The 72089-nt window shown below is 37.5% G+C and overlaps 1 protein-coding gene across 1 annotated transcript; it reads right to left on the bottom strand.

Moving 5' to 3' along the window:
- Positions 1–44607: 44607 nt before the first annotated feature.
- Positions 44608–69722, bottom strand: LOC150083685 (T-box-containing protein 2-like). Its single transcript, XM_090378567.1, has 8 exons — positions 69461–69722; positions 57889–58240; positions 57282–57398; positions 56605–56764; positions 56170–56331; positions 53778–53842; positions 45780–45874; positions 44608–45080 (listed from the first exon to the last, which is right to left on the bottom strand). Exons 1-8 carry the CDS (start codon positions 69720–69722, stop codon positions 44608–44610), a joined length of 1686 nt encoding a protein of 561 aa, XP_090234693.1.
- Positions 69723–72089: the final 2367 nt, after the last annotated feature.

Below are 72089 nucleotides of genomic sequence, written 5' to 3'. Positions count from 1 at the left end.
GTATTGTAATCTAATAAAAGCAGGAAATTGTTGTTATTGGAAAAGTATATTTTCCAATAAAATGGTTGTTTCAACTTTGAAAAGGTTTTGGCCTTAATATGTTAACAAGTGAACGCAAGGTAGAGTTCCAAACCATCCAGTATTCTTTGAAACTGACTCGGTATCTAAAAATTAACTAAGGGTATATTTAAGAGCTGAGTGTCCAGAATTTCATTTAAATTGGTAAGAGTGCTAGAGACATGAACATTTTAACATTCTTTATCCTGTATATATGATGTTGCCTTCTGTCGACAGTCTGTAAAACTACGAATGCACATGCACAGTGCGAGCACTAAATGAAACTGGCATTCAGCATAAAAGACCGAGTGTTTATGCTGGAATATTATCTCTAAAACGAGTCCTTTAAGGCTTTAAAACTGCTTAATGTGATTTTTGTGGTCAATTTCGATATCGTAAGGCACCATCAAAATCTCCGATACAAGACAGTAGAAGTTAACGTGAATGTAGTTAGTCGTGTCCACACATCGTTTTGAATGAGGAACAGTGTTTTTGAATATGCTTGATCGTACTCAGTTATGTTGTGGTCTTGATGATTACAGTTTTTGTGTGCTTTTTGGATGCTTCAGACACAAAATCAAGACTGTTACTTGTGAATGTCATGTCTGTAGCACTCTTTTACTCGTTATTACCTCTATTTTCATGGGTTCTTGTTTGAAATGGTCACCGTGTACATAGGCCTGACTAGCCGAGTGGTCACGAGCGAGAGTGCATAGCACGCGTTCCTTGAGTGGACCAGGGTTCAAGCCCGTGACTACTAAACACGATAAGTATTGGTATTGGCGAATTATTGTAAACTCTACTGACTTGGTTGTGCCGGTGTATAAACAGAAAATTTAAATTAATTATACTGTCACTTTGCCGCCCTCAATAAGCTGGCTCCAAGATACTGTCCCTTCCAAGCTTTCATGTTTATAGGGCTCTTCTTGAACCTATAGAGTTCAAACTTTGTGGTTTAAATCATTATCATGCTGGAACTTTCAAGGATACACATCAGCAGAACTGTTATTACACTGCTGGTAACACAGAATTGACCAAAACTGGCAATAAATGAAGTCGTCTCTTCTGCAGCGTAGTACGATTTTTTGCTCATATTACCTTTTTAGATCATTTCAAAGTCCAAAAAACCAGGGTTAGTTGAAAATTCTAGGTTATCAGATTTTAGATCTTGTAAAATGTTTTTCATGCAGTCTAAAATCATCACTTAGAAAACAATATTTAACTGTGGTTAATACCTAATTTGGAACACGGATCGGCATTATTATCCTGAGACAAAAAAAACAAAAAACAAAAACATGTATAGAACAATTAGATACAATTCATAGAAAAATAATAAAGAACTTAATTACTCTAAAACCATTATAGAATATTAAAAATATTGATCCATTTATACAGTACCATTATAGAATATTAAAAATATTGATCCATTTATACAGTACCATGCAATGACTATTTAAAATCTGTGAAATTACTGTCCAATATAAATAGTATTAAATTTAATTTAATATACTATTAAATAATATTAAAATATTATTGAATAGTATTATTAAAAGGTTAATGATTTATTAATTTTTTTAAAAAATCACTGATAAAACTTGATGTCTTAAATATGTAATCTGCATTGTATGAGGATTATATTAATATAAAATGAAGACAGAAACTTGGGACAGCAAATGCAACAGTGGTCACTGTTAGTGAAGTCTGGGCCATCAACAACAGCACTTACTGAATGGCCAGTGTGTCTCTTTTTCAGTGATTGCCATAAGTGTTTCAGCAATGATAAATGGTTGATATTGGCATGTGATAATCAGATTTAATGGCCTGTATTGCAAGCCTTACTGATAGTTGGAGATTGATTTGTTGGTTGTTGCCAGGTTGGAAGCGGGGAAAGACCTCGCCACAACCGAGTCGAATATATTTGTGCATGCAATGTTTCTATGGGAACATCACCTGTTTCTGGACAAGAAATCTGTTTTTCAGGAAGAAGGTGGGGAAGGAGGTGACTAACTCAGCTTCTTAGATAGTCACAGTTTTATCCTAGCAGAAAAGTTTTTTTCAGCTTATCCAGAAAGACAGGCCTTTTCCACACGGTGCGATCATAGGGCTTAGAGACTATTCGCGAGATACTGTTTTATTACGATACACTCTCAGATTTTAGACGAACAAAGGCATCAGAAACGAACAAAGGCATCAGAAACTGATGTAATCATAGTTTTTAGGCCCGTTAACATACATGCTTAATGCGACTCTTGTCTTCACCATGTTCGTCGGTCCGCATGTAATAGTTTGACACCTGTTGGATGGATTTTGATAAAATTTTATATTTAGCTCTTCTGGAAGAATTTGTAGAGCCATTCCAATTATTAAAATCTCTAATAAAAATCCGGCAATTATTATTTCTTTGTGCGTCCGTCCGCATGCAATAACTCGACTCCCAGTTGATGGATTTTCATTAAATTTTATATTTGGATCTTTTTAAAATATTTATCGAGCCTTCCTAAATTTCGTTAAATTCGAACCGATAGGAAGCTAGCAATTATTATTTTTTTTTCATATCACATTAGCGATCCACATACCGTATATTGTAGCTACACTCGAATCAACCAAAATATGTTTGTTGTCATGAACTGGTTGAAGGAATGTGAATGGACAACGTGGAGGATGCAAAGAAACGAAATGTTCTCGGTTCATGCATAAAAGTTGTTGCTTTTTGGCCTTTTTTTTTTACTCTTGTTATAAATCATGGATCATTACTCTTATACTATTTACTGTTTCCTAAGAAGCCTAAAATGTAACTCTTCCTACATTAACTGACTTTTTTTTAAAATATCCAATCAATATGTTGCAGAATTATAGTTCATAACAAATGAAGTTTCACATTCTGTTTTTTATAGAAGGCTACCTTGAAAAGTTGCATTAAATTAGATCACGAAATGGAGTTTGTATGATTACTTTACCTTAACAGCAAATAACTTTCGTGATCGACGTAACTATGGCAACTCTCGTATGTGAACCGACTCCGTCCTTTTAACAGCGACGTTCCATTATTTGCCATGACAGAGCACTGAATCAGGTAAGTCTTTTCTGTTATCTTACCTTCTTCGATGAATCCTTAAAACAGAATTTTAATCTAGTAGGCACAATGCCCATAGCCAAAGAACTTTAATTATATTACATTAGTAATGATAAGTAAGCCGCCTTTACGGACTTTTGTACACTGGCCGAGTTAGTAGGTCTCAGTGCTGCCTGGTTTCCCACCTGGATTTGTTCTTATCGATAAGCAACCACAAGATCTAACCGACAACGAACAAGCAATAAAGTATGTATTGCAGAATCCTTAGAGAGAAATAGAATTTTTTATTTTCAAGAATAGAAGGAAAAGTAAGAGCAAATTCGAAAATATTGACATGAAGCGCGAAAAATTTGATTTTTAAAAACTTGAAACTTTTCTAAATTACTTTTGTTTCATTTGTTTTGTTACAAAGCTTTTATAAATACGATTTAAAACAAAGAATAATGAAAACATGCCCTCGTGGATAGGACAGTTGGTAGAATCGCAGTCCTTCCCCCACCGAGTGGAAAAGAGCTGAGTTCTAGTCCCGTCGATGATGAGGGGGATTTTTATGGGCCTTTTTTCACAATGTGGCTGAGTTAGTTGGTCTCAGGCGAGGCCATCATTTTTCTTCTGGAAACTCGGGTTTTTTTGTCTAGAAAAACATAAAATTGACCACAGAACACACGCAATTTACAGACAGTATTATGTAACTAAGGAACAATATGGCTTTAGTCGCTAATACTCCTAAAATCTCTCTCAGAAATGTGGTTGCCGTTTCGCAGGCGTCTCGTTTGACGGCCATGAAAAACAGGACAATCTTCTATATACACAATAGCGCAGTGGTTATGATCTCTGTCTTGCCACACTGTATGAAAGAGACATGGGTTCTAATCCCTTCAAGAGAGGAGGAATATTTATGGTCTTTTTTTTTTTTTTCCAGTGTAACTTAGTCAATGTGTCTCGAGGGTTGCTCGATTTTTACTTCCGGAAAGCGGGGATTTTTATTCTGCAAAGTAAGCAAAACCAACCAAAGAATACACGCAATTACAAACCCAATATAATGGAGCCTCGTGGCCTTAGCTCCCTTGGTAGGTCTTCATAAACGTTTCTCTGAGCATTCTGTGGAAAAGCAGATAATCTAATTACGATTTATAATTTCTTTGGAGCTATGCAGATTAATGAATGCTCACACAGACACTTACTGACTTGCGGGTACAAATCTGTAGTCGCATGTGTTCAAGGCAGGTTTGTTTGTTTTCAGAAGAATATCAAGTGACCAAGCCATCATACTGAGGAATAATGGGAAATCAAACTGTGAAAGATTAAAAAGAAAATTGTCCGAAAATGTACAGTGTGATACTTCAGTTCAGTATGGTATCAGCAATGTGGTCTACTATGCCCCAGGTTCCCCCAAGAAATAATGGGATCCTGAGTTCTGAAGTGGACTAAGACGGGTCTCATCTACAAAATATCGCCTTCACAATGGCTCTGTATACAATTCTGCGTTGTATACAGAGCCGTTGTGAAGTTTACGTTCTCCTAAACATTGACCTTGGTCTGTGGACTATTGAACCCAGCTACTGGGACTTGCTCCTTGAAGTATTTAAGAAATTTAGTGGGCGGACCAATTACTGGACCTATTTGAGATATATAACAGTGACATTAATGCTACTTTGATCATTTCTATTTCGAATAAACAAATAAACCATTCTTTCAGCAATTTTAATAGTTTGGAAAATCCTGCACGAAGGCTATATGAGTTTTTAAAGGGCCAACACATTTCCACTCTTTCATTTTAAATTATTTTCTTAAAACAAATATTTTGTTAAGTTAAATTTACGACTTTTTTGAGTTTATCGTGTTTTGTTCCAGCAGCAATATGGACCTGTGGGGAACACCGAATTTTCTGCATTTTCTTTTGATGTTTTCTCAGCGTCTTTTAAAGAAACCTGAACTTATCGTAATAATAAATTCCGAATCTGGTATGTATATTTTTATATATTGTATATTATACAATTTAGAGTTTAATTCGATTAATACATCAGTGATTCGAGTTTTCAGATCATACCTGCTATAGACGCACCCATAGGATAGATCTTAGGGGCTTAAGCCCTGCAAGAGCATTTTTTTTAATATATATATATAATTATACTGTGACGTGTTTAGAATTTTCCGCCATGAAATAGCATCTTGAATTTCTTCGAATGTCTAATATTTTAGATATTTCTTCAGTGGTGTATCCTCATCTGAAAGGGTACCACAATGATTGTAATCACCGTCCTTCCCACACCAGGTGGAAAAGACTTGAGTTCGAGTCCCTTCAATAGTGTGAGGAACTTTTATGGGCTTATTTTCACTAAGTGACTGAGTTAGTTGGTCTCAGGCTTGGGTATTAAGGCCCTCCCCCTCCCGGAAACTTGGGTTTTTCGTTCAGCAAAACAAGCAAATCGACCAGGAACACAAGCAATTTATGAATATACGAGTGGCCTTATAAGTATTATCTTGACGTCCCTGCTATGACAGTGGCCTGTCATCAGGAGCATAAGCCTAGGTGCAAAGTAATTTATTTATTTCTATATATAATTTTCTCTTTTTCTTTTGGACTGCCGATGAACTCGGGGATTTATATACTTGCTTGGTTAATTGTAAATGTTGAGAATTGAGTTCAGAGCCCAGGTGGTGCATCCTCCTATGGTACAGGTGGAGCAACTGCACCATGGGGGGGATACGCCACTGCAGGTGTTGTTTGATTTCGTGTCAAGGCAACTAAGATTCAGAATAGTTGAGTGTTTTCTAGGATCGGCTTTCTGTTTGTTGGATCGGACTGAACTTCTTCAGATATATCAATGGTCTGTACTATCAGCAGATAAAATAATAAGTTTAAGCTCGTTTAGCATCGTTCATTCAACAACAAAGTAGACGAACGAGGCTAAATGAACTTACAACGACACAATTTACTTTTGAAAATATTTAAAAATCGTATCATTCTAGATAAACCAAGTAAAAATCTGATTAACAATCTGATTTGGAGAAGAAAGCAATCATCGAGTGAAGAGGTGGTTGAGAATAAACAGATGACATCTGCACTGATGTATATAATGGAAAAAAAAAAAAAAAAAATCCCAAGAGTGAGCCCTGAGGAACTCCGAACTAAACCAAAAGAGAAAAAGATGGATCCATTTGACACCCACAGCGGCTTGTCTCTAACATATCAATAAAAGTCTCAAAGAGGAATTGAGTTTATGATATTAATCTGAATTTAACAAATTAATTTTTAAATAATTAAGTAATTGATGCGACTGACTTACTAACGCCTTGTAAATCAAGGTATGAGAACAAACATAACAGTTGAGCTGGTAATGTAATGGATAAAACAGCTTTATATAAGTTTTTATTCAACCGGGTAATTAAAACAGGATAATTGGTAATATAGTGATATCAAATCCCGATATAGACATCATTTTATCCTAATTATTCCTTAATTCTTTTGATAAAAATTGAAGCTTTGTAAATAATAAAACAAGTTAGTAAATGTGCGTATTGCGTTGTATTTCAGATGTGTTGACAAATAGTAATAATTCATGATTTATAACAAAAACATGAGCAAAAAGCAACGAATTTTATGCATGAACCGATAAAATTTCGTTTCATTCATCCCTCCAATCAGCGGAGAGCAACAAAATCCATTGCTTCATCTAAAATATACGTTATATGGATAACCTATGCGATATGTATAAAAAATAGAAATAATAATTACCGGATTTCTATTGGTCTAATTTTAATGATATTTGAGAATATTCGAGAAATCTTTCTAAAAGAGCCAAAGATAAATAGTTTGGAAAATCCATCAATTGGGAGTCAATTTATTACATGCGGACGGACGGACATGGTGAAGACAATAGGCGCTTTACGCATATATGCTAAGATGTCTAAAAAATACGAACTTGAAACTGTAACTTTAATTTTAATATTTATATTACTCACATCTTTAATTTGATAATAAAACATTTTTGAAAATTTGACTGTATGGGAAGATATTTTGAGAATGTGTGCTCGTTAATGTTAGAAACTAGCACTATAGTTATAAATTACAGTTATAAGATTAATCAGAAATTGAAAATGTTAATCCTAAATTCCTTTGAATTTAGAGGAAAAAAAGAAACAAATTATTTGCTGTGTTTTCTTTTAATTCACTACATTTTCCTGATTATTACAGATTCCACGAACCAAGTGCTGTCCTTGCTTCAAAGTGCTAATATCAAGACGATTGCCTTTTCTTCGTGGAATGTCAACATACATCAACGGTTAGAGAAGACCACTAAGAAGGCTTCAAAGAATCTTAAATATCTGCACGTGTTCTATTTCTTCAATGATTTCTTCAATCGATCGAATAACTTCAACAATGTAAGCTGATTATTCAAATCCTTAATGGTTTCCTGTAAGTGGCTGATATTTTTATGCTTACTAACCTTGCGAGTTCTTTCTGAAAGCACTGTTTAAACGGATATGAATAATAAAAGGGTCCCAAAGGTGAACCTAGAGGGACATCGAACTTAAGCAAAGAAGGAGGTGTGGCAATTGTAAAATTATGATGTACTATCAAAAACTTCTGAGGCTGTTTGTACAACGCACAAATAGAATTAAAAATTATTAGAATGTAATCTTCAAACTGGCCTTTGAATAGCTTGTTCAGGCGTTGTACATCAGATATTCAACTACAGATAGCAAATGGTGAACTAGATCTTACCGACCAAATGTAATCGATGTCACCTTGCTTGAAAACGGCACGAAAAATTATATTGAAGAAAAAATAGTCTATGGCGGATTGTAAATTCAGAATGATTTTTTTTTTTTATCAGATGTCGTACATATTTTTCAATGACGTTAGCCAACATATATCAAAATATAGAGATGCTCGATCTGCATTTAAATCTTTAATAGGATATATGATGACTCTCCTCCGGTCAAATCTCTGTAATCCATCTCATTTTACACTAGACATGCAGTTAGAACTCGTCTGATAATAAATTCGCATCAGCTCCACCATGCTATTTACCACCACCTCATATCCATGTGTGCGAAAATTACCCGTTGTGTGGGCATATAAGATTATGGTCATACAATTTTAAATTCTTCCAGTTATTAAATTTCAAACAATGTATGCTTTTATACCTGCTGTCTTGGATCAGTCTTTCCAACCCTTTATCAACCATTCTCTGTTCCATAAGTTTTTTTTTTTTTTTAAATTAATGATTGCAATTGTATCCGGCCAGAAGAAAATCAATAGGCGGTTGAAAGTCATTCACTAGGTCCCCCTCTCCTCTCACACTCCGCATATCTTCCACCCACATAATTCGTGGTACTGCTGACTGCTGAAAGCAAGCATTGTTGTTCTTAGACCAACAGTTTATTGATGAGAAGGGTTATCCTGTAATATAAATGCTAGTAGAAGCTAGTGAATGACCTTATTATAAGTGTAAAGTATATTTATATCAAATGGCACAAGGGGTTTCCCCCATCTCCACGTAGCTTTAATTATAGATGTAATAGTTCACTGTAAAAGGCCAGAGATTTAAGAGTGTATGGATTTTGTAAAAGTGTAGTGTTATGTATTGTTGTTCTTCTGGCCATTTAGCCGCTAGATACCTGTTGGGGCCCAACGTTGCCCACACTTGGCCTCGTGGAGGCAAATCAGGTACCCAGTAATTTGAAATTTTTACTCTGGCAGACCCTGCCACCTAATTTCCAGAGATTTCAGTGGCTATGTACCTTATTATAGTGAGGAGAAAATTAACCAGACTGTTAATTTTCTCTTCACTATAATATTGAATAAACATCGAATTGCCCTCCTGGGTAGGATCGCCGTCCTTCCCACACCGGGTGGAAAAGACATGAATTCGAGTCCCGTCGATGGCGTGTGGAATTTTTATGGGCCCTTTTCAAAACGTGGTTGAGTTAGCCGGTCTTAGGCGAGTGTAGCATGGTTTTTTCTTCCGGAAACTCGGGTTGTTCATCCAGCACACAGAAAATTGACCACAGAAACACATGCAATTTACACACAATATGCACGGAATAATATGGCTTTAGTCGCTGATGCTCCTAAAACCTCTACGACATTAGCATTAGCATTAGCAAAGGCACACGATGCAAGAAAGCAAGCTTATGTAGCATCAGCCAAAAAAAAAAAAAAAAAAAAAAAAAAACCTTATTTCACCCATTCACTAGCTCCAAATGTTTGTAAAGTTCTGCCTTGAATCTATTTAAGCTATCAACTTCTACAACGACAGAGAGAAGTTTGTTCCAGCAATCAACCACCCGCTGGCTAAAGGCAAACTTCCGCACATCTATCCTACAACCGTCTTTCCTCAATTTGAATTTATGCCCTCTCAGGAGATTATTCTGAGCAAAAGGAAGAATCCCATCCGCATTGAGCATGCTCAAACCATTCAAGGCTTAATACACCTTAATCAGATCACCTTCCGGGTGCCTAATCTCCAGACACTGTAATTTACAAAATTTAAGCCTTTCTTCGTAAGAGCAACCCTTTATTCCATTCACTAATCTTGTTGCCCTTCTCTGTACTCGTTCCAACAACTCTACATCCTTCTTAAAACGAGGCCTCCAGACCTGTATACAGTACTCAAGGTGTGGCTTGACCATTGCCTTATACAAGGGGATAATCACCTCCTTATCCCTGCTAGAAAAATTCCTGTATATCATTGACAAGACACCATGAGCTACTCTTGCAGACTGTCTACACTGCTCAGAAAACTTCATATCTGACTGCACAATTACCCCCAGGTCCTTTTCATTCTCTACCACTGTCAGTGTTGTACCACAGACTTCATACGTTACTCTGGGATTACTGCTTCCCATATGTAGTACAGTACTTTACATTTTTCAATGTTAAACTTCATTTGCCACCTTTCAACCCATCTGCCCCACATTTTTAGATCCTGTTGCAGCAGTGTACTGTCATTAGTGCCATTAACGACCTTGCCAACCTTCGCATCGTCTGCAAACTTGGACATTAAGCCTGATATACCATCATCAATATCATTTTTAAATACAGAAAACAACAATGGACCCAACACTGAACCCTGAAGGACTCCACTAATAACATTAGTCCACGAAGAGCAGTGTCCATTGATTACTACTCTCCGTCTTCTCCCACTCAACCATCCCTTCATCCACAGCAGCAATTTGCCTCCAATGCCACACTGCTCCAATTTGTGCAGTAGTCTTCCATGTGCAACAGTATCAAAGGCTTTTCTAAGATCCAAATGATATCAAAGTTATTCTTTGCATCCAGTTCCTATGTGACTACATCATAGTATCCAGTCAAACTGGTCAGACAAGACTTCCCCTTAACAAACCCATGCTGTGTCCGAGCTATAACTGAAGTTTTGTCTAGAAGATCCTGCAGTGCTTCTTTATCCAGTGCCTCCATTAATTTTCCTGGAACAGAAGTTAAACTAACAGGTCTGTAATTACTTGTGTTGCCCTTTGATCCTCCTTTCTGAATTGGGGTCATATTTTCACATCTCCGATCAATGGGTACCTCCCCTGAGTCCATGGAAGCTGTCATAATTATGGCTAAGGGTTTGCTTACTTCCTTTGCTGCCTCCTTTAATATAACTAGATAGATCCCTTCCATCCTAGGTGCCTTTCTTATGTTTACCTTCAACAATTTCTCCTCCATATTGCTCTCAGTTATTACAAAATCATCTAGCTCACTGCCAGATTAATTCACCTCTGGCATTCCCCCTCTCTGAATAACTCCTCAAGTGTGAATGTCGGCGAAAATATTCATTTAGTTTGTTAGCTACCTGAGCAGGATCATCAACAGTTGAACTATCGATATCAAGTGGACCAATCTGATTCATCCCCTTCCGTCTAGTGTTTACATAAGTAAAGAACTCTTTGCTGTTTTTCTTTGCATCCTTTGCCAATGATTTCTCGTAATCTGCCTTCGCCTGCCTAACCTCCTTTGTAATTTGGTTGCAGACTAGTTTATGTCTATCATAGGCTACTGTCACATGTTAATTTATACGTATCCAATGCATTTTTCTTCTCTGTCAAATGCCTAATTAGTTCATCTGACATCCATTTAGGCCTAAACCTTGAACAATATTTCTTAGTTGGTATGTAAAGCCTAGTAGCTTCCAAGAAAAATTCTTTGAATGATTCCCATTTTGAATTTGCTGTTGGTAACATCATCAGTTGGTTCCATCCTATAGAATTTAAATACTGTTTCAGACCACTGTAGTCACCTTTACTAAAGCAAAAACCCTTCCCTTTACTCTTGATGGTAGTTACCTCTTTGAGTAAATCCCACTTCAGCACACTGTGATCACTGCTACCCAGTGGTTCCTTTATCTGAAGATTCTTGATGTCAATATCCGGGAAATTAAAATCCCCCATTATAAGACACTCTAATTTACTGGCCCACTCTATTTCTGGGCACAATGACTCATTATACTCATCAGATTCATTAGGCCTATAATACACACCTACTCTCATTTTTCCTTTCCCAGTGCTTATGTCACACCAAACAGACCCAACATTGCATTGTCTACCCACATCAATTGGATGCACTTCCTTAGATTTTATGTGTTTCTTAACTAACAACATAATCCCTCCTTCCTTCCTGTCCTGTCTATTCTTTCTGCACACCCCAAATTCCAGTTCTGAACTGCTTATGTCTGTGTGACACCATGTCTCTGATATCCCAACAATATCTGCCTTTGATGTCTTGACTAGCATTTCAAGCTCATCGAATTTATTAACTATACTCCTAGCATTGGTGTACATGCAAGTATACATGCACCTGTTTCTACTCTTAGTTACCCTAACACAGCCCATGTATTTACTTGTTCCACTATGACTCCCAGCAGTCCTGGAAATTCCCATTGCCTTGCTTTCCAGGCTGCTGCTCAATTGAATTTCAATAGAAGTAGTGCAAGAATCACTTTTATCTCTGCCAGCGGCTACTGTTAATCTATTAGTCCGTGAACCCCCCCCCCAAGCTAGCAGTTTTCCGACCCACCTAACTCTGCCTCGATAGCATCAGTAAATATTCTTGCACCCTTTCTATTTAAGTGTATCCCATCCCTGTAGAAGCAGTCTCTCCTGTTAAGAAGCACAGACCAGGCTGAGAAAAATTGTACCCCTTGGGCCTTGCACAATCTTTTCAGGGCCGAATTGATCGACAATGCTCTCATCATATACTCCCTCCTATCGTGTCTAGGCAGAATTACAGACACTTTCAAATTAACCCCTAATTTACGGCTTTTTTTCAGCATTCTCTTGTACTTGTTAAGTAATTCTGCCGGTCTCCTACTCTTAATATCATTAGTGCAACGTGTACAACAATATCACCCTTTGTGCCCTAAAGGATGATATCTGCCCTAAAACGTCATCCACCTTTGCCCCTGGCAGACATACCCTAGTCCTGTTCCATCTATCCTTTTTGCACAATATGTTCCCCGTTTCCCTGACAATAGAGTCACCTACAACAACTAGTTCCTTTGTGACCAACGCATTCTGCCTTGGGGGTTGCCGCTGTGTTGCGTAATATTCAAGTGCAAGCTCTGGCATTGAGTGGGCAGCTGAGAGCTTGATGGGCCCCTAAATTTAAATCCTTCGAGGGCACCTACCCTGTCCTTCAAGCTCTCATATAAGCCCATAACAATGCCGAGTTGGCGCCTGGTTTCCTTGCACTGGTTACATCGCGCACACGCAAAGACATTCCCCTCGGCAATATCATTGGGTAAAGTGTCCGTCCAACTTTTTTATCCTTATAACTACAAGTCTTCATTTTGAAACACGCTGTGAACTGACAACCTTGGCTCTCATCTCTTTCAATATTGCATACAGTAAACCCGATTCTGCATATCTTGGAGTGAGCTTTATTCGTTGACTTTCAACATTGATTTTAAGCACCAGTTTCTGATTACTAAAAATCAACTTCGATTAGCTGAAAATGCGAATTAACTTTTTAATCCTCGATTTTTCCATCGATTAACTTCCATTGGTTGGTTGTCTGTCGGTCAAGTAAACACAATGGTTGCCGTAATGATTTTTTAAAATCTTTTCAAACTCTACTCCTCAAAAGCCAAGGAATAAACAGCGAAAAAAAAACGCGAACACATTTTTAAATGTAAATAAAACCAAACGTTCATCATTTGGCCCACAGCATATCGACTGGACTTTGAAGAAATACAACGGATGAGTCAAGACAAAGTCTTTTGTCGGATTCTCCATTTGCGAAAACAGGATAGAAGATTTTTTAACGAATTAATTAATATTAAAATACAAGCGAATGTTTCATTGTCAAAAATGTAATTGCTGTATTGAAATGTGTTCTACTTAAGTTATCCTAGCTAGTTAAGCAATCCTGGATATGTCCTCGTGGGCACAGTCGATAGAATTTCTATATTCATACACCTTTTCTGCCCTAAATATTTCTCCCGTTTTGATATGTGCTTTTTCACACCATGGCCTTATTATTTGGCCTCGGCGTGTCAGTTCGCCTGTTTGCTGGATGAAAAAATCGAGGTGAATGGATTATTTGGTCTAAAAATAATGTCGTTTACAGTAGAGTCTTTATAATAATTATATTTATGTACATAGTCTCATTTTACAGATTGGCAGCCAAGACTGCAAACCCCTTTCTACACGATGGTTCGTCTTTCTTCCATCGATTAACTCCACTGATTCGTGGACAAAAAAATCCGTGGTATCCTCGCCATGCATATACGACATCACAGTGGTGTATCCGGTTGCTACAAGAGACCAAGTAGATACATTTGAAATACTTCAGGTAATTTAACTAATGGAAGTGCTAATATTTTTATTTGAATTTTTACTTCAGCAATAACTCTTTTACTTGAGTGTATTAAGCAGTTGGACGTAGCTGTCAACAGCTGCAGATTAACTGATTGTCTATGATGGTGTCGCCATATATGTGTAAGGGTATATATCCTTTTGCGATAGAGTCTTGTTTAACAATGATTAATATTTTTATTGTAGAATTATATCTAAATTAGAACATTGATTAATTAGAATATTTTAGGAACTCTATGACCATGGAATTTATTTCCCACATTTTAATGATCAAGTATGAAAGAGTAGATGACCGCATTGCAAACATTACTTTTGAATGTATTCCTTCCTTACAGATCCAGAACGACATCTTAAATATGAAGACGTACAGGAACAGATGGAATTCTAACACATACCAATTTGAAAGCAGGAAGACACTTATTCCAAAGAAAAACAGTCATTTTAATCTCAGTAAAAAAAATTTAATTGCTGCGACACTTGATGTAAGTTTTGTTTTAATTTTAATATACGTACTTAATTTCAAAGTGCTTAGTATATATAGGAGTGTTTTGTATTGCGTGACCAATGGATAGTTGCTCCATCACAAGGAACCATGCCTTGTACATAAAAAAAGGGAACACGCATATGCACATATCCTTGAAAGCAATTACAAGACAACAGAATGGTTCTTCTCAGATAATGATATGAAGAATGGACAGTCATTGTCATTCTGTGAAGATTATTGACTATTTTACACTCACGCTAGTGCACTTGTGGATTATAATGTGCTGTTTACTGCATGTCCCTTCAACAAGTACTTGCGAAATTTTAAGGTATCTTCTTTATTTTTTCAGAAAGGTGTGCATTTTTTTAGGAAGAGTGAAAGAATATTTACTCCCTAAACGGAAACTCTTTGCATTCTGCCTGATCATTTAGCCCTGCAAAAATGTCAGTTTTAGTTATGACAGCTTCATGTATATACATTCACTTAACAAAAAATTAAAATCTTTATTCAATAAATCGTCTTGAAATTGTCTTACAATCCCAGTAAAAATGAAGCCTTGTAGGGTGAAGTTTGTCCCATACAACAGAAAGATATTCCTGGAGGTAACAGGACGTTCTGAGCGGACCCAGTCTGTACCATCAGAACATACCCCACACCATGATGCAACCTCCAGCAGCTTGAGTAGTGGACACGCGACAGTCTGTTTGCAAGAAGTTTACGCCACAATTTTACCTTATCAATGGTCTAAAAAAATATATTGTGGGAAGAATCAGTTGAAAAATCTAAGTTGAGAAAAATCTTTTGCAGATTTTTCAACTGCCACCTCAAAGTTCGATTGGAAATCGGTTTTTCTTTATCAACTTTAATTTTTCAGTCATTTTCTGCACACTGGATCTTTGATTCTGAAGCACAATTCGCTTTAAATTCCTGTGGTCTCGTTCTTGATGTACCGTTTTTGGCCGCATTTTGTTCCTTTATAATCGCATTCGTCTTTCGTCTTCAACTCATTGTTTACTTTTGAGATGGTTACTTTCAACACTATAGTGATTTCCTTTGTTTTCTCAATTGTGGCTCTTGCTAAACGTACTCCAACAACAAAACTTTCGAAAAATAAGAAAGATCACTTGTCTTTCCCATGTTCAAATGATTAAGAAGTCCCAGGAAAGTCTTAGTATTTATGTGATATCAAAGAACTTGTGATCATACTATGTGGCAACTTAGATTTGCATACCTCACGTTTAATTATCTGTTTACTCCAACCGCAAAGGTTTCTAATTTTTAGGTCAGCGAGTATACAAAGCGATATTTTATTCATCTCAAGAATATAAAATGTTTTAGAAATAGAAATTAACACTTCAATTATGTTTAATTGTGTTGGGAAAATCATGCCATAACATGTTCAATGTGTCCATGCTTACAAAAAAAAAAAAAAAAAAAAAAAGAAACAAATGTGTCAAAGGCAGGGTTGCAATAAACGTGGTTATTAGTTAAATTTTATGTCCATCAACAACTTAGGCCATGTTGTGCCTATATAATTTGTTTGTAAATTGCGTGTATTCTGTGGTCGATTTTGCTGTTTATTGGATGAAAAACCCGAGGTTTCGGGAGAAAAACCAAGTACCCTCGCCTGAGACCAATTAATTCAGTCACGTTGTGAAAAGACCGCCCCTTCCCAAAACAACAACAACAAAAAAAAAAAAACTTCCGTTATTAACTGGATTCGAACTCAGGACTTTTTCAGCGGTGTGGGAAGTATTTCAAAAATCCCATCCTTTATCAGTATTCTTAAATGCCCAGATGCAAATAAAAAATAAAAAAATGTTACCTAACAGTATCAAAAACGAATACAGTAGAATCTCATTAATACAAATTCGGTTTATACGAAACATATATCACCCTGACTAAGTAGCTTTTTTTCTATGAGAAATGATTTTATAATAACTGAGAGCAAAGTGGAGGAGAAATTGTTGAAATTAAACATAAAAAAGGCACCTGGAGTGGATGGAATCTATCCAGTTATATTAAAAGAGGTGGCAAAGGTAGTAAGCAAACCCTAAGTTAGCCATAATTATAAGAGCATCCGTGGATTCAGGGGAAGTCCTCACGGACTGCAGACGTGCAAATGTATCGCCAATTCACAAAGGCGGATCTAAGGGTGACACGAGTAATTACAGACCTGTTTGTTTGACTTCTGTTCCGGGGACAATAATGGACTCACTGTTTAAAGATGCATTGCAGGATCATCTAGACAAGACTGCAGCAATAATTCAGACACAGTATGGGTTTGTTAAGGGAAAGTCTAGTCTGACAAATTTGATTGGATACTATGATGTGGTTACAAAGGAACTGGATGCAAAAAATAATTTTGATATCATATACTTGGATTTCAGAAAAGCTTTTGACACTGTTGTACATGGAAGACTACTGTACAAATTGGATGGGTATGGTATTAAGGGCAAGTTGCTACAATGGATAAAAGAGTGCTTGAGTGTTAATCAATGGACACTGATCTTCGTGGACTAATGTTATTAGTGGAGTCCCCCAGAGTTCGGTGCTATTGCAACAGGATCTAGAAAAGTTGAGCAGATGGGCTGAGAAGTGGCAAATGAGGTTTAACGCCGACGAATGCAAAAAAAAAAAAAAAAAGCATATGGGTAGAAGTAACGCCAGAGAAACGTACCAACTGTGTGATACTACATTTAGTAGGGTGGTAGAAATTGAAAAGACCTGGGAATAATTGTGCAGTCAGATATAAAATTTTCTGAGCAATGCAGACAGGCTGCCAGAGCAGGTCATGGGGTATTGTCAATGATATACAGGAATTTTGCTAGTAGGGAAAAGGAGACGATTATCTCTTTGTATAAGGCAACGGTCAGACCACATCTTGAGTACTGTGTACAGGTCTGTAGACCTCATTTTAGGTTGATGTAGAGTTGCTTGAGCGAGTACAGAGAAAGACAACAAGATTGGTAAATGGAACGAAGGGGTAGTCTTATGAAGAAAGGCTTAAGTTCTGCAAATTTCAGTGTCTGGAGACTAGGCACCTGCGAGGTGATCTGATTGAGGTGTGTAAGGTCTTGCTGAATGAGTTGAGCAGGCTCAATTCTGATTGGATTCTTCCTCTTGTTAAAATTACAAACCTGAGGGAGCATAAATTCCAATTGAGGAAATGCAGTTATAGAATAGATGCGCAGAAATTTGCCTTTAACGGGTAGTTGATTGCTGGACCAAACTTCCATCTGTCGTTGTGGAAGTTGATAGCTTAAAGAAATTCAAGGAGGAACTGGACAAACGTTTAGATTGAATGAATGTGTGAAATGTTTTTTTTTTTTTTTGCTGATGCTGTATAAGCTTGCTTTCTTGCATCATATGCTTCTACTAATGCTAACGATATCGAAATATTTGTTTAAATTAATCAATTTATTTAGTTGGTTTTCGTGTTTCTTTTTTCCTTTAATATTAAAACTGCATCTTCTGCTTTTACTACTTTATATGACACTAATTGTATATTTTTATTTCAATAATATCAAGTTTCTTATTAAAGAAGAAAAAATATTTTCCAAAATAGCTACTATTTATTACAAGTTATTTTTATTTATTGTTGTCGATGTAGAGTACACTATCACCAAAAACAGAAGTTGGGTATCTAGTTCGATAATTTGTCAGTAGATGGCGCGATAATACATTTTCGTTTCAAATAAAGGTTCCCAATTATTTCATTGTTTATTTTGATTTATGATCGTGGTTGTACGTAAAACACTTATTTGTAAATTTTAGCTCCTCTTTCTTTATTAATAAAATAAGTCCATTACCTTTATTTTATTTTCAGTCCAGCATATTTAATTTATCACATACCTGAAAAAATAAATGCACAAAAAGCTTTTCGGCTTGATTTTAAAATCAAAATTAAAGCACTGTTTTCAGTTGCAAATTTCTAACTTTATAATTTGGATTTCAGTCAAGTTCAAAAGGACAGCAGTTGAGAAGGAATGTGTTAAAGATATTTGTTTAACAATTTTAATGATTCAGCAAATCATTATTTAGCGATATCATTTCAGAAATATTCATCAAGAACAATTCATTATTACAGTACAATTTATTATCATTTAGTTATTAATGGTATTCTTAATCACTTCCATCTGTTTAATCTTTGAGATATGTTCAATAAATAATTGAAATTAATTTTACAAGTATCTTCATTATTCACAGAACGAATTTGTATTCGAGTTTGAAGAGCGAAACGGAAAATTTATTCCTACTGGAGGTGCGGATTACGAAATTCTTCAGTTGATTTCCACATTTTTAAAATTCACGTAAGTATAGTCGTGTAAGAAATAATAGTCGAACAGAATCTAACTTTCTTCCATCAAATTACTGTCACTGATATATTTACTTACACTTAGTGATCACTGAATTGTGACCACCGCATTCTTAGCATTAGCATTAGTAGCGGCATATGATTCAAGAAGGCAACCTTATGCAGCTTCAGCCAAAAAAAAAAAAAAAAAAACCTTGAATTGATTTAAGCTATCAACTCCCACAACAACAGATGGAAGTTTGCTACAGATATAAACCACCCGCTGACTAAAGGCAGATTTCCTCACATCTATATTAAATGATTCAAATTCACAGGCTCCCCACGCTGATTAGGGTGAAACGTCTTACCACGACTATCAAAATGATGGTTGACGAGATTTCGGAACCATCATTCTGGGACCTGTGCTCATGGAGAGTCCCTCAGCCTTCTCTCAGAGCGACTCCAACTCTATGCCCACATCTCAGCCGTCTCCACCTATCCGATAGGTTCCTGCCTTTTCAGCTACTTTCATGTGCCCAGTCCTTGGATGCTGACCTTAATAAGTTCGCTTCTGACAGGGAATACAGACGTCGCATCCTTGAATTGTACTTCCCTGTCCCTCCTCCTCGAACTTGTCTTAATGCTGCAAGCCATCAATACCACATGATGTGAAGACGGCATACTAACTTTTCAGTATGACAGTTAGTAATGATGGACTAATTACTTCTGTTCAGTGCAAAGAACGTTGCATGTTGATATTACTATATGTATATGAAATTATTTGTTTCCGCCAATATCTTCTTTATATATTGTATTGTAAATAACTTATGATACTTGGAGTTTTGAGTTGTACTTCCACATATGCATTTCCTATGTTTTATATATCAATGCTCCCTATTTATATTGTATTGTTACTGTTAACCCCTGGCCTGGTGGCCGTGCAGGGCAACGTTGCAATGTATCGAATTGTATTATCATCATTATTATTATTGCAATAAAGATTTCTTTCTATTCTACAACTGTTTTTCCACAATTTGAACTTTTGCCCCCTCTGGTGCGTAATCTGAGCAAGAAGAAGAATCCCATCAGCATTGAGCTTGCTCAAACCATTCAAGGCCTTATACATCTCAATCAGATCACCTCACAGGTATCTAGTATCCAGACGCCGCAATTTTCAAAACTGAAGGCTTTGTTCCCCTCACCAATCTCGTTGCCCTTCTCAGTACTCGTTCCGCAGTTCTGCACCCCTCTTAAAATGAGGCCTCCAGACCTGTATGCAGTACTTGGGATGTGACCTGACCATTGCCTTATACAGTGGGATAATCACCTCCTTATACCTGATTGCAAAATTCTTGTATATCATTGACAAACCCCACGAAACATTTCTCAGAAAACAACATATCCCATTTCACAATTACCCCCAGATCTATTTCATTCCACTACCCTGAGTGTAGTACCACACAGTTGATATATTACTCTGGGGTTACTGCTACCCATATGCAGTACTTTGCATTTATCAATATTAAACTTTAATTGCCATTTCTCAGCACATCTCACTAACTTTTATAGATCCTATTGAAGTAGTATACCGTCATTCCTGTCTTTAACCACCCTGCAAACCATTGTATCATCTGCAAACGTGGATATTACGCCTGATATGCTTTCATGAATATCATTAATAAATATAGAAAACAACAATGGTCCCAACGCCGAACCCTGCGGGTCTCAACTAATAACATTAGTCCACAAAGAGCAGTATCTATTGATTACAATTCTCTGTCTTCTCCCACTCAACCATCCCTTTATCCAAAGCAGAAACTTACTCTTAATGACGTACTGCTCCAATTTGTACAGCAGTCTATTACATGCAACAGTATCAAAAGCTTTCCCGGAATCCAAGTATATGATATCAAAATTATTTTTTGCATCGTCCGGTTATTTGTGACAATATTGTATATCCAACCAAATTGGTCAGAAACTATTTCCCCTTAACAAACCCATGCTTTGTCTCAAGTATAATTGTAGCCTTGTCTAGATGATCCTGTATTACCTCTTTTACTAGTGACTCCATTATTCTCCGTGAAAAAAAAGTTACACAGGTTTGTAATTATTCATGTCACACTTTGATCTCCTTTAATGGACTGAACCGCATAGCTCTCAGTATAAAAAGTCGGACAGCTTCTTACATTACAAAGCAGTGGTAATTTGCATCTGGACGTTTAAGTCAAAGTGATAAAGTAGTAGTTGCTGGACGTAGTAAAGATATGACGGAGTTTCAAAAGGTCATGATTGTGGGAGCTCAAGCATCGGGTGCTTTCATATCGGAAACAACACGTCTTGTCGGGTGTTCACAGCCCACTGTGGTTAAGGTTTTGAAAGAATGGTGTCGAACGGTCAAAGTACTTTCTGCCGACAGAAAGTAAAGGATAACGCAAGGTGGATGTTCGTGGTAAGCGAAGGTGCAGAGCATTTTATGGGTTCAACGACAGGTCACTGTGTGACAACTGACATCACAGTACAATATGAAAATGGAAGAACAATATCCAAAATGGCGATTCGCCATAAACTCAGACGATGGAGTTCCACAGCAGATGACCCAAGTGACACCCTCTCCTCACCGGTGGTCATCGATCGTCGACGGCGAATGATCAGCGGTGAGAAGAAGATGTCAACAACACGCTGGAAGACTGAAAACGAGTGTGCTGGTGCAACACACCGACGGACGCCTTCGTGTGTACGACAGACGCAAGGCGAAAGACACGAGTCCCCATCATGCATGCTGCTCACCATCCAGAAACCATGTGCGCTCTTCTATGTTGTATTTTTTCTCGGACAGAAACTTGAACTTCCAAGACGATAATGCGCTGTGTCAACAGGCGCGCACTATGCACGAGTAGTTCGAGGAACACAGTGAAGATATCACCCATTTTGATTGACCTCCAATTTCTGCTGACCTAAATCCAATTGATCACCTGTGGGATTGGAACGGGAAGTAAGGCGTATGGACACGCAACCGTCATCTATTCCGACACTATGGAAAGCTTCGCTGACAGCATGGCTGCAGATCCCTACGGATGTCTTCAAACATATAATGTATTCGATTCCTAGGCGAATCGCGTCTGTTATCCATGCGAACGGTGGCCCAATACGATATTAGGTAGGTGGTCATAATTCAGTTATCACTCAGCGTATATCTGAATGATGGAATTATCTACTAATTTTCAATGTTCTTTCTCACACTAGGTACACATTGGTGTTTCCGAAAGACCGCCGTTGGGGATCTCGAACGAATAGAACGTGGACTGGATTGATTGGCATGTTAGAGAGAAAGGTAAATTTACCTACAAATTTTCCGTCATAGATGATGAATACAGGAAGTCAGAGCCGGTTTAAAATTTCAGCGCGACTCGGGTGCGACAATTAATAATGGAATATCTGATCCCTCTTGTTAATACTGAGGGAGCCCTTTTATTTGGATGTGGGTTGGACCTTTTTTTTTTTTAATTTGAAGTCCGGATGCGTTTTCCCGCTGCACCCCCTAAGGACACGCGCACTGCAGGCTGTCTTAAAATTAAGATGTTTCTGTTGTTCCGTGTTTTTGTATTATTTTATTAGCTTTTATTACTGTAATTGATATTATAACTACCCTATCTACACATTCCTATAAGTAATGCCGATCCTTAAGGGTTTGATTTCAGCTGCTGTTGAAATTTTCTTATTTGATGTGAAGAACTTTTATGGGTTTTTTATTCACCTGTACACCAGTAATTCAGGCGCGGAGGGTTGTATACATAAATTTTGGTTTTACTGACACTTTGTCCATCATTTGGACACTCTTGAATAATAGAAAGAGATCCTATGAAGAAAGTAGTCGTGCTACGTAATGTCCAGGTCTGGTCTAACTAATGAGTTTGGAATTGAAAGAAGTGCGAGGAAAGTTATTTACTGTGGTGCATCGTCCCTATACGGAAGTTTGCAGAAAGAAAGATCATATTGTGGGACTGCTTCTCGTGGTCCAAGGTCTTGACCTGAATTCCATAAAATACCTTTGGGAGGATACTGAGTTCTGGATCAGGACGAGGATATTATGGCTTTTTATTGAAGCTCGGCTCTCTGTGATGCGAGTACATTGAAAGAAGAAATGGTAGAAATTTAGCTGCAGTATTTTTTCATAAAGGATCAGTGTTGTCATTCAGGCATACATACATTATTAATCTTTTTAACGTTACTGGTTTCAATGCTTTAGTGGTAGGTGGTGTGTATTTTCTGTAGCTTGTTATAGTAATTTTGCGGAAGTGGCCCTACGTGTTCCAACACTACCTGTCCAGCATAGCACACATGGGTACGCGGTTTCAAGAGAATGACATTGGAACAGCGTAGTATTCAGCACAGAGTATCGATCTCAACCCAAGTGAACATCTTTGGGATGAACTAGAACGCAGAAGGACAAGGCCAAGACGATTTTTTTCGTCAATGGAATTCACGAATCTCTTAAAGGAGTGGAACACAATACCACCAATTTGCACGATGCATTAAAGCATTCATTACTGTCTAAGAGGAACAAAACGCTAGTAACTTCTTTGCATAAATACATGTGTTCATCATAACTAGAAGCTGTTGTTGTTGTTGTTGTGTTTTAGGAGCATCAGCGACTAAGGTCATGTTGCTCCGTCTGTTAATTGCGTGTGTTCTGTGGCCGATTTTCTCTTTTTCTGTACGAAAAACCAGAGTTTCCGGAAGAAAAAACTATTCTAGCCTCTCCTGAGACCGACTAACTCAGCGACGTTGTGAAAAAGGTCCATAAAAATTCGTCACGTCATCGACGGGACTCGAACTCAGGTCTTTTCCACCCAGAGTGGAAAGGACGGCAACCCAACAGGACCATAACTGGAAGTATTCCATGATTTTTGGTAGGTGTGGGGTGCACAAGTCCTTCATTAAATGAGAGATTTTTAATAACTATTGCAAAAGTTATGGATTGCAGTTATTAGAAGACAGGTGTTACTTTTACTTGAGAGAACAACAGTGTATATTTATTTATTCTATTAAACCGCATCTTTCATATAATGAGTTATATTTGTTACTTTTCGCAGGAAGCTGATCTCAGCATCAACATGATTTCCATTACTGGACCAAGAAGTGCAGTTGTAGATTTTTCTGATCCGTATTACTTCGATTCAGTTGTTTTCCTTGTACGAAAACCTGCCCTCAGTCCTAAAACATTTGTCTATCTACGACCATTTGGGGAAAGAGTAAGTGGTTCAAATTTTCAGTTAAAAGAAATTTTTTCATTAAAAATATATCAGACATTACATTCAGTTATTTTGGATATCATATTTTCCGCCTCGAAGAGTGGGCCCCCAAATTTGCAATAACGCTATAAGACCTTGTCGATCGCAGGATTAATCAACAATCTGAAAAGACAATTTACAATTTACTTTGCCAGCTCAACAAGTATTTATTTATAAAATAAAATTTAGTATATATTAATATACATGTATTTGCTGAGTAAAAAAGAAGTAGAAGTCATCTGATTCCAAAATTTGTGTTTATTATTTTATAATCTTTTGATTACGTTTCTTTAATCTCGCTGCTAACTTTTTTGCTGATACTGTACACGCATTTATCAAGGGTTATTGGTCCTATTTTGTACACTGTCTGGCCCCTTTATTAGTACCACAATTTAAGAGATTGTTGGGCCACCGTTGGTTTGAATCAATGTTGTGACATGACGTGGCATGGCTTCATCAAGGTGTTGAAAAGTGACACGAGAAGTATTAGACCATTCCTGCCAAAAACTGTTTAAAGTTTTGGAACGAGGTGGACAAAAGTTTATTCTGATAAACACGCCTTTCCAGTTTATCACATAGAAGTCCAGTGGGATTGAAAGCATTTTACCATTCACCGAAACTCGAATGACACTCTGCAAGTGCAGGTGTGTCCCCCTTCTGTTGAGCCCACATATATCGCGAATCTCCACGATCCTAATAAAATGGCCAGACATTGTATGTCTTTCATTAAGTAAATAAATAAAAGTTTAAATACCAATGGGAGAGGAAGAATCAGCGAATAATCATAACTCCTTTATAGGTATTATGCTTCAAAATTTTGAATCGCAATCTTTCTTCACAGGCATGGCTAGGACTCGTTCTCACACTATTTACCGGAGGATTTGCTTTTTACCTAATCGGATGGATTGTCAGTCGCTTGTTGAACTACAGTGAAATTCCTCCAATGCCAATTATGTGGTATATGTTTATGTGCCTGGTTGACCAAGGTAAGGTATATTCTTAGCCAAAATTTAAGTTCATATGCATTCATTCTCGGAATCAATTGCTCAGTTCTATTTTTATATTCACTCACTGGCCAAAAAATTAGGAACCTTTTACGGTTGGCATAAACAGATAATTGAATCTACAGCATGCAAATGTAAGTTTTCAAATGATACGATCACAAATTCCTTGGTAACAGATAAATACTGTACGCAGGAGTAAAAAAGGAAATCGCTGGTGTGTTGAAAGCAGCCATCTCAAAATTATGCAATGAGTGGAAGACGATAGGAAGGTGCAGCTCTAAAAGAAAGAAATACGGCTGAAAGTTGGCATTCCAAGAATGATATCATAAGAATTTGAAGAGAATTGTGTGTCAGAATGGAGGTTCGGTGTGCAACAGTTGATTAAAATATTCAATTTAGGCCAAGAAAGTCCCCATTTCCAACCAAGCTATACGGCAGTAGTTATCAGTAGCGCGTTATCCTATAGACAAAAAAGACATCTGCCTAGGGCCCCAATAGAGGGTGACCCCAAAATCGCTGTTTCAAAAACTCATTGCTGTTTTTTATTAATCACTCCGTGGCTGAGTTAGTCGGTCTCAAGAGTAGATAGCATGGTTCCCCCCTCCCCGGCAACTCGGATGTTTTGTCCAGCAACACAGGCAAATCGACCAGAGAACACAAGCAATTTAAAGACGTCAGACACAATGCATGGTAGATGAATTTAATTATTCGGGTTGTCTAAAAATAATAGTATAATAGTATGTTTTTTACTAATATTTTTAAGTGATTTTTATTGTAAACTGAACTTTTTACTTGCCAAGATCAATGAACTTTACTTGAAGATTAATTTAAAATTACGTTTTTTTTTTCAAAAATGGTTTATTCGATTTTGATGAAATTTTACGTTTAGTTCTTATGTCATATAATTTGTTTGTTTTGTTGTCACAATACGATGAAATTGAAAATGTTCTTTATTAGTTTTTTATTTAGATGGAGCCCCCAAATTCCATTTTGCTTTGGGATCTCATGAAGGTATAACACGCCACTGGGAGTTATGACTACCAAATCGCCTGCGATTTGGTAGTCATAACTTCCACCAGGACCAGGCCTGTGGAACAGTGGAAAAGATCATGTTGTCTGACGAGTCTCGACTTAGTTTTTGTAGCATGAACCTCTTGAAGCTATGCGTCCAGATTGTCTCCTGCCCACCACTCAAGTGGCTGGACAAAAAGTGGGTAATGTTCTTTTGGTACTGACTGCGTCCGCTCATACCGTTAGAAGATTGTGTTACTTTCAATGAATATCTTTATGTTGCATCAGACGAATTTTACCCTGAAAAGTTTCATTTTTTTGGGTCATTGTATCTAAATAGCTCGAGGAACATTCTCGAGATTTGAAAAATCTACCGTGGCCGCCCAATTCTTCAGATTAATCCGAATTGAGAATTTCTAGGATATATTGGAGAGAGAAGTCCAGTTTCTGAGTTTTGTACCGACCACAATACAGCAGCTGAGAAATATCTTGATGGAAGAATGGTCAAATCTGGAGCTAGACTCCTCCTCAGATACTAAGTGAAGTCCTTGCCATGACGTCAGATGATTGAAGTATATGAGCTGTAATTTGGGAAAAAAGCTATATATTAAATAAAGGTTTCCAATTTGAGCACTGAGTATAAAAGCTTTAAATTATTTTTGCTGAGTACTATCCATTGATCTTGCTGACACTACCCATTACAAATAAACGTTTCATAAATATTTTCAGGTGGAAGGCTGTCGGTTTGGAAATCCTATCCGATGAAAATTCTCTTTGGCTTTTGGACCATATTTGCTCTCGTGTTCACATGCAGTTACAGTGGTTCCATCTTATCCTACATCATGGTCCCTGAGAGGGATCCGGCCGTGGATACTATCGGCAAACTCCACGATGCTGTCTCTGACGGATACTACACTTGTGGAACCATTGACGGAACCAGTATTTATTCCGCACTCACGGTAAATTCGTTTCTCATTTTCAATTGGTGTCAGTATTTATCCATGTAACAAATGGATAAACAATTTATTATAATCGTTTTTTATCTTTTAAGGAGGCTACCGATGGGGTGTATTATTCTTTGGGTCAATCAGTGCTTGCTGATACAGGTATCGTCATCCACACCCCTAATAACGCAATAGCACGAGTCTTAGAAAACAATTACGCTTTCATTTTTGATAAATTTTCTCTCGAAGTAACTCGAGGTGTTGCCAAACAACGTAGAGAGCTTTTATTTTCTAGAGATTCCTTGTACACCGATATGATAGGGATACCCTTTCAGAAAGGATCTTTGCTGAAGGAACCATTTAATAGAAAGTGAGTATTCTCCATTTTTCATTAAAATAAATTGAAATTACTTTGATTTTCAATGATGAATGAAAACAGAATTTATATTTATTGAATATCTTAACATGTACTTTTAGAATTCGCAATAGAAAATGGACAATACGAAAACATATAATATATATATATATATATACAGTACACATAAACTAGCTGCGTGAATTATCCCAGGAGGAAAGAATCATTCTGAAGTTACCATACCTACATTTTAAATTAAAATTTTAGATCCTACCACATCCACTATACAGTTATGATCGTGATCCTTTGGATTTTTTACATATCCTCACCACTTAAAGATGTACTTCGGCGATTATAAGTTCACAGATGATTCAAAAGTTAAAAATGTAGTGCAGTTTTGACTTCCAGTATTACTCGATTTGTCAACACTCTTTACTAAACTTTTTATTCTCTGATGGAATAAAATTCTTCAGAATGTAATTGGCCTTCCCAATTACATTCCTACGCACCACCTATCAGACAACCATAAATATGCTTGTAAGCCTTCGAAGAGCCAGTTGTTCGATTGTCAATGCAAGATGGCGCGATCAATTGAGTTAACTGACTTCCAGAGCGGAATCATAATAGGGTGCTACATAAGCAGTAGGTCTGTACTTGATATTTCAACAGCATTGAAGATCCCTAGGTCGACGACTGGTGATGTAATCTGAAAAGGGAAACAGACTAGTGCTGAAACTGTCACCAAATGACCCGGAAAACCTCCGAAGCTGATTGAACACGGCAGAAGAGCCCTGCAAAGAATCATCCGCTCGAAAGCAAGTCGACTATTTCATTTTATTATTATTATTATATTATTTCTCCCTGATTGGAGATTCCACCTCATGACGGGTATTGCTACCAAGTACACAGGGTGGTTGTTGTTGTTATGTCTGGTGCTACTGTTGATCGAGGAGCTCTCGGACTGTTCTACAGATGTTCAGGATTGCGACTTTCTGGAGTTCCTCGTAGGACTTCGCTGGGAGACCTATTGCTGCTTGGCTGTTATGTAGGGTCTTTGGCACCATATCTGTGGCTGACACGATTATCGGGATGGTCGTAACTTGTTGCATATGCCACATCCCTTTGATCTCCTGTCTTAGGTTCGCGTATTTCCTGATTTTTTCCACATGAGTTTTCTACAGGTAGCCAGTGTTGGGTACCACTATTTCAATCAGATAGGCAGCCTTTTCCTTCTTGTCCACAAGGGTTATGTCCGGTCTGTTGGGGATTGTCTTATGCGTTATTATGGCGCGGTCCCAGTACAGCTTGTGGGTTGGGGTCTGTTGTGCTACCCTGGGGTTCGTACTTGTAGTGCGGAACACTTTCTTTGATTAACTGGAATTTCCTTGCTAGCTTCTGATGTATTATCCTGGCTACCTGGTCGTGTCTATGAGTGTACTCAATCTGAGTGATTACCTTGCACCCCACGGTGATGTGTTGGATCGTTTCTGAGGCCAGGTGGCCTCGTCGACATGTGTCATTGGACACTCCGGGCTCCTTGGCGATGTATTTTCTATAGTTTTTGGTGTTGAATGCCTGGTCTTGGATGGCGAGCATGAATCCTTCGGTCTCGAGGAACGAGGAAGAGCGTCCCGCTCGTGAGCCATGCATTGGAAGTAATTTTATCTATGCGATCTTGTTGGAGATCATTGTAGTGTTTGGCATGGAGTGTCTTCTCTGCCCATTTTTCTAGCTTCGTTTGTGCCTCCTGGTTGGGAGGGGACTCCTCGCTTAGGTTGACCCCACATCAATCTTCCTTATGGCCTGGTGGAGCGCTGCTGTGTGTTTCTGGAAATAATCCTTCAGAGTAGCAATCGCTGTTTTCTGCTGCTCGATGAGACCAATCAAGCCCCTTCCTCCTTCTTTCCGAGCAATTGTCTATCTCTCCACCGCTGACTTCGGGTAGTGTTGGCGTACTCTTGGTCATCGTTGTCTTTGTCTTTTTCCTGATATTCTCCAGCTCGGTGTTAGTCCAATCCAGTTACCCGGAAGGAGTATGTTAGCCCTGGGACTGCATAGGTGTTTATGGCTTTAACTGTATTCCCAACGTTCAGCTGTGCTCTCAACAGGCGTATGAGTCTCTGTTGGTATTTTTCGGTCAGGCAGGCCTTAATTTCCTTGTGCTTTAACTGCTGAGCCTGCATGCCCAAGTATTTGTGCTTCTGCCATGGCTTCGATCTCTTAACCAGTCTGCAGCTGGTAGTTTTAGTTGACTAATTTTTCCTGGTGCAATCCGTGGGTCTTGCATATGTCTAGACTAAATTCCATCCTAATATCATTGCTCAATTCTTCGGTGATCCGGAGTAGTTCCTGGAGTTGCTTCTCGGTTCCCGCGTAGAGCTTAATGTCATGCATGTAGATGTACCAGGGTGTGAGGATGTACAGGTTCTTCCTTCCTTCTTTGAGGTTATAAATGTAGTTGCTGCTGTTGAGCATGGTGGATAGCAGGTTAAGTGCTAGACAGAACCACAGTGTGCCCAGGGCATCTCCCTGAAAGATTCCTCACGTGGTGGGGATTGGCTTGGTTGTGATGTTAACGACCTTAATGGTGGTCCTCCATTTCGCCATCGTTTCTCCTAGGACGTTTATCACTATCGGATTGACTTTGTAGATGTTCAGCGCCTCTATTAGCCAGCTATAAGGCACAGAGCCTTGCGTTAATTGATGTAGGCTATTTACCTGTTGTGGCGCTTCTTGTAGGCTTGCTCTATAACCGCGGCATCTATGGTTAATTGCTCCTTGCATTCTTTTCTTCTGTACGGCCATGATGTTCTAGCCCTCCAGGTGGTCTGGTATCTTCCTGGTTATACAGTTGGTCAGGATCTTGTACATTGTTGGGATGCAGGTGAGTGGCCTGTATTTTGCAAGGTTTCTTGTATCTTCGTCTTTAGACTTCAAATATGTGATTCCTTGAGTGAGAAACTTTGGGACTGTCTCTGGGTGCCTTATCATTCGGGTGAACTGCTCTGAAGGTGAGCAGGTGCAGGTGAGCTTTTTGTACCAGTAGTTGTGAACGTTATATATTCTTGGAATTCTCCTAAATCGTCTTCCAGAGCTCCTCAATCGTCTTCTGCTCGGGTTGTCCGTTCCCTTCTTTCTCATCTTCTCAGAGACTCCTGTAGAAACCTCTTTGGTCCTCATCGAAGATTCGGTTGTTTATTTTCCTCTGGGAGCTCTCTTTGTATCGATGGTAGTCTCTTGGTGAGTGCGAGGAGGTTCTGCTTCAACGTGCCCAAGTACTCTCCTATTCTCTAATTTTTTCTCTCATTTTTTCGGTGGACGCTGTCTCTCTTGAGGGTGCTCTTCACTTTTCCAATCAATTTCTTACTCCTATTACCCCGTTGGTACTGAGTCAATTGGCCTATCTAGACTCTTAATTTTTCTGTCTTCTGCTGAAGTCTTCTTTCCCATGCTGGCGGTTCCCTTTGTTTCCAGTTCTTCTGCTGCCAGTCTCTCGTTCGTTTCTCTTCCATTATTCCTAGTAGCTGCTATGGCAGCACAATACACTTGTTCTTCCTCCTCTGGTTCCGTATTGACCATATCTTTATCCTTTGTAGTTGATCGCTCACGTCCTGCTTGATTTTTTCCAAGATTGCAGCAGCTATCAGGTTCTTCGCGACGGTGGTCCTTCTGTCCGCTATTCGGTGACCTGAATATCCGGGAATCGTTCCAGCCACTTAGTATGTAGTCTAGCCCTGTACGTTGTCATATCGGTCTCCAGCTTCGTTATTTCGTAGCATGATGTACGTATTCATTCCGATGCTCCACTTCATGCATTGGCATTTTCTTCCTTCCTGGGTGGTCACTAGTGCAGTTGCGCAGGAAGCACTTCCAGCTGGTGAGGCTGGATGGTCTTGCCCTTCTCTTGTGGTAACCATACCTAGCGCAGCGCCACTTGCTCCACTGTTCCTCGGGAGACCGTCTCTGATTTTTCGAACCGACCTCTCTGCCTAAGGCCTGAACGCGAGTGACTTTATCCTGCGCCACGCTCGATGCAAAATGATTAATATTTTTCTGCAACATCATCAACCTATCATCCACTTGTTTAGCTTCGTTTCTCAGGAGTGACACCAGATGGTGCCACAATCTGTCTTAGCCGCCACTCCGACCTGGAAGGTAGGTCCATTGGAGCAACTGCCACGTTCGCTTCCGCCAATGAGGGACTCGAACCTGGGTCCTTCAGGCTGGTAGTCCAGTGTCGTAACCACTGGGACTTCACTCCACAGGGGTTACAACATTATTATTATTATTTTATTTATAATAAAATAATTATTTGAAATCACGGGCAGCATGTGCCCCCTCAATTCTACATCTTTTCACTTTTTAAATATTGCTGAGAATTCATTTCTTAAATATTTGTAATTAATAGGATTAATATGATTAATTGCCATAAATAATCACTTATCTGATTCCTTTATTATTTATTTTTGATAGAATTAGAAGAATTACAGAGAGTGGTATTGTGATGAAATTGCTCCAGGAGAAAATACTGAAGCTACAATTACAGCTTCACGGACTAGTTCTGTCTGCTGAGGAAGACATTGTAATTAGACCACTAACTATTCAAGATATTGAAGGTTCGCTGTGGTTGTTGATGTTTGGATACCTAGTTTCCATTTTCATTTTGCTTATAGAAGTTTCTATAGGAATGGTGAAACCTACGATGTTAAAAAACAAAACAATATGACTATTAAAAACATCCTGGGCTTGGAATATTCACAATGAAATGAATATATAACTTCTGGTTAAAGAGAGCGAAAACAATCTCTTAGCAGAATAATATTAACTCAAGAAAGTTAAGTCGTTATCCCCATCATTTTGTAGGCATCTTTTTGTATGACAAGGACACAATAATGTTCGTTTTGATGTCCCTGAGAGCTGACAACTGAATACAGTCCTTCCATGTTAACACGGTTTTCAGAATTCCTTACACGTCGACGCAACTGTGGCAGACCGATTACTCTCCATTAGTGCTTTAATTAGGAGCAATTAAACCTCCACAGAATCCGAAATAGCATGCAATACTGTTTATACTTCAGGTGCAGCAGAGTTTGCCAATCCTTTATATAGCCACAGGTTCCAGTCAGCTGAATTTGTGCGAGGGTTTGGTCAATAAGAAAGTTCCACCATCAGGGGCATTTAAAGGGTATCTTCCGCCGGGGGTGCAATAAAATTTTGTTGCCCGTTGTACCAAACATATCTCTCTAAAAAAAGAAAAAATGTGAGCTTTTCGACGCCCCCACAGCTTTCAATCCGGGAGTGAAAAGAGCTTTTCACTCCCGGATTGAAAAGCTCTTTGCACTGTTTCCCTATTAGCAACAATATTTTTTAAAATTTAAATTCTTATCTTTTTAGCTAATTCTGCTAAGTTGCATACTTTTCGGTATCATGTACGCTAAATTTTTAAGTTCAGTAGTAGATAACGTTCTGGTAACTGCTTAATTACTAATATTTGGTTGGTTTAATCCTTACAATAATAATGGTTGCTACACGATCAACTTTGATTACTTTATCCTACTTTATCAGACGAATTGGTTATAGACAATTCCCATATGAGTCTTGAGTTCGGTGCTTGTATAGCCATGGAATGTATTAAAATGGCGGTCTAATTGATAGGCCTAAGTCGACTGACGACTTTTCTCTGTTACCGATTTTGGAGCGTGCCTATCTAAAATTAAACCATCATTATTTTATTTTATTATTTCCATTTTTTTATTTTTTAAAAACTGTGAAACTACCCTGAATTTAAAAATTTATTTATTTTAAAGTTTAAGGCAATTCAAAATGGAAATTACTAATAGTTTTTTTCCTTTTATTTTTAACGTGAGCATATTTCTAGAAATCGCCTGTAGATGGCACTTCTTCACTAAGCTGTTGAAAGTAACTGCTGATATGGAATGTCAGGATATATACAAAAATTTAACAGGTGGAGGAGATAATTAATAAAAATATTATTATTTCTTTCTTTCTTGTTTTTCGATATTTTAGATTTAGGAAAGGAGGAGATTAATTCAGTTACTAGGAGAACTAGTCGTGTATAAAATGCTGGCCTGTAAACTGAAGAAAATCGAAATGGTATACGTATATACATTATATGTATGTATTCTGTACATATTTTTATATCTTGTTCGTCCATCTTGACGTTTGTAAAGCTGTTCGATAATGAATTAAAATAAATCAATAATGAAATAAATATAACTTACATGAAAAAAATTACTCTCCATAAATAAAGTGAACACATTACAAAACAAATCAGGAATCAATAATGTTTCCACAAATGGATATATTTCGGTAGAAAATATAGTTTTCAGTAGAAAAATATAACAGTGTTAACTGTTTACCCTATTGGTGAATAGGGTAAATTTAAAAAAAGTTTTAAATTTTTATATTAAGAAAATAAATACAAATTTAAATAAAATTGTATTTATTTAAAATTTTTAAATTTATTTCGATTGCATGGTTTCCCTCTGTGGTTTTTCGTCCAGAAAGGCAAGTCGACCACAGAATATGCAGTTTACAGGCAAATACACTGAGTTAGATTTGCATTAGCAACACCTAATACCTCGTGGGGGCACATTCTTCCCTTAATGCTGCCGATACACATCTTGACATAGACTCCACAAGGCCCTGAACGGTGTCCTGTGGTAGTGCTACCCATGTGTTGTACAATGTGTCTAGAAATGCTGGCACATTGTCAGGTGGACGTACCATCAAAATCTTTTTCCAGTACGTCTGAAACATGCTCAATTGGTTTGAGATCGGCTGAGTTTCATGGCTATAGGACAACGGAGAATTCATTGCCATATTCTAGAAATCAGTTAGCAACTTACTGGGCTTTGTGCCCTGCCATGTTGTCTTGATAGACACTGGAGTTGTCTGAATACTTGATCGGTGACGATAGAAAGGTAGTTATTCCCATCGAACCATTGATTAAGGGTGATCAGAGATCCCAGAGCATCCTACAAAAACAGTCCCCAAACCTATCAGCCTGCTGGACACCAAACGTTCATCCAATTTCCATGGCCTTATGTTGCTTTCTCCAAATGTGGTTACATCCATCAGCATGATAGAGTTGGAACGAGATTCATCATACCAGGCGACAAATTTACACGTGCTGATTGTTGGTTGGTTGGTCGTAGTAGGGTTTTAGACGCATCAGCAACTTAGGGCCATAGTGCGCCGTATATAATATGTAAATAAATTGCGTGTGTTTTGTGGTCAATTTTCTTTTTCTGTACGAAAAACCCGAGTTTCCAGGTTAAAAATCCATACTACCCTGGCCTGAGACACTAACTCAATCACCTTGAGAAAAAGGCTCATAAAAATTCCTCATGTCATTGAAGGGATTCGAACTCAGGTCTTTTCCACCCGTGAGGGCTACACATGTCTGTGGTCCAGCGTTGGTGCTGATATGCCCATGCAAGGTGTAGTTTCTTGTCTCCCAGTGGGCATGGGTACCCGTAACGGCCATGGACTACCATAGCCTATACATGCTAGTGTCTGACTCACAGTCCATGTGGATGTCTGTGCGGTAGCACAGTGGTATCGTAACCATTCTCTCCACATCGGGTGGAAAAGGCCGGGTTGGAATCCGTCGATGACGCGAGAGAGTTTTATCGGCTTTTGTTCACTCCATGGCTGAGTTAGTCGGTCTCAGGCGTAGACAGTATGGTTTTTTCCCTCTAAAACTGGAGGTTTTCGTCCAGCAAAATAGACAAATCGACCATAGAACACATGCAATTAAGAGACATAAGACACATAGCACGACAGATGAATTTAATTATTCGAATGGCCTAAATATAATATTTTTTTTTGTTTTTTTTTTTTGGTCATGTAAAATGCATCTGCGCCATAGCACAGTGGTATCATCACTGTCCTCCCCACACCAGGTGGAAAAGGCCCGGGTTCGAACCCCGTCGTTGACGCGAGGAACTTTAATGGGCTTTTTTCAATCCGTGGCTGAGTTAGTCGGTCTCAGGGGTAGATAGCAAGGTTTTTTCCCAAACAACTCGGGTGTTTCGTCAAGCGAAACAGAGAAATCGACAATACACAATTAACAGACATAAGACACACAACACGGCAGATGAATTTAATTATTCGTGTGGCCTAAAAATAATAGTTGGTGTTTTTTTTTTTTTTGGTTATGTAAAATGCTGTGGGCAGACCGAAAACTAATTCCCGCTGCATTCGCGATGAAATGAATAGTCACACGTCGGTCACTCAACACCACTGCTCAACCTTTGCAACTGTCGCACTGTTTGTGGATGTTGATGGCCTTCGTTCTCTTGGCTGGTCAAAGACACTTGTACGACCGCACTTTTTTAGTGTCATAGGATGGACAATTCTGCCCATACACAGCTTTCATTTCTTTGTAAATTTCCTGAGCTTTCTTGCCCTGCAAATGCAGGAACTTGATCACTGCTCGATACTCCACTTTGTCAACCATAGCGTCCTTCCTCGGATTCCGGGGTCAACCTCTGGTGTACGATCACCTACGGAAATGAAATTTCACAAGTTAGTTATTGAATATGTAAACAACTTAACTGAAAAACGGCATCTTCCTACTGTTTTATATAGGTCATGGTACGAACCTTTTGATACTCCCTCGTAGTTTGCTTCTCTGCTATCCTGGATGACAAAACATGTATTTTTAGAGGACCCTCAGAGATTTCTGTGTAGTGTTGGGCTGCTCACGATGTCAAAACAAGAGTACTTATTGAAGGCTACTTTTTTATTTTATTTATTTATTTTTTTTAACCAGCACCACTGTCTTTTTTATTTATTTAATTTAATTAACCAGCATTTATTTCCCTCTCTTTATCCTAACTAACACCAATGTCTTTGTTTTTTTTTCTTTTTCTAACAAGCATTACTGGCTTTGTTTCTTTTATTTATTTATTTTTAATTAATTAATGATTTTATTTTATTTATTTACTCTTTTTTATTCTATTTTATTATTATTATTTTATTTCATAACTAGCACCACAGGTTGTGTTTGTTTCTTTTTTTTTTTTTTTTTCTTTTTTCTTTCCTCTGTAATGGGGCCCAAAGGATCCTGGCCCACCCTTTGGCAACATTAGGTGGATCAGAGTCTCTTCTGAGACAGTACGTGCTCTACTGGAACCGGCCCACCTTCCCATGGTGTGGGCGAGTACCCAGAATCATCTGTTCGGGTGGTTGATGCTTCTGAGTAGCCAAGAGGCTGGAACACAACACACACACCTTTGGTCCTTGAGGTTGTCACAGACATTCTCTCAGATAATCCAGACAAGCTGTACTTGCTACCTGGGAGTCTAAAACGCTGATGGAACTGATATTCGGGTGACACTCAAGTCAAGTGGACCCAATTTAGGCTAAGTCCGGACGGTCTGTGACAGCCAAATCCCCTGCTTGCACCTTCACGATGGTGGGACTGTTAGTAATCCTGGGTATAACCTCCATGCACAAGTACATGGTGGGTTACAGCCAAATCCCCTGCTTGCACCTTCACGATGGTGGGACTGTTAGTAATCCTGGGTATAACCTCCATGCACAAGTACATGGTGGGTGACCACCCAGGTATGAACCAACGTAAGCAGGGGTCGAGGTGTGGCGCTCACACCACATGGAGGAATGCCGCCCCTATATGTTACCAGGCAGTACTAGGTGGTAGATGACTCTCATCAACCGGTGCAATACCACCACTTTGCTTATTGGAGGCTTGAAGGCTCTAGAGCAGAATTCGTCAAACATTTTCTGTAAAGGGCCAGATAGTATGTTTTAGGCTTTGCGGGCCAAGAGGTAAAATCGAGGATATTATGTAATCTCTTATTATATACTTATATAATAAGAGAGAAAAGAAATTTCCAAATTTTTATTGCCGAAATTCAAAATATAATTATAATAATTGAGTAAAATTTTTTGGAATACATGTCTACTAACGAGAAGAACGGAATTCTTGTGGGAAAATATTTCGCTTAATTGGAGTTCAAAGTTGGTGTTCCCCATCATCAAAATCGATTGCAAATGTTCATCTTTGAAAATGTCTTTACACACAGATAGGTAGTGCAAAATACTGATATCAATCCACGATTGTATGATTTAAATTGAGCATATTCATCGCTTGGAAGGCATTTATAGAATTTTATTAGATTCTTCTCTTGATATATGCCTTTTAGCATGCCATTACATTGCAGATTAATCACTTCCGAATGAAGGTTAGGTGGATGCTCCTCAGTTGCACAATTAAAGGGAGAAAATTGCACAGTTAAAGCGTGAAAGTAGCCATGGACAATACGTAAACAAATGAGCGTGGCTGTGTTCCAATAAAACTTTATTCATGGAAACTGAAATTTGAATTTCATAAAATTTTCATTTTGACATGAACGAAGAATATTATTTTTCTCTTGATTTTTTTTTTTCAACCAATTAAAAATGTAAAAACCATCCTTAACTCGCGGGCCGTACAAAAACAGGCAAAGGGCCCAATTTGGACCGCGGGCCATAGTTTGCCGGACCCTGCTTTAGAGCTAAGTTCCGGTCAACCCTTCCCTATCTCTTCCATCATGCAGTATGATTGATGAATTTTGAGGTTATGATGAACATCGTGGCGAGATCCATTGTTCCTTACATTTCGAGGGTACAGTTCTAAAACGGTGTTCGCGGGCCGGCCGCTAGTTAGTACACCGAACCAAACCTATTGGTAACTCTCTAGGAGGCTTCCGGATCAGCTAGTGTATAATCTTGCTACCTCTACTCTGCCAGATAGAGACTGGAGGGAGTACGAGTAGTGTGTATGCGGGGAGCATTGTCGAAGCCACGTTATGTCAAGAATCTGGATATATTCTTACTATGCGTATGACATATCCAAAAATTTCATTACGTCATACAGCATGTCCCACCCATTTTTTCTTACTATTGAACACACCATGAATTGTCAAACTAATAGCTTATCTGCGAAAAGATCTAAACCTCCCAAACATTTACTTCCTAATTCATTTCACAAATATACGTGATCTCAATTCTAAACTCAACGATGTCCATTTCCACTTGCAGTCTGCCAAACCCCATGTACTTTTCCTGACAGAATCCCAGCTATCGGTTGATCCAACTACTGCTCATCTCAGATGCCCAAATTATTCCTTGTATGACTCCTGTCGCCCCAAAGGTGGTACTTGCGCATATGTCCGTTCTGATATTCCCTGTCAGAGACTTAGTAATTTGGAATCTCCTCTCTTCGATGTTCTCTAGCTTAAAATCTCTCTACTTCATTGTGTCAAATTCATCTGTTGTTTCTACCGTTCTCCCAAATCCAATAATCTCTAGGAGCTCTTTGACTTCCTCTCTTTACAACTTTCCTAACAGTGAGGTAATTTTCCTTGGTGATTTTAATGTTCACAACTCCAGCTGGCTTCTGTTTTCTAGTCACACCGACCCAGCTGGTCGAGATGCTGAGGCTTTTGCAATTGCTAATGACCTTGCACAGATGTTCATTTACCTACAAGAATACCGGACAATCCTAATCATACAGCCAACATGCTTGATCTGTTTCTCACAAACAACCCTTCTAAGTACATGGTTGAAGTGAGTGGTCCATTAGGCGCTTCAGATCACAACTTGGTGATTGCCTCTTCTCCAATGGAACCTTTATCTCATAGCTATTCCCAACCTCGTGTTGTTTCGCCTTACAAGAATGCAAAATGGGATGACCTGCGAGATTTCTTTTCTTCTTTTCCTTGGTCAGATTACTGTTTCAAAACTTCTGATGTCAACGTTTGCTCAGATCGTGTCAGTGAAATTATTCTTGTAGGAATGGAATCCTTTATCCCACCCTCGACTTTAAAATCTCGTCCTCTATATAAACCTTGGTTTTCCAATAAATGTGCTAAGGCTGTTCAAGAGAAGAACGTTGCATATCGTGATTGGCTTGTTTCCAATTCTTCAGTTTCATTTTCTGAATACACCAAAGCTCTCAACAATTTTAAAGCGGTCATTAATCAGTTCAAACTAGATTTTGAACAGGCTAAGAGTAGAAAACTTGCTTCTTGCCGTAATGGTAGCCGAGCATTCTGGTCTCTTGTTAAAGCTATTGGCCGCAACTTTTGCCCATCTCTGCTCCCACCTCTGTCCAAACCAGATGGTTCTGTTGTCACTTCAGCCAAGGATAAAGTTGACCTGCTAGCATCCCATTTTTATTCCAACTCATGTATTAATGATCTTGGTAAAGCCCCTCCCACTATTCCAAACACGCTCCATTCAATGCCTCCTGTGGACTTCCGTCAAAAGGATGTCAGAAGGATTTTGACGAATCTTGATGCTAAGAAAGCTCCAGGTCCTGCTGGTATTTCTCCAGTTGTTCTTAAAACCTGTGCTCCTGAACTTACTCCTATTCTTTGCCGCCCTTTTTCACTTTCTTATTCCAAAGGTGTTTTTCCTTCTGCTTGGAAATTTGCTCATATCCAGCCAGTTCTTAAAAAGGGTGACAAATCACTCCCATCAAATTATCGTCCATTGCAATTACTTCTACTCTTTCTAAAGTAATAGAGAAATCAATTAACCGCCAACTCTTAAACTACCTAGAAACCTTCCGTCTGATCAACGGTATCACCATGGATTCCATCAGTGTCGATCCACAAGTGATGTTCTGGCTTATGTTACCCATTTATGGACTAATTCAATGGAAAGGTTCGGTGAAACACAAGTAGTTGCTCTTGACATCTCAAAGACTTTCGATCGTGTTTGGCATAAAGGTCTTCTAAACATGCTTTCATCTTATGTTTTTTGTAGTTGGTTATCCAGTTTTCTCTCTGATCGCTCACCGAGGGTGATGGTAGATGGCTCTCTGTCTTCTAACTTCTCCACTAATGCCGGTGTTCCTCAGGTTCAGTTCTTTCCCCCACTCTTTTCCTCTTGTATATTAATGACCTTATTCCATTGACTGGAAATTCTATCCATAGTTTTGCCGATGATAGCATATTGCATTCCACTTTCCATTTTGAGAAAACTCGCCCTACTCAATCAGCTTCAACTTCACGAAAATCTGCTACCAATTGCTTAAATGCCGATCTTCAGGTAATTCTCCAGTGGTGCAAAGACAGCTTAGTTGATTTCAACCCTTCTAAAACTCAGTCTTGTCTTATATCTCGCAAAAATGATCCTTCTGCTCCTATGCTTATCTTTGGTGGCACTCCGATCTCTTTTGGGGATTACCCTGACTTCTAATCTCTCTTGGCACAAGCACATTACAAATATTGCTTCCTCTGCATCTAAAAAAACTTGGTTTTCTGTTTCGCTCTCTGCGTTACTTTTCTTCCAAACAGCTGCTCACTCTGTATAAATCGCAAATCCACCTTGCCATGGAACATTGTTCTTACTTTTGGGGTGGTGCCCCCAAAACCTCTCTCAGGCTTCTTGATTCCATTCAGAAGAGGGCAGTTAGGTTAATTAATGACTCATCTCTAACAAAGTCTCTCCACTCGCTGTCTCATAGACGTACTGTTTCTGCTGCATACCTCTTCTACAGATACTTCCATGGGCACTGTTCTTCTGAATTGGCTTCTATAATTCCCGCTCTCTCTTTCAAAAGAGTCCGAACACGTGCCGCCACCAGCCAACATCCATTTACTTCCCAACTTCAAACTCACAGAACCAACTTTTCATCTTCCTCGTTTATTCATTCAACTGCCGTTTTTTGGAACAACCATCCTTTATGTCTTTCTTGAGATTAGTCTACAGAATTTCAAGTCTAATATGTCAACAAATAACTTCTTTCGTCTTCTCAACCTCCAACCCAAGCACGGTACTAAGTACTACAGGTTCTAATACTTCTCGTGTTTGGGGTTTACATAAATAATAAATAAATAAAAAAAAAAACACTCACCCACAATATACACAAACGTGCATTAACATAAATCCTGGCTCTTTTACAGTTTATTCTGTTCTTCACACAGACACGAGGTGGAGTTGAACAGACGCTCCAGGTGCCGCCCTATACATATATACGCATGGACTCATTACATTACAAGATTGAGATGGAAAATAAAGGTAAATTGTTCAATCTTAACCGGCTCAAATTAAATCTGCCACTTATAAATGTGATATATTTTCTTAAGATATGTAGAGCCCTTAGTTGTAGTAACACATCTTTAAAAACACTATTATCTTTCTGTTCATTCCTGAATAAACTTGTTCAGAAATCTGTTCGCAGCTGATAACTCTGCTGTCATTTGTTGGGAAATGGAATATGCTACAGTAACCCTTCATGGTCGGTTGATTTCCTAAAAGTACCTGGACATGTTATCTGATCACATGAATCATATGATCACCTCCATTTATTCCGCAGGTGACTGAATCTTCCAGGATCACAATGCTATTCTCTATCGATCAAAAAAAAAAAAAAAAAAAAAAAACATATATACACTATGTTGCCACTTTATTAGGTACACCCATCTAGTAGCGTGTTGAACCTCCTTTAGTCTTCAAAACAGCCTGAATTCGTCTAGGCATGGATTGAACAAGATGCTGAAAACGTTGTGCAGGAATGGAGTACCATGTTTGGAGTATGGAGTACCAAAGAACGTGAGTGTCACGCAGTTCCTTGAGATTCGACGGAGGTGTAGGCCTGCAGCGAACGGCCCTTTCCAACTCATCCCAAAGATGTTCAATAGGATTGAGATCCAGGGACTGAGCGGGTCACTGCAATAAAGAAAAGTCATTGTCATGTTCCTGGAATCATTCTGTAGTGATTCGGGCTTTGTGCACCGGCGCATTATTCTGTTGGAAGTAACCATCTGACTGACGATAAACTGTCAACATGAACGGATGCACTTGGTCAGCAACGATGTTTAGGTACGATGTGGCATTCAGACGTGAATCTATGGGTATCAATGGACCCAACGTATGCCAAGAAAACATTCCCCACACCATAACACTGCCCACATCACCTTGCACAGTAGTTGTCAGACATGACGTGTCAATGGATTCATGTTGTTTTCGCCAAATTATGAGCTTTCCATCAACATGATGCACCAGGAACTTCGACTCGTCAGACTAAGCAACTGTTTTCCAATTCTCGATAGTCCAGTGTTGGTGTTGTGCCCACAGGAGGCGTGCTCTCTTGTTCTTCATTCATAACAAAGGTACGCGACGTGGCCGTCGGCTGTTATGGCCCATTCGTGACAAAGTGCGACTAGTGGTCCGTTGCGATATTTTGTTCTGCGCACCAAGGTTGTATTCTGACGTGATGTGCGACATTGTGGCCCATGTTTGCTTACACAATTCTAGCCATCCTCCTCTGACCTCTCCCATCAACAAGCGATTTTCTTCCACAGGAGTGCCGTTGAGAGAACGTTTTCTGTTCTTTGCACCATTCTCGATACACCCTTGAAACTGTGGTGCGTGAGAAGTTCAGGAGAACTGCCGTTTCAGAGATGCGTTGTCCAGCACGTTCGAAGTGCGTTAGATCATTCCTTTTCTCCAGTCTTTCTACTGTTTGTATGCTTAACTGATACTAGAAAGGTTGTTCTGCTGCATTTATATCCACAACTGTGGTCACGTGATTTGCAACGTTGTAGGACAAACCATTTGTGTGCCTAGCAGACATGTACCTAATAAAGTGGCAGCACAGTGTATATATGGATGGTTCGAAGAGCATAACAGTGAACCCCAACACATGTCCTAGTGCTGCGGCCTGCTGATCTCAACCTATTGAGCATACGTGGGACACCCCGAAGAAAAATCAGGCAGATGGAAACTCTCCTACGTTCATCTCTCGTTTGCATAATGAATTGTTGGAGGAATACGCCTGACTCTCCTTGGACAACATTCAGTTTCTTATTGGTTCAATACGACGCCATGAAGTGGCACTTATGAAAGTTCAGGGAGGTCCAATGTTAACTCTTATTCTCCCTTATTTATTATTATTATTTTATTTTATTTTTGTCGAGGCAATCTATAAATAACCGTGATACCAATCCTCACGATATTCCATATTCTTCCATGTCAGGATAGTTAACATCCTTGCTTCCATTAAAATGACGAGAATTCAAAGTGATTACCTACACTACCCTGTCAAAAGTTCGAACACTCGTCCCTATATAGTGAACGATGCGAAAAAGATGCTTGTAAATTAGGAACCAGTTCAAAAATGTAAAATGGTCCCTGACGTGCGTCGTGTTTTATCAAACGTGATCGTGTCCGAATACTTTTGGTAGGGTACAGTACTACTAGTGTATTTGAACGAAAGTGCTATGCAGACGGAATTCTATTGCAAAAATTTTCCAATTTTAATCTCGATTAAATTCACTAAATATTTTTATGAGTTTGAATCTAATAATACATTGTCATATTTGTGAATAAAATAATTAGAAGGCAGCTGTCAACCAAAAAAGTTCCTATACACATATCTGTAACGTTTTATTTTCGAGATCTTCTACTGATTTCCATAAATTGTTCCGCAGAAAATGTAAGCCATTTTTTGAAAAATTTCCTCTAAAAAATAAGGACCAATAAAATTGTACCAAGGACTCCACATCAAACAGTAAAGAAAAGTTATAAGTACGTTGATGATGAATACTTTTAAAAACTGTCGTATTAAAGCCACAGATCTCCAATCTCCAACCTGAGATTGGAGAAGAATCATTCAGTTGATTTGGGATGTCTCCCATAATATCAGTTAACAAGCAATACTGTAAACATCGAGGAGTCGGTGTGGAACTTTAAACTGAAGTAAAAGAAACGTTGACACTGCCTGTATGGTACTCTACCATATTGGTTACTCACAACTGAATAATTAGTATGATTTATGTTGTAGAACAATGCTATTCATGTCGATATTTTGGATTGGTTAAATCCCGTTTTATACAGTCATATTTTTATAACATAAATTTGAATATAAAACTGGTTTACATTTTATACGGTTTTGTAATTTATGATTAATGTTTAGTATCTCGTAAATATAGACTTATGTTTATAGGGACTTTTTTTCCCTTACTTTTTTAGCTATAGAATATGCTCCTATATTTTTTCGTGCAAATTTGAACCACCAGCACCCTGTATAGCTGGTATAAGGATTTCACTGACAAGTGAAGATACCAAAAGATGATAAAATTCTAAATAACACAAGAGTCCTCACAGGTTTACGTCTCCCTTCGAATAATTCTTTAATAGTATTAAACAATAAATTGTACAAAATTACGTTTCGGTAGTGACTAGTTATTACAGAATACTGTACAGGATTTGAGTGTTTATGTTTTCTGAAGACACTGTAGAGGTCCCTCTCTGATCAAAACGTTCATGGGGGTTGAGTTGTTGTGGAGGACTGTAGGGACCACCCGAGCGGTCGGCTTGCATTCTTCTCTACCTATTTCACAATTAGGTAGTCCAATCTGCGAGGGTGAAGAAACAGAGGAGAAGTGAGGAGTGGTTGGATAAAGAGCAATATATTTTGGGGGCGGAAGAAGAGCAGGGGTTGGAGGAGGGGGTGGATGTATTTCGCCCCAACTTGTAACGAAACTAACGTCTGGTGGATGAAATGCTGGAAATGGAGGTAACATAGAATTGGCAGCTGGTAAGGGGGACATTGTTGGTAATACTCCCATTCTGGCCCTGCTACTTTCGAACCAGGCAGGAGATCCGTAGAACTGATTTCCTTGGATGTACGTCAGGGGACCGACTATAGCATTACTTTGTGCAGATGGAATATACTGCATTTGTCCCACTGAAAAAAAACAACAACAAAATTTCTATTAATAATAGCAAATATACACTAGATGTACTAAATAAAATAGTAATGTTAACAATTGACATTTATATCAAAAATCTCTCAACATGATTATTGATCACTAACATCGATCCACAGGATGGGAGCGATTCTTACTTACTCATTAAGCTCAAATTCGGAGTACTTCAAGTAGTTAGCTTTGTCTGACACTTCTCAGATTAAAACTGGCCGATCTGGCTATTTTTTCATTCATTGCTGGCCAGTAAAATTAGAGGACCAGGTACATACCACAAAAAGAAGTCCAACATCATTATTCCTCCATCAGTAACTTGTTTTGTCGGTAAGTAACACGTAGGCCTATTACTTCACGGGATGTTCCCCATACACAAACTCTTCCATCATTTCAGACGTGTAAAGCAAGATTCATCAGACAACGAGATCTTCTTCCACGCGTCTGCGAGGTTCTCAACGTGGTGCAAGTTCTAATGAAGGCACCAGACACGCATTTGAAAACATCTGTCAATTCCGCTCTTGTTTGATGACAATCTGCCTAAACTAATCTCTTCAAACGCCATATGGCCGCTTCTGTCACTTATATATCAGTAAATTCTTCCATTGTTACAGATCCATCTAGTTTTCATATTTCGATTATTATAAAATAAATAAATATAAATAAACATCACAAAGTTTATTTACCATTAAATATCCTTTCATTCATTGCCGATACGAAAGTCTCATCAAAAGTAGTCATTGGAAGTTGTCGACGATGGACCACATCATCAATTCCATCTCTGAAAAGAAAGGTAGTACTAATTAGTCTGCAGGTTCGCAATCAATTATTATCTCCTGCTTAAATGGATTTAAGCAGTGAGTACAAGCTATAGTTATGCCAAGTTACTAACAATATGGCGGCCTGACCACTCGGCGGCTTCCGTAGCCGAGTGGCCAGGAGCAGGAGTGCAATACCTCACGCTCTTTGAGTAGATCGAGGGTTCAATTTACTGATTGCTACATACGGTCGATATTTGTTTGAACAAGTGTACATTGTTCCTAGTTGGATTTTTTTTTTTTTTTTTCGCTGGCCTCCAAGTCTGGGCAGCCTTGGGGGCGGCATTGCTGGCACCTACCGGTATAGCACTTCATTTTGTGGGTGCGGGATTTGTGCATTATAGCACACACAGAGAATGGTTGAGGAGGCTTCCATCCTGAAATGGATTGATAATGGCTGCAGTTTACCTTTTTACTAAAAATACCGAAACATTAGCTCACTAGCTAATAATCGTTTTTAAGTGCGTTATTTTTTCCATGAGATGGGTTGGGTTCTCTGATTGCTATTGGGTTCGCTGACGTTTGAACACCTTTCTATCAGGTAACCTAGCATAAACATTAATTGTAAAAAGGAGAGCGGTAAACCTCCAACGAAAATTCTCCCAATAACTCGTCCAATTTAGACATACTACAAGTGGATGTATGAATTTCGGTTCGCGTAACCATTATTTTTTATTTTTTTTTTAAATGTTTCCATTGCATCGGCTCTAAGACAGCTAATAGACACATGATATGGGAAGTGCTCAGGGTTTTTTTGGCTGATGCTGTATAAGCTTGCATCTTGTGTTATTTTCCATTAATATTAATAATATTAAACTGACTCCTCACAGCCTTAGTTTCTTTGGCGCTTAACCCACACCTAATTATGAGAGCATCCTTACACTCAGGTGAAAGGATGCTCTCATAATTAGGTGTGAAATGAACTTTGATCTCCTCCTTTACGATCGCAAAGGGGGAGATCAAAGGACGAAAAGTTTCTGGGAAAGTAATGGAGTCAGTGAACTAAGTGAGAAAAGCAGTGATCTAACGGACTTCGAACGTGGCATGGTAATAGGTGCAAGACGTGCTCGACAACGCATCTCTGAAACAGCAGTTCTCCTGAACTTTTCACGCACCACAGTTTCAAGGGTGTATCGAAAATGGTGCAACGAACAGAAACAGAGAATACTTCAGGACCACCTTGACAGGAATGCAGTTATACGGCAATTACAGCGCGGATTTGTCAAGAAGAGATCTTGTCTGACCAATGGAATTAACTAAGGCCGCCGTAGCCTAGTGGTCAGGCGCGCGGGTGCATAGGTACACGTGCCTTGAGTGACCGGGGTTCAAGCCCGTGACTGCTGAATACGGTGCTGTTTCTTGTATTCTGTCTATCTTGTGAACTCCTCTGATCATTTGGTCGTCCCGGAGTATAAACAGAAAATTTATTTATTTTTATTTACTATGACGCAGTAACAAATGTCCAATGATAAATGTGTGTTAAGAATTAAAGCAACTTAGGTCATGAGGCATCAGTGTATCGTGTCTGTTAATTGCGTGTATCCAGCTGATTGCTAGAGATAAAACCATGCAAACTTCTCCTGAGACCGATTAACTCAACCACACTGTGAAAAAATCCCATAAAAATTCCTTGTGTCATTGACGGGATTCGAACCTGAGCCATTTCCATTCGGTGTGGAAAGGATGCTGATTATATCCACTGTGCTGCTGCGAGAGTGCAGTAACAGATGAACTGGGTGCAATCATGATTAGACAATCATAATTCTAGATTTCAGTAAAGCGTAAAGCAGTACGACATTAAGGGCAAGTTACTGTTACGGATAAAGAGATAGTTGAATGGGAGAAGACGTTGAATGGGAGAGTGTGGTTATCAATGGACATTGCTGTTAATGGACTGTTATTAGTGGAGTTTCCCAGGATTCAGTGCTGGGCCCATTGTGTTTTCAATATTTATTAATGATATTGATAAAGGTATATCACGCTTAATGTCTAAGTTTGCAAATGATACAAAGGTTGGCAGGATGGTTAATGACAATAATGAAGGTATGCTGCTGCAACAAGTTCTAAACAAATTAGGCAGATGGGCTGAGAAATGGCAATTGAGATTTAACATTAATAAATGCAAAGTACTATGCTTGAGTAGTAGTAAGCAGATGTATGTGATAAGTACTGTCAATAAAATTGTTTTTTTTTTCACATATTGCCTCTTCAATTACAATTAAGTACATCACTGTATACAGAAGATATTTATAACTACCCTATTGATGATTTATATGAGCAAGTCAATATGGACAATACCCAGAGATAGTCTGCACGGCACGGACATTGACTTTCTTTAATGTGTTATTAATATAAGACTTGATACGTTATAAATCTGTGCCTAGCAACAAGTACCAATGAATATATGAACCTATTGATCCTTTGCTACAAGGAGACACAACTTAGTAAGACTTAATGATTCCAGAAAATAGGAAATTGTGAAGGCTTGCCAGCAATGCACTTTTGCACTGTACCGTGATTGATACTATTGGGGGTGGAGGAATAGAGTTGTTTTAAAACCACTAGACGATCAATTTTCTAAAATCTGACCTTTTTAATCAATAGCGGTACCACGGCCATAAAAAATTGTATTGTCTTCTGAACAACGACACACTCAAAGGGAAGGAGAACACCCCTGTAACAACTAGTAAAAGCTGAACATGTACGTACCTGTTCTGAATTTCTAGAATATTTTCTGGGTTATATTGAACATGTATACAAATTTCGACGGACTTGAGAAAAAGCCAAGCCTTACCATATAATACTCCATATCGGTTTGGAAACTCATTTTAGGAAGAATAATAGGCCTGCTGGAAAGTGCACTGAGAGGGGTTACAAGTAAACAAAAATGAAACAAACCTGCTGATAGCTATTTAATTGAAGCGATTTCTAGGGGTACCAGAAACGTAGAGTACCTCAAACAAACTCAGGTTTACTGGAGTACAAACTGTCTTAGGACTAACCCGAGAGTTAATTCATATACCCATGTGTATAATATCCATAACTGTTCCTGGAATCATTGACATGATTCGAATCTGGGTCTTTTCAACCCGGTGTGGATAGCACGGTGATTATAACCACTGTGCCACCAGCAAAGTTTTACCGAATTACAGTGGAACAATGCTCCAGGAACCAATCCAGACCAACACAATTACTACAAGGAGTAAATTTTTTTTAGTTTTTAACATATATGTACGCCAGGGCCCTAGACATCCGAAATGCGGCACTGGCCTCAAAAGTAAACAAGTTTCTAAAGGTGCTAGCAGAACACTCTTCCGATAGTCCCCACTTATTCGCTATGACCTTCTCATCTTTGTACCGCTTAAGGGTAATTAAGGACAAAGTTCCAATAGGACGATGACGCAAAAGGGATCGTCAATGAAGCCTTTGGACAGCAGTGATTTCATTATACGCCGTCTGCGCGGGCATATGTGTGTGTATGTACACCACCGATTAATGATGTCCAAGTATAGCTTTGTTTTGCGAAACACTTAAGAACATCGACAAAAGTAGTACAACCCAGCTGTCAACGTCACCTGCCTAATTTTCCAAGTATCGAAGATTAGCCAGCGAAAAGCGACAGCCCAGCAAGATTACAAGTCTGTCAACTTCAAGTCGTCTCGTATATTGGGAGTTTGAGTTATCACCTAGGTTCATATTCATCCTCTCATTATTTCAGGACCAGGCATGCTACATATGGATATTAAATTCATTAAAGACAAATTAAAAAAAAAAAAAAAAAATACTGGTCACTCCTCAACTTTTTTAAAACCTTATAAGAGAGACGCCATCTTTACAAATCAACCACTCCTGTAAACAATTCTAAAAATGACTACAAAATGGTTTATCAGGAGTAAATAATAGAAATAAAAAAATATAATAAATATTTTTGAATTGTCTTAAATAATAATTTCAAATCACCATTGTAAACGAATGATTTGAAATTTCTTCCTAATTATTACTCAATTGCTAGATTATTTAAAATAGTGTTACTAACTCGCGTAATATCGTAAAAATTTAAGTAGTTTATTTTAAATTATACTACATTATTAAAAATTATAAATATGCAAATCGAAACATTTGTATTAGGAACAATATGCATAATATTTATTAGGGAAAGACTTTATTAAGTTTATTATGCTGTGTATATTTTCAAAGGCAGCAATATGAAAATTTTAACAAAATGTTTAAGAGAATTTTACCGGAAGTACATGAGATTTTCTCTAAAAAACTAAATAATTAATCCACTTCCGGTAGCAATAAAGTCATTTTGATCAATACTTATTGTAAATTTAGCTAAAATCTGCGCATAACTATAGAACGTATACGAAAGAAAATATATTCCATTTTTTTAACTAATTGCTTAACCGTATGAAAAGTGAATTCACTGAGTCGTAGACGAGTTGAAAAGCTCTTGGAGCAAAACAGATGGGGTGGATGTGGACAATATGCGTCTATGAAAGGTAAATGAGGACCAATACTGCTCCTTAGTTGAATATATATAATGAACATGACTTGTCAGTCATATAATCAGTTCCCATGCCCATAGCTCGAGAGAAAAGAAAACAAACTCCGTGAATGTGTCTCAGGTTGAAGAGGTACTGGCGCCACTCCGACGTGTGCGATTACCTTTGACGGAGCTTGACACATAACAAATTCATCTTTCTCTTTTTTTGTTCCTAGGACTTCGAACCAGACATTCCGTGTTTCAGGGCTAATAAGTTAGTAGATATAAGTTTTGGTTTTAACCGATATCTTTCTTAAATATTGTGCAACATTTCCCAATGAAATCTATTACAGCAATTTATTTTCAGTTTTATTTTCTTTAGAAACAAAGTTTAAATTCATTATTATTATTTTTTTTTTTTTCTGTTTTGACTTTCGCGTTTCATTAATTGCCAAAACTTACAGTATATATTAAGTAGCAGCAGCGCCATACAACGAAATTAACAGTAATTCATTTACAGATTTTTTATTTATTTATTTAAAATTAATATTGCAATATTTCGCAACATTTCCCAATGAAATCTATAACAGAAATTTATATTCAGTTTTATTTTTCTTTAGAAACAAAGTTTAAATTCATTATTATTATATTATTTTATTTTTTTCTGTTTTGACTTTCGTGTTTCATTAATTGCCAAACGACTTACAGTATGTTAAGCAGCAGTAGCGCCATACAACGAAATTAACAGTAATTCATTTACAGTTTTTTTTTATTTAAAATTAATATTTAACATAAATTAATAAATAAAATGTTTATATTAATTATATATGATACTTTAATAATACTATTTTCATTTTTTTAAATCCTACTGCTAAATATCGATAACGAAAAATAAATATTTATTTATTTCGTGCCAGTCATCCTGTGAAATCATGAATAGTACGAAAAACACATTATAAAGAATATTTAATTAGCATGCAATTTAAACCTTTCGATCCCATATTATTTTAAATATCTTCGAACTCTGAATAATGAACATTAACCACATTCGAGAGATCTTTGGAAGTCTTCTTATATGGCATATATCGCACTAGAAATGTGTACAGAATTACATGAATTTTTTTTGTTGTTTTTCAAGGAAGCATCAATCGAGTTATAAATCAGTCCATACTGAGAGAGCTCATCGGTTACTGCATATCTATACAGTTGTTATATTTGTTGACAGGAGCTTAGCATCATCAATTGTGACAGATCAGCAAACAATCTTATTTTAACAGAGTATTACCACTTAACTAAGTTATAGACCTGATCCCAAAGTTCAGTTTTCGAAAACTTAAAATGCGATCTGCTGGTTAAGAAATTTTCTGTTGTGAAATCCAAAAGTATTTAATATATTATGGAAAATTAATATGGAAATAAATTTTTATTAATAACTCAATAAGTATACTGGTGTCCAAAAGTTCAGTTACGTGTGATGAAGTGCAAATTGGATCAAGTCAATGAAATTTTAAATTTAAGTATATTATATTATGGAATGCATGTAATTTCTGATATATGCAAATTTGATTACACATACCTGGAAGTGAGTATCCAGCTGAGGCTATTCTCCTAACTTGTGTAGCAAAGGTTTAATCAAATTTGACCACGAATGGGGATAAAAGCAAGAATTTCGAATTCTTGCGAATGTATCGCTTTTACCAGGTTGAAATTTTAAAAGATTTCTAAAGGCGCAAACTACAATGCCTCAAAGAAACAAAAAATTCAGGGACATAACATTTCATTAACCTCTAAACTCGTCATAGTATAATAACATACTAGACAGTGCCCCCGACATAGACCTCTCTGGGAGGTTGATGTTACAGAATTCATATAAACCGAATTCAAGAGGAGAGAGCTAATATTTGGGCTATAATTACGATCCTAGAAAACACGAAGAATGTCATGAAACTCCGTTGAAGGCTACCCTCAGCTCAGTTCACCACAGGATGACCGAGCAAAGTGCATTTTTCGATCCAACTCTGTGGTCAGTGCGGTCCCCAAACATCACACCGCTGGGTGTTTTCTCTCTGGAACTTTGTTAAAGATCAGGTTTATCTGCCATCAGTGCTACTAAATTGACATGAACTGAAGAATAGAATCACAATTGTGTGTAGGCGACCGATATTATCATCTTATGATAATATCGGATTATTTAAAACTTATGATAATATCGTGTGAATCCGAAATGTTCACCTTTTCATTAGGGATGTTCCAGACTTCATATTAATGGGTAAAAATCGCACTACATCCAACTTGCCTGTTGGATCAATACTTAGAGAACCACTATTATGAGTAAGGATTACTGTTTGATTCCGTAGAGCATAACTGAGTTGATGTATAATGGCGCATTGGAGTCTCTACCCCTCCGTTATCATCGCAGAAGTCCTTTGTTACATTGGGCGTAAGTTCGAGACCGGTTATTTAATACAGTAACATGTTAAAAACCAGGCTATGAAAAGATGACTGTTGACGAGCCATACATAACCTATTGTCACTCCATATATGGCTATTCATCAATAGTCATCTTTCATAATCTGGTCTATTAAGTATTAAATCCTAATACTGTATTAATTAGTGAGTTTCAAACTTAAAGTTATGCCCAATGCAGTACCTATGAATAAAGTTTATGAGGAAACAGCACTTTATGCATTATATTACTGGTTAACCCAGTCATTTTCATGAATTTCTAACCTGAACCACTCTCATTTGGGATTGTAAGCTTAACGTCTTCTTTCTTGGCATGAAAGAAGAAGCCTCAGAGAGGGTTTAACCTTGGACATTAGCGTATCTACACAATCCATTGTTTCATCAATGTGTGTGGTTCGTCAATGGTTATCTTTTCATGTTTTTTGGTTTTGTTTGTTCCTTAAATTTTGGACATTAGTGTACCTACACCCGATATTATAACAGTTCTAATATAATAATAAGAAAAGTATCTTATTTTGAGGTTGATTACAACAGATTTTAATATTTTTAGACTTTTTAGTATTTTCTAACGGAATCCTGCATTTTAAAATAATATTTTATTTTTAAATAATTTAATTTTAAATTAATACAATTTTTATTAAATAACTATTATAACTATAATAATTTATAACTATAATAAAATTATAGTTATAAATTAATATTATTTATAACTATAATTTAAAAAAACAGAAGTAATTTTTGCAAAATCCGTAAATTAAATTAAAAATTTTAACCAAATTAATTTATTAAATAAATTAATGCATTTATTAATGAAATTAATTAATTAATTTTAAAAGCTAACATAACAAACAACAACAACAAAAAAAAAAGCTATTTCTTATCTAAACTCCTAGACAGCAGTAGCAATCACTTACCGACTTTTGATGGCCTCTCTAAAACCCTTTGCGAATGGATTACTGGCAATCTTCAGCTTTGTAATCTAAGTAGAAAGCAAGCAAGCACATCATAACTTTTATGATTAGACTTCCCCCACCCTCCTAAATTTCACTAACAGTCTTATTGTTAATGGATACTTAAAACACGGAAGTAATGGCACAGAGAGGTCGCGTTTATCAACTTTCTAGATGATATTATCGAAGACCATAACATGGAAAATAGGAAATTGCTCGGTGTTAACACAGCCCACTGAAGTGTAAAATACACTTAGTTTTAGCCATATTAGCATTTTCGTATTTACTGCCTTTTCAACTTAAGGATTTTATCGTTTCAAGTGCATTGGCTTTCAATTACTTTAGCAAATTATTTTTAATGCTTATCAGTTATGTAAAATTAATGCTATTTATATATTTAGACATATTTGATATCTTATTTTATTACATTTATATTTTATCTTATATCGTTTATATATCATGCCGTATTATATATTTAGACTCATTTATTAATAGTAATATTAATTTATTACTATTAATAATTATTAACTGTAATGTTAACAAATTAATATTACTTGCAGTGTTTTAGTAGTAATTTCTTTTAGTTTTGTACAATTATTAGTGTTATAAATAACACTAACGCGAACATAAATAAATTCATTCATTCATTAAATAAAGATAAAAAATTAATTAAATATAAGTAAATAAAAATATAAAAAACAAACAAAAATTGTCTCCATGGTGCTATATATTTTTATTTACCAAATATTTGTTTGTTTTATTTACTAAATATTTACCTCTTTAAATCCAGTCCTCATAAGCTAATCAAAAGAGGCTGCATGATATATATACATATTAATAAAAATATATTTTTATTAATTTCAATAAAAAGATTATTAAAATTTGAAAATTTCAATATTATTGAAATTTTAGTTGAATAAAAATGTTATTTGTAACATACAAGTGAATGGCTATTATCATCAGTAACTAATGCCATATTGCTCCGTATACTGTATACTGCAATGGTCGATTTTCTGTTTGCTGAAGGAAAAACCCGAGTTTCCGGGAGAAAAAAAAAACAATGCTGCCTCGCCTGAGACCGACTAACTCAGCCACGTTATGAAAAATACCCATAAAAATTCTTCATGTCATCGACGGGACTCGAACTCAGGTCTTTTCCTCCTGGTGTGGGGAAGACGGCGATTCTATTAACTGTGCTACCCAAGAGGAGTCTCGCTTATAACTACGAGTGTCCCATTACTTTTGGTAAGGTAGTATCGTGTGCCAATAGTGTTTTCCTTGACAAAAGGCGATTTTCTGAAATCCAATCTACAATTATCTTTCCTTATGCTGTAAACTACTCTATACTGAACTACGCAATGAAAGGCCACTATAACGAAAGTCTTAATAAAAATAATAGTATTAAAATAATTAATAGCCATTTTCATTATGCCAAATTACTAGTGTTATATACGAGCTAAATGCCTATGGCTAACACTGGGGGCAAACGACACCAAAAGTTTTGTGAGTGGAAGCTAAATGAGTGAAAATGCTGTGCCATCGATGGACAATTGGCAGAATTTTCATAGAATCCCTTTACTGAGTCCCATTGTCTCGTTAACTATGCAACCTTTTAGTATACAATAGATAACGACCTGTGTTTGCTTTTTGAACCACCATTCCCTGGGTCCCTTACTTTTCGTTTAGGCGGTATATTTGAGGGCAATCCAAATGTGTGAGGGCTGCTGTGTCGATGTTGTTTGCAAACACATCAATCTAAAAACATTTTCAGTGAACGCCTTACGTTAGTATAACCTAGATATTATGTCCTAAGTCAATTTGAATATTATTAGTGGTTATTACTGTTTCAAAATGAAGGGCATGTTTTATATGCTACAGAATTTAATCAGCCTTAATCAAGTTGTTTTAATGCGAACACACGTGCCTTGTTTATCTACGTAACAGTACGTTACGCTATCTCTGCATTTGTTGTGATACGTTGCCATAGTGACAAACAGAAAGTGGGAAGATCCAAGGTTTACCTAGCGAGCTAACGAGCTCTATTCATCCTTTTACCCATCTCTCGATTTTGCTTGCTTACCAATCTGTTCAATGACGTATTCTGAACCTTGGTTAACTATATTTACATGATATCTTAATAAAAGACAGTTTTGGACATGTTCTGATGCACATGCCACCCACTGCCTTAAAAGGTTGTTGACCTTTGGTCTACTACGTATAGGAATACCAGTCAATACGTATTTGAAATCACAAAAATTTTTCTATGCAGTTAGTCTTTTTCCTAGCGACATTTTTATTATACATTATACAATAAATTGTATAGAGTATTACGAACTTTAAGAGAGAAAAACCTTACCTGTTGATTTTGGTATGCCGTCACGGTAATAAATACTGTTTCCGGAAATGTGAACGTCAATGGGCGAGATTTTTCGATTTGAATTTCAGGGTCTGTGTGAATATCATCAGTTCGCAGTATATGAATTCGAGGTTGGTATTTGTGCATCGAATGCAACGCCACCTAGAAATCAGGAAAATTTCAACGTTATTTTCAATTCTTGCTTCAAAGCAGATGTTAAAATCTACTTATATCGGTTAATACAATCTTCACTGATATGCATTTTGAAAAGAACTGAAAGTGGTGTAGAACATTTAGTACCTGGTAATGTTAATGACATGACAAAAGACATTTGAAACTATTGAAGAAACTTAAAAAGAGCATTACCACACATTAAATCGAGGTTTTTTTGAGGATTTTAACAGGTCTAAACCAGACTATTTTAAATGTACCTACCTGACCCTTTACCACGGGCTGTTTATTATTCGTTAACTTTAATTTATCGAAGCTGACTAGTTGTGCCATCCATTGTCGACCAGTTGCGGGACTATCGTGATGAACGTAGAAGTTTTGGGAAAGTGGTGGATCCCCAGGACCTGCAGCCATCCACTGTGAACTACATAGAACAGATTGTATTTGTCATCGGATATAATAATGAAAATAATAATGTTTATTTTCAAAATTACCATACAGGTCAATTTACCAAAGGAAAAAAGCAAATGAATCAAAAACACCGGACTGTGTTACATTCTTGTGTTTTTGATTGTATAGATTAACATATCCAACATTTATATTCCTTTTTTTTCTAAAATTTCAACTTAATGGAAAGGAAATTTATTAATCTAAAATACTTCAATAGAATTTCAAATTGAATAAATCGAAACATATCCAGTTGCTCTGAGCAAGGCTATATTTAAGAGATCTGGGGATCTGTGGCACATTTTTGGAGACCCTACAAATAGTGACCTCCAAAAATGGACACCAGTGCCTCAAATAAGGTCGCGTGGGCCCTGGCCCAAAAGTTATTGTGTTGTTATAGGGCCCTCACACCCCAAGACCCCAGAACAATTGCGTCCCCAGAAATCAAGCCTTAAGATCTGAGATTAGACGGATTGTAAAAGCGAAATCCTCACCTGGGATAAACATATCGATAACGGTGGTCATCTTCCGGGATTGTCTCTACCCATACGATGTAATAAACATTTGGATTCAGACCTGTTATCCTAACTTTCAGAGCGGGGAACAATCTCCTAACAAAACAAAAGAAAAAAAAAAGTGCCAATTATAAACACAGTTCAAATAGTACAAATGTGAGCTAAAAAATAAAAATACTGAACCTGAAGGAATGATATATATTTTTTAAATATAAAATCACAAGAAGAAAAAACATTGGGAATCATTTTTGTTCGTAACGTTCGGAATAAATCCAACATTTTTGTTTTACTTTCCATCATATTTTAATCACTATTGATTTTTAATAATAATAACATTTTATATTAATTCACTTTATAACAAATCGCAATTCTTACCTCGCATTAATTCTTTACTAAATAAAACAAATATTTTAATATTTGTTTTTTTTAGTAAACATATATAATAATATGAATCATATCACATTACACGCTAACGTTAAGAACATGCAAAAGAAGATCTACTTAGGAAATACAAACTACGCAAAAAATATATTATGTAATACAGCAATTAAAATTATATATTTATTTATATTATTTACTTACTCACCTTCCAGCTTTTGTTATGATCATTTCATTTCCAAGACGATGAAATTGTGACCAGAGTTCCTGTTCATGTAATTCAACTTTTATTTCTTCCTTTTCAATAGAACTGCCATTTGCTATATGAGTAAACGGTTTCACTCTCAGGAGATTTTCTGACTCTTCAAATTCGCTTTCTATTGTTCTTTCTGCTGGATGTTTTATATGCTCCTGAAAGTTACTATTTTCTGAATTTTCACGAACAGTGACATCTGGTGTCACGGTTGGAGATTCCAGTGAAGATGCTAACCAATTATCTTTTGGTAAGCATTTTTGTTGATTACTAAACTCGTGTAAAGATCGGAGCTCTGTTTTCGTATCTGAAATAAATATTTTTGTTTATAATGGGAACATAAACAGAAATACTGAATTTAAAATATATTAATAGATAACTCTATAGAATAAAAATATACCGTTACAGATTATTTGTTTTATTTTAATAAACCGGAAACGTACATATGGAAATACAGGATGTGTGTTTATAAAATTCAATAATGCTAATATTTATAAAATAAAAAAATAAAATAAAAATCACTCAGTATTCAATCGCGATCATGTGATTGCCAAATGCAATAAATGAAATAAAAATCAATAAATAATTATTCAATAGGAATTTTTTTCTCAGAAAGTAGATAAACAAAATTCCTTCGACTACGATTTTTTCCAGAGGACAAGGATTTATTGTAAAAATAAATACACTTCTAATGTAAACAATTTCGGTTCTAAGCACGTTTTAACTATAAGCAAACCATATTATCGTTTCCTGGAAGGATTCGCCACTTTCGCCTACAAATTTTAAGACGGAAGACAATTTCCTGTGTTTTGTTAATTCAGTGTGTCAATTAAGCTTGACTAATTGGAAGCAAATGAAAGCTAGTCATTAAATACTTTCATTTTCTTCCTTGTCATCACGTAGTAAAACTATCGTTATGTTTTAATATTTGACATACTTGGAAATGTATTTTTATTCTATTTGATTTCTTTGAGAACCTGTATTAAATGGAAGGCAAGTGGAACTTTTCTGTAAGTTTGGAAGCACTCCTATTATTTAACTGAAGTGTATTATGAACAAATATAAAATAATGAACAGCAACAGACTTGTGTTTGCTTCGATTCAACTGACAAACTGGGCACTAAGAAAACGCAGTTAGTATTTAATTCAAAGTGATCAGACGTCCTGCATTTTCACTTCCTGTCCCTCAAAATGTCTCGTAATAGTTATCAATACAAAGATTTTAAATGACAGTATAAAAAATATCTTGCATTAGGCTTCAGAGTATCTGGCCATTATGCATTATTGTTAACTAAATTTACATTATAAAAAAATTCTTGTCATGAACGACACCGAAGCAGAATTCTGAACATTAACTGAGAATTTTGATCATACCAGGCCAGCATATCAGCAGATGCGCATCCTCCTTGAAATTGGTTCTCCAAATTTGTTTGCAATACTTAACGATTGGCCTAACCAATGGTTTATACGAGTGGTCTCTTCGTTATTATTGGTAAACTTTGTGTATAGTGCGTGATAGATAAAATATAGTGTGATCTGAACATCAAGACGGAACCATTTGATTTCCTGGTAACCTGTCTGCGCTGCTCAGAGAACTTCATGTCGGATTGTATAATTACTCTTATCTTAAGTCTCTTTCATTATCAACTAAAGATATTCTAGGACTGCTATTACCCAAAGGCTGAATTTTAAAAAAATTTCAGACTAAATAAATTCATCGAGGTCTTGTTGGAATTGTACTTTGGCTACTACCGTTTCTCGCCGTCCAAACAGTGGTGAGATAATGCATAGACATTCTGGGTGCACCAACTTGCCCCCCCCCAAATTGAAATATATATCCAAATACACAAAATTTTCTATTAGCAAGGGACCCAAACTCTCACAGCACCTTGGGGGTTCCGAACTGATCTATATATGCTTCTGGGTGCGTAAATCAGTTCGATAGCTACAGTACAGACCTCATAGTATTCAGTACTGTATTTCCTATCAGAAATAATAAGAGATACAATACTGAATCCTATGGAATTGTGCTTATCACCCAGAAACAGTCAGAGTAGGGAAGTCGAAAGCTAACGGGGATTCCGATGCAAAGAGCGTGACGGGTCTCTTCTTGTCTTTTTATACGTGTTTGATTTATTGATAATAAATCAATAAGATAAAAAATTAATAAAATAAAGATGTGTTTAGTATGCTATGTTTGTAGATTATTGAAAATGACCTGTTTATGCTATGTTTGTAGATTATTAAAAATGAATTTAATTACTTAAAAAAATTTGCATTAAAGTATGATTAAAAAGGGAAAAATATTAAGGTCTCGGCAGGGCCCCCTTGAACAGTTGCGGGCCCTGTGCTGTATACCCCTTAATTCCCCACATCTTGTCGAGCCTGATCGTTCTTCAAAGCAACACCAATTTAGAATAGTCCTTTTTCTACCATTTAACCAACCTTTTAGTAATTGTAGTATTATCCCACCAATGAGAAGTTACTATGGTGCTTAAAATTTTGTACAAATTATTCCATTTACGCTGTCCAGTCAAAACATTATGGCCACCTACCTAATTGTGGGTATGTCCTCCACTTGCCGTCAATACCGTCGCCACACGACAAGCAATGGACTCTGTAAGGCCTCTGAACATTGTAAGAGGTATGTTGTACTATGTCACCAGGATTGTACTCCGTAGATCTGCGATAGTCCGTGGTGGAGGATCGAATTCGGCTCTGTCGATTCACCTAATCTCAGAGATTTTTTGGAATTCATATCCGGCGAATACGTCAACCGAGGTAATACCTGGAAGACACCTTCGTGTTCGGCGAACCACTCTCGAACAATACCGGCAACGTCGCGGGGAGGGGTATCCTGCTGAGACACATCTGTGCCATCCGGAAAGACACATGGAAGGGTTCTGCGCGGTAGCACAGTGGTATTGTCACCTTCCCACACTGGGTGGAAAGGGCCCGGGTTCGAATCCCGTCGATGACGCGAAGAACTTTTACGGGCTTTTTTCACTCCGTGACTGAGTTAGTCAGTCTCAGGCGTAGACAGCAAGGTTCCTTCCCCCGGAAGATAGTTGAAAGTAACTTTCCAGGTGACCCGTATATCACCTTGGAAGTTACTATGTCACCAGGATTGTACTCCGTAGATCTGCGATAGTCCGTGGTGGAGGATATAATAGTTAAGTTTTTTAGCAGTCGCATTGAAGAGATGCACCTGATCAGCCACAATGGATAAGTAGTTTTTAGCATTCAGATTACGGTTTAGGGTATGAGGGCTCCAAGAGATTCCCAGGAAAGCATCCGCCATACAGGAACACTGCCGCCTCGTGCCTGTTTCTGTTGAATCAGGACATCGGAGTGATTTCTCTCCACGGTTTATCCATCTACCGTCACACGGCATAGCAAGAAGCGTGATTCATCGGAAAAGGCAACTTTTTTCCAGATGTAAATAGTCCAATGACGCCATTCAGGTGCATACTTTAGGTTGTTGGCTATATGCATGAGTATAGTGTGTTTAGGGTCTAACGGCACTAGGGGTTTCCCCCATCTCCGCGTAGTTTACATTGTCGTGTGATACAGTACGCTGTAAAGGCCAGAGATTTAAAAGTGTATGGATATTACGATGAGTACCTAGACTGGGCGCGTATTCTGGATTCGTTGGATTGTAGTCGTAGCCTAGTGGTCAGGCGCGCGGGTGCATAAGTACACGTGCCTTGAGTGACCGGGGTTCAAGCCCGTGACTGCTGAATACGGTGCTGTTTCTTGTATTCTGTCTATCTTGTTAACTCCTCTGACTGTTTGGTCGTCCCGGAGTATAAATAGAAAATTTATTTTAGTCTTGGAAAAACCGCTGGTTGTTCCCCTGATTAAAGACATGGTCAGCCGTTCCACCCTTGTCCGTCTCTTGGCTAGCACAAGTAGGAACAGACTACGTTTACCACTACTATCGACAAAGCGTTCATCCTATAAGAATATCTCTTTGTATTCGCGTAGCCGTGGTTACAAAGAGATATTCTTATAGGATGAGATTCCAGTTCTGCATATTACAAAATTTGCTAATTACCATTTTACGTTTTTAATGATGCGTACATATTTTTTCTTAAGATAATGCACACATAAGTGGACACAGATTGAAATTAAGGAAATGTTCACCACTAATTTTTAGTGGTGAACTTTCCTTAGAGAATCGGATGGTTATTTTGTAAGAATGGGAATAGTATATTTTATTTTATTGGCTGACGTAGTAAAAGTCTGCTTCCTTGCATCTTTTGGCCTTATTAATTTTTAGACTGAATGTACGGAAATCTGCCTTCAATCAAAGAGAAAGTTACCTCTTATCTTGAAGAGGTGAAACTATTATTATTATTCAATCAGTTGATTGCTACTTACAATCACCCCTTGACCAGCATGTAAGCTAGAGGGGAATATTAACAACTTAGAAAATATATTTACAGTTTTGAGAGAAAAGACAAATTTATTATTATTGTTAGCTTTATGGTGCAAGGAAGCCTGAAGCTTATGCTGCACCAGGCAAAAAAAAAAAAAAAAAATCTGATTTACCCCGAGAGAGAGAGATAGAGAGAAGTAGCAGGGAATCACCAAGAAAGAGAAGAATGATGATATTCAGCTCAGGACCCTGGGTGTGCCAAGCCCATATCACTGGATGTGAGTTCCTGGGGTAAAATTTGTATAAATAAATGAGCTGTTCTTCATTGTTGATTAACTTCGAAGGGAAGCATCCGCAACCATTCTCAATACACCCTTAGCGATCAGACTGTTTGGTTGCAGCATGGCTTTGAGGAACATAACTGAGCCCCGAGGCTGTTTACATCCTGCACGAAATCCTCGACCACGCTTGACAACTAGGGGAGGACTGTACATGAGGACCCCTTCCAGCTCAGTTTTTGTTTGCATGCAAGCAAAAGACTATGGGCTCCAGTTAGTACTGTTGGGACTCAGTTGTTTGTTGGAAGATAGCTGTTCTGTAGGTCTCACTGGAGCATAATTTTTCACAATTGACTTGGTATCGGTTTAGGATTTCCATTGTATTCAGTGGGAACATCTTGTTGGCGCATTTCAAGGAGATGAGATTGGAGCGGAGTGGCATCTTTTGCAGACTGCATGTATATCTCTATGTGGATGTGAAATGATGCCTGATAGCACTGGCGTGTCGTATCTACCTGTCAATAACTTGGCCGGGATATGAATATTAGTCCTTATGACAATAAGCATCCAAGGTGTCCACTCCGCAACCATTCTCAATACACCCTTAGCGATCAGACTGTTTGGTTGCAGCATGGCTTTGAGGAACATAACTGAGCCCCGCAATTCGCATACAGAATGCCTCTTGATACGTTTAAGGGGAATTTGAAGATCTTGTTTAACCACCTGCCAATATTCAATGCTTAGGAAGGCGTTAACGTACGTTAAAGCCTTTTTTAAATATACATAAGTACTTATGTATATTTAAAGAAGAATTGTTTAGCACCGTATTAATTATTAATCCATTAATAATTAATTAACAATTAATAATCAATTATAGGGATTAGATAAGTTTTGTAATTTAGCTACTTTTTTCGGTATCTTTGCTTTCTTGTATCGCTCTGCCATCTGACGCCCGTTTATAACCGCCACTCTTGAGTTTCTCGTAGTACGGTTCTATATTTGTGCCACAGTAATCCCAGAAAAAAGAAAAATATAATAATAATATTAATATGTAAGATCATTCAACTCATTATCTCAACATCAAGGCCTTAAGTACGGTGTTAAAAAGAGTAAGTATTAAGTAATTAAACTAGATTAGAAGTTAATACATTAAATTCTACTTGTTGAGAAATTAATATAATTATTCAAGCTTCCGTTATATAAAGCAGACGTTTCAGAATAAGTAATTTACGTTTTTGCTTTATTAATTTATCTTTTGTTAATCTGATCACTTTTAGACATATTTTAAATTATTTTAAATTTTTACAGAACAATTTATATAAAAGTCACCTTGAGATTAATTGAAATAAAGTAATATAGGTCGGTCGTTTGGTGATATTTGACGCAATGAAAAAGTTCGCCACCTGCTGGGAAATTGTACAAACTTGATTAAATCATAGCCTATAAATTTTGAGTTTAATTATTAGAATCTCGTCCGTGTACCCTCTTTAACGATTTTTAGCTCGCTTTCTTTCTCGGTGTCAAAGTTTGAATTCGGCAAACTTTAAGCTAAGTAATTGTAAAGTCCAATTTTCTAAAAATTTTAAAACTCCTAAAATAAACACAACTTTCAGGAATTATGTGAAAATAAAACCAGCTGGTTTACATGCTAAACGTGCTGAATATTACGTTCGATTTACTGTGAAATAAATGTCGATTTATGAACAAATATACATATAATCTATTGAAAAATTTTATGTTTATTGCATAAATAATTTTTATAATGCTATTAAAAGTTAACTGCAAACAAAAATGTGGTCACTGTTTTCTTTTGAAAAACTGTAATTCTAATAATGTTCTGTTTTGTATTTTAACTAATTTTTATCTAATTGTGTCATTATTAAAAGTTAAGAAGTTATTCAAAGTTTAACATTATGGAAAATTACTATTGTGTGGTTATTTGTGTTCAAGTGTGGAGACCTAATCTGAAAAAAAAAGACATTGAGCTTCTTGAGGGGATCGAAAGGCGGGCTACTCAAATGGTGAGATCTGCAGGAAGACAACCGTATGAGGAAGGACTCTGATTATATTGGCTTCAGAGCTTGGCAATCAGGCACCTCAGAGGTGTCCTGATTGAGGTTTACAAGGCTCTGAGAGGTGTTAGTAAAATTAATGGTGGAATTCTCACTTTTATAAAGAATTCCAGAACTGGGGGTCATAAATTCAAATTACCGGGCTTCAGGTTCAGATTAGATTTGTAGGAAGTTTTATTTTAGCCAGCGAGTCGTTGAACAAGTTGTCTTCGCAGGTAGTTGAGGCTGATAGTGATAGTTTGAATAAATTCAAAGGTCAATTGGATAGTTACCTGTGTGAGGAGGGAAGCATATAATTTGTGTTTTTATCTACTTGTTTTGTTTTTTTACCAGTGCAGAAAAAGACTGTGGCTTCTTTGCACTAATCGCGAATACTATTATTATTACTATTAAACAGTTGGAATGCAGATAACAATTTTGACACTATATATCTAGATTTTAGTAAAGCTTTTGACATGGTCTCTCATGGAAGCCTGCTATACAAACTGGAAGAAGTTGGAGTTACTGGTATAAGATCCTACGCGGATTGCATGTTAACTAAAAATAATAAATAAATAAATTTTCTGTTTATACTCCGGGACGACCACACAGTCAGAAGAGTTCAAGATCGAAAGAATACAAGAAATAGCAACGTATTTAGCAGTCACGGGCTTGAACCCGACATAACCCAAAAGGCGTGTACTTATGTACCCGGGCGCCTCCGTAGCCAGGTGGGCAGGAGCAGCAGTGCGTAGCACACGCTTCTTGATTAGATCGGGGTTCGAGCCCGTGACCACCACATACGGAGGATGCGGAAAGGTCATGGAATGACCACCGCATATTCCCAGAGCAATATGGCCTTAGTTACTAATGCTCCTAAAAACCAAATAACAAACAAACTAACAAACTTATGTACCCTCGCGCCTGACCAGTCAGTCGGCTATGGTGGACGTTAAAAGATTAGCGCCAGACGGTTGTCCTTTATAATTTTCATAAATGATATTGATGAAGGCATCCAAGGAAAGCTGTCAAAGTTTGCTGAAGATTTGAAGGTGGAAATGGTGGGTAACAATTGAAACTAGACGATGTTGCTTCAAAAAGAGTTGGATCAGTTGCATTTATGGTCCGAAAAATGGCAAAGAGTTTAATGCTTTTAAATGTAAGACTGTGATCTATGTAAGGATCATTTAAAATTATAGCCTTTAATTTAGATCAGAAATCCTGGGGAGGTAATAATTAGAGGGAGAGGAGCTAAAAGCAAACTACTTTTAAATCAAACCGATTTAAAAAACACTTAGTTGATATGATTCTATCTGACCTGGAGATGTGCAAATGTATCCCCAATTCACAAAGGGGGATCGAAGGGTGACACGAGTAATTACAGACCAGTTAGTTTAACTTCTGTTCCGGGTAAAATAATGGAGTCTCTGGTTAAGGATGCATTGCAGGATCATCTAGACAAGACTGCAGCAATAATTCAGACACAGCATGGGTTTGTTAAGGGAAAGTCTTGTCTGACAAATTTGATAGGATATTATGATGTGGTTACAAAGGAACTGGATGCAAAAAACAATTTTGATATCATATATTTGGATTTCAGGAAAGCTTTTGACACTGTTGCGCATGGAAGACTATTGTACAAATTGGAGCAGAATGGTATTAAGGGTAAGTTGCTACAATGGATAAAAGGATGGTTAAGTGCGAGAAGACAGAGGGTGGTAATCAATGGATGCTCTTCTTGGACTAATGTTATTAGTGGAGTCCCACAGGGTTCGGTGTTAGGTCCACTGTTGTTTTGTATATTTATCAATGATATTGATGAAGGTATATCAGGCTTAATGTCGAAGTTTGCAGACGATACAAAGGTTGGCAGGGTTGTTAATGACAGTAATGGCAGTCTGCTACTGCAACAGGATCTAGAAAATTTGGGCAGATGGGCTAAGAAGTGGAAACTGAAGTTTAACCTTGACAAATGCAAAGAACTGCATGTGGGTAGAAATAACCCCAGAGAAACGTACCAACTGTGTGGTACTACACTTAAGGTGGTAGAAAATGAAAAAGACCTGGGAGTAATTGTGCAGTCAGATATGAAGTTCTCTGAGCAATGCAGACAGGCTGCCAGGGCAGGTCATGGGGTTTTGTCAATGATATATAGGAATTTTGCTAGCAGGGAAAAGGAGGTGATTATCCCTCTGTATAAGGCAATGGTCAGGCCACGCCTTGAGTACTGCGTACAGGTCTGGAGACCTCATTTTAGGAAGGATGTAGATTTACTTTAGCGGGTACAGAGAAGGGCCAACAAGATTGGTGAGGGGAATGAAGGGATCCTCTTACCAAGAGAGGCTTAAGTTCTGCAAATTGCAGTGGCTGGAGACTAGGCGCCTGCGCGGTGATCTGATTGAGGTATATAAGGCCTTGAATGGATTGAGCACGCTGAATTCTGATGGGATCCTTCCACTTGTTCAGATTACGAACCTAAGGGGGCATAAATTCAAATTAAGAAAAGACAGATGTAGAATAGATGTGCGGAAATTTGCCTTTAGCCAGCGGGTGGTTAATTGCTGGAACAAACTTCCATCTGTCGTTGTGGAAGTTGATAGGTTGAATAAATTTAAGGAGGAACTGGACAGGCATTTGGAGGGAATGGTGTGATTTTTTTTTTTTTTTTGGCTGATGCTGCATAAGCTCATACATTTGCTTTCTTGCATCACATGCCACTACTACTACTACTACCAGTACTACTACTACCTGAATTTTCTATGCAGTATAAAACGGAATAGGAAGGTACATGATGTCCTGCCCATGATTTATTGAGACCTTTATTCCTCTATACAAGACATGGTTAGTCCCATTTGGAATATTGTATTCAGGTCTGGAGATAGCAATTAAAAAAGACAGAACTTATGGAGAGTTTCGAAAAGGGCGACCAGATTAGTGAGGAGTGCAAATCGATGCATATATGAAGAACGGCTTAGAAGGTATGGAATATATATATATTCCTTAGAAGGTAAGGAATATATATATACCTTCTAAGGTATATATATTCATATATACCTTAGAAGGTATATATGAAGAACGGCTTAGAAGGTTGTCAAAGTTTGACAACTAGACTTCTAAAGGGAAGTCTGATTGATGTGTATAAGTGCTGAAGGGGTTGAGTAAGATGACTGAGGAAGGTCTGTTCTCTCATTGATGAGATAAGAATCTGGCGACACAAATATAAAATCTGAGGGAATAACAGAATGCCGGATATCATGGAGTTCGCATACGGACGGTGGGTTGTCGACTCCTGGAATAAGGTGCCTCCCGTAGTTCAGTACAGAATCAGATGGTTATTTTGTAAGAATGGAAGTAGTATATTTTATTTTATTGGATCTGCGCAGGTAGCACAGTGGTATCGTCACCGTCCTCCCCACACCGGGTGGAAAAGGCCTGGGTTCGAATCCCGTCGATGACGCGAGGAACTTTAATAGGCTTTTTTCACTCCGTGGCTGAGTTAGTCGGTCTCAGGCGTAGATAGCAAGGTTTTTCTCCCCAGTAACTGGGGTTTTTTTCGTCCAGCAAAACAGGCAAATCGACCATAGAACATACGCAATTTATAGACACAAATACGGGTTAATGTATTTAATTACGGGCAACCCTATAATAATTTTATTTTTTATTTTTTTATTTTATTGACTGATGTAGTAAAAGTCTGCTTCCTTGCATTTTCTGGCCTTACTAATACCAAGTCCCAACCCTCGTGGGTAGCACAGTTCGTAGAATCGCCATCTTCCCCACACTAGGTGGAAATTGCGCGAGTTTGAGGCCAGTCAATTTTTATGGGCCTTTTATGAGGAATTTTTATGGGCCTTTTTCATAACGTGGCTGAATTAGTCGGTCTCAGGCGAGGTAGCACGGTTTTTTTTCATGAAAACTTGGGTTTTTCGTCCAGCAAACAGAAAACATACCCCAGAATACATGCAATTTACAGACAATATACATGGAGCAATATGGCCTTAGTCGCCGATGCTCCTAAAATCCTAAAACAACAACAACAACAACAACAACAACCAAGTCCCAATGAATTTATATAGAGAAAACTACAAGCTGTATCATACAGGAAATTATGTGAAAGGTTCACAACCTTTCAATCGTCATTTATTTATTTTTATTGAACAGTAATCAGTAATAAAACGATATATTATTAGTGTCATTAAAGCTAAAATGTGAACACTACAATGTTTTTTCTAAGCTAAGAAATTATGAAATATTTTTAAAAAATTTCGTTGTCTTAAAAAAAAAACAAAACAAAAACATTTCGTTATTATAAAAAACATTTTTAAAAGGGTTTATATCTAGGTTTTATATGATAGTTTTTTAACTGAGGGTTTAAAATAATAGCAATTTGTATTCAATAATTTTCTTACAAATGTATTGAATATAAATTTGAGTCAGTAAGCTAAAAAATTAAAATAACTGATATGTGGATTAGTTTAAATATTTGCAATAGAAAAACATATCTGGGAGCACTTTCATTACTTTAGTAAAAGTTATTGGCCAGTGGTGCATCCAGAAATTTCATTTTTTGGGGGGAAGAGTCGTAATTTCCACATTGGTAGCTTTTGCATGCAGTAACACGTGTCAGTACAATTACATAATGCAAAATAATATGTTCTTGAGGAAGCTTTAGCGCCCTCAGTCCCTTGTGGGCGCTGAGGGGGCTAAACGACTGTCAAAATGCATATGCTTTGAAACATCACTAAATTCAAGTACTACACTTCACTTATTTAACGTGTAATTATGAAACTGTGAATATAATTACAAAAAGAAGTTACCGTTGGATCTGACAGCTGAACATTCTCCCTCACTATCTGTTTTAGAGAGTCGATTGTCACTGATCACTTGAGATTTATTTACAAGGTGAACTGAGTTATGCACGCCTTTCGAAGGTAGCAATTGTCCATCACCGATATCAGAATGATCTGAATGCCCTCTTAGACGACGTTTATGATCCCGATGTCCCAGTAAAGCATCAACAGAGAATGCCAAAGCTCTGACACTTAGTTGAGTTCTGGTGTCTTCAATACGCCGCTTCATGATTACAATATACTGGATACACTTCAAACACAAAAATCACAACTCAACCACAATAGCGAAACGCAGGTAATAAATTTAAACTTCATTCAAATTTAATTTCGATATTCATCCCACTGCAGCTTTCGACTACTGACTTTGATGCCTCTACATGTGTGGTCTGTGTGTGATTTACAATTCGTTCACGTCAGCGAGGTGGAGTTATCTTTTCCGGTTACCTACCCCCAACAACTGATAGCCGGTAAAAGGTAAACCCGAAGCGCCTTCCGTTTGATTTCTTCAAAAGCCGCTACTGGATCCTCAATGGGAGTAGCTAAGAGGTTCGAAAAGCGGATTGGAAGTGAAGAAGGCTGATACCAAATAGCATTCTTCTCACTAGCCACGTGTTGCAGACAGCATCATTAGTGTCCCGCCTCCTGTTAAGTTTCCTACCTTCATAGTTTCCTTATCTACTGACTCTTCCCGCCCCTTTCTTTTTAAACACTGGTGTGAAAAAGAAATCTAACTGAACACATTATTTCCCTACTGTTACCCAATCCCAAAACACATGGAGCGTATTATCATTCACCACCCTCGCCCCCTTTCCCCAACCCTCTCGACAAGATCCTGTTAGCATGAAATATATTTTAACGGTAAGTTACAAGGTAATAATTAGCAATTGAGTTTGCTGACACTCATTTAGTGCTTTCATAATTTTGAAAAATGCTTATTAAAATTGATGAATTTAGGATAAACTTTCTTCTTAGACTATAACATGAAAAGTTTGTAATGCTGAAAGTTTCTCGTAAGCGTTTTATAAAATTTCATGAGCAACATAAAGAATGGACACGGGTGGAAATATTAATCTTGTCATTTCAGATTTGAGTGACTTCCAATTCTCTCATTGTAACTTTATTGATTTTCCCCATATGAAAATTCCTGTCTGCGGAACGGAATGTTTGATGTATTTTAACATAATTCATGTCATCATTGAATTCTGTGCTCAAAAACGATCAGTCCTTTGACAAATGAAAATGAAATGAAGATTTATTTTCAGTTTCTTCTAAACCTGAACTTGCTGGAAAGCTAATTTAAGTATATATTTTTGATTGCAGTTTGCTCATTTGTCTGGATGTTCTTCCACGAAAGTAAAATAGTTTTGAAGTGAGTGTCCTACGAGTTTTAACCCAAAGATTTTAATGATTTTAATTGTTTTTTTTATGGTATATCATTTTCTTATTTTTAAACCAAACACTAAAACTTATAGATCTTGTCGATCACGTACCAAATTTAATTTTATATCCGAAAGGCATTTGAAAAAGAAATACATACGCTGTATGTATTCATCGTATACGTGACATCATCTTATACTGAAATATTACATCGCTGAGATAATCTTTGATATAGCAGAAACCACATTTGTATGATGGTGCCATAAAATGAGTTATCTACCTGGTGGAAGTGAGCTCTTATTAAAAATGAGCAATTTAACAAGCTGAAGTTGATCTACACCTCTGTTGCACATATTCGGAGTTGCAACAGTTTTTTAGGTCTCAAAATACAGCGTTATCCAATGCTACGAAAACTGGGCTCATTAATAGTGCGCATACAGTTCTCCGTGTTACTAACTGTCTCTTAGCATTGTAAAAATGATTTTGATGCATGGTAATGTTCCAAAAGAATACTATACAACACCCCACAAAACAATTTCCTCTGTCCAGTGACATCATATTTTCCGTCGTAAGAGCTCACATCTGGTGAGTATGGGCTTGGCACACCCAGGGTCCTGAGCTGTATATCATCATTATTCTCTTTCTTGGTGATTCCCTTTTAACTCTCTCTCTCTCTCTCAGGGTAACTTGGGATTTTTTTTTTTTTTTTTTCTGGCTGGTGCAGCATAAGCCTCAGGCTTCCTTGCACCATATAGCTAATAATAATAATAATAAGAGTTTCCAACTCTATTCCAGGGTGTACCGTTGTAGCTCTGGCAATAGTTACAAGGGTACACACCATTGACTATTGAGGTGAGCTATAAATGGAGAACCCTTCATTTTCAAGTGGTAGCGAAAGACACTGCGTGCTAATACAGAAGTTGGAAATACAGGTTCTCGTTATCCGAAGTCTCGTTAATCCGACGTCTGCTTAATCCGAGATCATCCCCTAGAAAAAAAAAAAAAAGAAAGAGAAACTTCTGGCTATGTAATAACTTTGGATTCGTACATAAATCGAAACAAAAATACGAAATGAAGTACTTTTTTTTATTAAAAACTATCTAAATATCAGTTGGAAAATATTTGAAAGACTTCAGTTGTATAACTACAGGACTAAAGTTTTGAAACACTTCAGTTGTATAACTACAGGACTAAAGTTTTGAAACACTTCAGTTGTATA

The sequence above is a fragment of the Mastigoproctus giganteus genome, chromosome 7, assembly GCF_048544385.1.
Source record: "Mastigoproctus giganteus isolate SK-2022 chromosome 7, ASM4854438v1, whole genome shotgun sequence".
NCBI lineage: Eukaryota > Metazoa > Arthropoda > Arachnida > Uropygi > Thelyphonidae > Mastigoproctus > Mastigoproctus giganteus.
Note: the sequence above shows the minus strand (reverse complement) of the source record. Positions and strands in the feature narration are given on the sequence as shown.

Bases quoted from the DNA above. Each gene is read 5' to 3' on its own strand.
- LOC150083685 (XM_090378567.1), bottom strand. From the start codon at position 69,722: ATGAAGCGGCGTATTGAAGACACCAGAACTCAACTAAGTGTCAGAGCT. The intron at 57,399-57,888 runs GTGAGTAAGTAA...TTGTTTTGTTAG, and splicing joins ATCATAACAAAAGCTGGAAG to GAGATTGTTCCCCGCTCTGA. The intron at 45,875-53,777 runs GTAAGTGATTGC...CTTTCTTTTCAG, and splicing joins AGAGAGGCCATCAAAAGTCG to AGATGGAATTGATGATGTGG.